Consider the following 70,720-nt stretch of genomic DNA (forward strand, 5'->3'; position numbering starts at 1 on the left):
ACCTTTGGAGGGCAGTACAGCACCCCCTCGATTTGCGTCATTTACTGTATATATGGACAGGTGTTGTTGCCTGACTGCTAATCCACTGACCTTTAACATTACAGGTGACCTTCGTTTGTGTCTTGAGGTGGGCCTAAATTGCTGTTAGTTAACAACAATTGTCACATAATTGTACTTTGTAAGTGATTCAGGTAAGGAACGGGAACTGGTGAGATCTTGGGCATGGGAAAGGGGAAGAGAGAGGAGAGAGGAGACTATTAGTGAATCAAGGATAGGGGGGGGGGGGGGGGGGGGGTCGTTGTGAGAAGAGAAGAGGAAACCAGTGGCGGAAAAATTGCACACAAGGCCTTGGCCAGGGCAAAACACTCCTTCTGCTTGACCTTAGTGTCTTATTTAGACAACCCACCAATAGCCTTTTTTTAAAACAAATTCCCCCTTCATCATAAGCCTCCCAACGCCCCATTGCACTCATCATAAGCCTGCCAATGCCCCCCTTAGTATTAAAAAATAAAATCGACAAATGTAGCTCAATGGCAACTATAAGCACGCCCCCTTTCAACTATATCAGGAGTGGGGAACCTTTTTCATTCGAAGGGCCACTTCAAATTCCTGCGAGGGCCGTAAAAGCCATCCGAGGGCCGTATTATGTACACAAACCAGGATTTCCCCTTCACTTTAGGCCTATATCGAAGGTAGCCATCTTTAAAACAGACCCCACCTTTTCAAGGTCCCCTGAATGTAACTTAATTGTATTGCAAATGTAATTTCCAAGATTCATTTTCAAAATATGTCACCTTTCATGTGAAGCTGCATAACATTACAATTATATCCGGGTCCGGATAAAACGGCTTCAAGGGCCTTAAATGGCCCTCAAGACATGGGTTCCCCACCCCTGAACTATATTCTTCTCAATGCCCCACTATAGCTCCCCAAAGCTCCCTGGGGGGCTGTTAGGGCCCCGTTGAGAACCACAGGGCCTCCACCACCAATAGGCTACGGGGGGAAAGCCCCATGCTTGTCCCCTTTATAGCTCCACTAAAAGAAGGAAGGAGGAAACTGAAGGCTATGGATATTAACCAGTTCTCTGAGATGGTCGAGAGATCAACTCATTAAGCCTACATGGATGTCCCTCTCTTGGATCTTGAACATCATGGAATGTGGAAAGAGAACTTGATCCATGTTAGGCTTTTTTTTTTTTTTTTGGTAGGCCCTTCCATTTTTTAAGTTTTTTTTTCTATTGATTTTTTGTTGGCCAATAAAAAAGTTTAATTATGTCTGTTACTTTTTGATAGGTTTGTTTGTGCCTCTGCACTTTTCATAGGCCTTCAGGATTCCCTGAGTTCTACTTAGCACTAAAATAAAAAAATGTTCTCTATTTGTCAGGGAGGGTAAGGCAGGCATCTTTTGTCTGCCACTGTCTGTGCTCAGTCAATCCTGTTCTCTTTCTCGCTCTTTCTGGCACAGTGCCTATGGGGGCGCACAATCATTCTTGGAGAGAAATGTCCACCAAGAATAGACCTAACTTAGTTACTAGACCTTGGTCAGACTCAGGGCTGGTCTGGATCAAACTCTGGATCTTTTTTTTTTTTTTTTTTTACTGCACAGTGCCATGTCAGAAAGTCACACCCATAGACGTTGGCTCGCATACCATAATGTAAACTTCACATTGTGTAGGATTGCAGAATGGACGAGTCGCCAGCCACCACCTCGACCTCCTGAACCCACAATTCACTGCAGTCTAGCGGTTGCCATGGAGAAAGCTGACAAGTGAAGGAGGAGGGGACGGGGAGGAAAGCACGGCTGGCAACACCCACTTCAACCCATGTCCGCAGCGCCAGCAGAAATAAAAAAAAATGATACAAACCCTATTTTTTGACCGAACTTACGTCTGCTGCGTTTGATTCGCACTAATGTCAATTTTATGCAGAGCCATTCTGTTGGATCTGGCCAAGAATAAGCAATTACCGGATTTGGATTTCCGAACGCTAGCTAGCTAAGTGGTCAGCTTAGGGAGTGTTTTGGAAACATAGGCTAGGCTTGTGTGTGTGGGAGGAGGAGGCGCACACCCGAATCCCCCGTGGTCATTTTAAAACCATTGCCGGCGAAAAATACGTATCGGACATGGATCATTCACGGATATCCTTAACAGATTTTTAAGCAATCGAACCGCATCATCCATAATTCCAGAATGCCTAATCGACGATGCTATGAAAGTCCCGACAGAGCCTGATTAGGGCCTGCTTTTTCGATCTGGAAATTTCTTGAGAAGCTATTCGTTTTTCCCCGGGCCAGCTAGCCAGTCAGCTAGCACAGGTTTTACATAGCGTTTTCGCTGCATCCCTGGCTATCACCGTTAGCAGAATGATGCGGACTTTATGGATGCTTTGAGTTTTGCAAGACCGGTTTGGTGTCTAGATATCCGCTTTGTACCATATCAAACAAAGTCATTTGTACCTGGGAACATTTTTTTATGGACCTGTCTATTGGCTAGTCGAGGCGCACGGTAAAATGTTGAGTTTGAGACGGTTGTTGCGGTTATCAAACCGCTCTTTTTTGGCCTTCATATTTTTCTTTTCTATGTCTACGACCTGCTTGTACTTCATCTATGTGGCCCCTGGTATAGGTGAGTTTCATGTCTTTACTGTCTGTGTACCTAATTAGTGTTATCACATGGGCGTGCATCCATTGCTCCTTTGAACCTACTTAGCTCGCTAGCTAGCTAATACAATCAAACACATACCACTGCTAAGCCCCCGCTAGTTAAATTACTCCTAAGCAAATTGGCCTGACTTCATTCATTCCATGTTAGCGGTAGCATTCCCAGGTAGCTCTCCTAGCATGGAGGCTAGCGTTTCACCTAGTCAACTGCGGGCAAACCATCTTTTGCATTCCTTATTTTTGTATCATCTACCATCAATGTTGTTTTATGGCTTCTCCTGTCGCTAACAGCCAGTGTTTACAAACTCCAAAAGAGCCCCAATTAGTAGGATGCTAGTTATCTGATAAGGCGGTAAATGATTTATTTGCTTGTCGTGGAGCGCACCTTCGCAAGATGGCATTCGGCCTGCTGGTGTTGAGTGTCACCACCAGTATCTATCAAGTGAAAGTGTTTAGTAAGTGTAATCCTGAATGTCCAAGTAACTGTGACTGGAGTTTATTTACACCCTGTTAAGTACCGTAATGATAAACACACACACACGATCGTTACGTTTGCGAGAAGGGATGTTATTGCGCTTCTAGGTTTTGTTTTCCATTTGCACTTCAGCCGGAAGTGGTGTCCCCACCACGTCAAAACATGTTATGGAGCGAGGTGAGACACGATTCGCTTTGCCAAAATCAGGTGCGTTGCACTGCGGGTTCATGACGGTCTGGCGACTTGGGTAGGGGGGCACATGGGTGTTGCATTTGCAGTTGTGCCCATCCACCAGTTCTTGTTCAATGTGTGTGCCCTCATTCATCACATGTAAGATTGGCATCCAGTGCGATGTGTATGTATTGTGGACGTAGGAAAGGCCGAAAAAATGATTTTTCTACCATTGTCACTCACACAGATAAGAGTGTAGGAGTATGGCTTGGACAGTGTGGTGTATGTTACTGGCAATTCCCCCAAAACATTCAGGCTGCAGTTTGTTTATTCTTATTGGCTGTGCATTTTGGCAAAATAGCCAAAGCAGTCTCACTCAGATAACATCTGCAAAATCAGTCACCTCTCCAAGTGTTGACACTGGATCATTAGTGTTTGTACATCCACAGTTTTTAGCGCTTTGTTCTGTGTGATGTACAGTATGGGACCTGGCTCTGCAACAGCTGTGTTCCAGTGGGACAGTACAGTATTCTGGCTCATCGCCTTATTTCAGGCTTTCCAGGGGTTATCTGTCCAAAAAGACATAGCTAGCCATGACCTAGGCCAAGTCAAGTCAATTGGGGAAAGGTTTGCGGAACTTGGCATGATGTCATGTTTGAGTTTTCCAGCATAAAGAAGAAGCCAGCCTTTTTGGCTTCTTGTGTCGCTATTGTAATGCACACTCTGCACTTAAGTGATGTTTTTGGATGGGTTTCAAATTCAACTCAAATCAAATGTTTTCCCAAAGGGGTGTAGTCAAGGTTTGTGGCAGGATTGTTTAAATTATTGTTCATACCATCAGGCCTTGAGTCAGTGGTACTGTTTTCAGATTTGGCTTCCCGCCAAATTGGGCTGTTTACAATGGCCGTCCGCAGGTAAAAAAAAAAAAAAAAAGAGGCTAAAAATGGCATTTGGGTGGGTTTTCTGTCCATTTATGGCCATCAAAATCAATAGAATTTAGTTCAAACTGGTCAGGATTTAGCCCTGATGAAGACCAGTATGGTCGAAACATGTTGGCTCTTTTAATCATGTTTTAGCCATAAGATGATAACGGCTTTTTAATTCACTTCCTCATTTTCACTTGTCAGGAACTGGTCAGGATTTAAGTCAGTTCTTCCAGGTGGGTTTCTGAGCAGTTTATGGCCTGAAAATCACCAGTCTCATCTGGCAACCCAGGTCAGTGGATGGTGGGTCACCGTCAGGTGTGGGCGGCCATTGATTGACTGGTGGCATAGCGGAGTCATGCTGGAGGTCAGGGCACGGCTCAGTGTGTACAGGCCAGAGAGGTCAACTCGACTACCACTGTCAGGTCGTCCCCAACCGAGCACAAGTATGTGCCGTGATGAAGTGCGTGCGTACAGTTGGCAGTGTGAAGGCAGACATTACATGCTTGACTGAGTGTGGCGGAGGGGGTCAGGTGTGTGTGTGTCTGTGTGTGTGTGTGTGTGTGTGTGTGTGTGTGTGTGTGTGTGTGTGTGTGTGTGTGTGTGTGTGTGTCTGTGCATGTTTGCAGTTTCGCTGCTGCTGCCTAGCCATGAGGAAAACCTGTGAGCCCACAGGGGTCCACTTCATGCTTGCAAAAACAATGCTTCACTCAGTGCACACTCAGCTAAACATGTCAGAGTTTGTGTCTGACTCTTGATTTGTGGTTGGCATTCCACAGCCCAAACACAGCGCAAGTGCCAGCTGACTTTGCTAACTGCACCCTTTCCCAGAACTTGAAACGGTACAGTAATGAACCCAGCCTGTGTTTTTGAGTCATTTATTTAGTTTTTGACTCTGGTTGTTGTTGGTTTTTTTTTGTGGTTCTGGGACGTCTAGTGCTCATAGCCTGAACCCTGGTCACAAAAGTGAGCACATGTGCAGAGAAGCTGTGGCTGACGTGAGGCTACGTCTGTCAGCTAACCACATTGCGTGACCTACTGTAGACAAACCACATGCTCCCGTGGTTTTGCTACCCACTCTTTTTTTTTTTTCATGTCGGTAGTCCGAGGTCATGCAGCAGGCTGAAAGTTGGTCCTGTCACAACTTTTTTTTTTGCTTTGAGTTGTAATAAACAGTGGATGATTCCTATCTCTTGAGTAAATAGCAGTCGAAAGTCCCTCCTGAATTCAGCTGTGGTGTTTTTTTTTTAACTTAATATGCTTCTGTCTGGGTCTAACACTGTCTGCAGATGTTGAGAAGTATCCAGACATGGCAGTGGTGTTCCGTCCCGTCCCGAGTATGTTTCTGTTGTGTGAGGTACGCACACTGCATGTGGTGGATGGATGCGAAGCAGACACTGGGGAGTTTCTTTGTGCCCTCTCCGTGTCACTTGATATGCTGCGTTAAGCTACTTGGTGTTGTTTTTTTTAACACCTCAAGAGTCGTCACACCCTAATATTTCTATGTGAACCAATCAAAAGAAGGAAAAAGTAGGTTGAATGTAAGAAGCCTAGCCGTAAACAAGTTTGAGTTGCATTTAGCTTTTACTGTGCCTCAGTTGATACATTAATTACAAACAGGGCAGCAAGGCTCTTATAGCCATTTATAAATGGAGTACATTTTACGGTAGTTTACCATATTGTGTGGTTACATGTAGATACCCTTTAAAAAGGAACTATCAAATTAAGTGCTGTCTAAGTTGGTGTCGCTCAGAACGTGTGATAGAAATGAACATATGGTTCTTCTTTTGGCTCAGCTGGTGACGCCCAATGACGGTGTCTAAAATCTTACGCATGCTCGCTAATAAGTACAACTAAGGACTGTTAGCAATCAAGTTGCTGTATGACAACCATTTGTTCTAATTCACTTTTTTCCAAGCATTGGGGTTGGCTTTAAAAGGCGAGGGACAATTATGGAGGGTAAAGTGACTATATAACTCTTGGGACTTTTGTATGTTGACCAAATTGGCCTGTGTAATGTTTTTCTTTTCTCCCATTTCTTCTCAACTTCTCAACACCACTACAAGTCTAGCCGTGACTGTGCACTGTCGACGCATGAACGTCTGTCACCTACAGCGAGGGAATACAAGAAATGACACATTGTCGTGGTCTTGTGGTGTCAGGCATTGACGTATACTTGGTCATGTGTTACATGGTCAGTTGTTGTTTTTTTTTGTCTGCACTGTGAAGAAACATTTCGATCGTTACACTCTACCGGTGCTGTGCAGTAGCCTATGTGACGCACCAGGGTAGTCTTCATCCTGTAGTGGTTTAAAAAAAGTGGGAGAAGCAGAGAAATGGCTCATTTTATTGCTAAGTTGCACAACTGAAAGCACTGTCTTATAGTGCGTCTTGTACAATTTAGTAATTACAGAGATTAAATCACTAATTGAAACATGGGAGGTTATAGGTTTTAACGATCCATGACTTAAAAACTCATCTCCTGCTGCAGGCCCAGGCCGGGAGAAGTCCACATGGTGAGGGAAGTTGAAAGGGGTTTGAGGTCACTTAGCCAAAGTGCTGTGAATGGGCTTTTGCTTATTGCTGACTAAGACGGGAGGGACTTGGTTAGCAGCATTTCCTATGAGGCCATAAGGGGACCACTTCCTCTGTCCAGCCCCAGCCCAGTCATGTTCAGCCCAGTCCTGTCCAGACTGGCTGATGCCATGCAGTGCAGCACCTGTTTTATTATGTGCCTCTCAAAAGCCACTTTGTTTGACATACGCGTGAAGGGGAGCTGGACAGCCTTTTCGTCTCTGTCGTCTGTGGCAAGCACTTAATGGGAAAAGAAATGGTCTGAGCCTGGTGTTTCTAGTATGCAGTGTTTCTCATTATGGTGAGGTCCATAATATGGAACTCAAAAACCATCCGCAAGCAGTTACGGATAAAGTGTTATTATATCCAGATTTGTTTTTCTTCAATGGCAACTCTTCCTTTCCCAGCTAAACTGGTGTAGTACAGTATTTTGGGCATTACATCAACAACAGACTGGCATGTCAGCTGGTTATGAATGGTCTTTGGGGCAAACAGGGGTAGGCTGGGCTGGCCCTTGGTATTGTTGTATAAACAATAGCCTACTTGGAAATACGGCTGGCCCAGCTCTGCTAATGTGATCACAAGATAACGAGCGCACGCAGCCAGCAGAGCAATGCAGGGTTGAGCACATTAACCAACCTACACACCTGAGGCCATTACTAAGAAGCTGGTTTAGGAGTAAACCATGTTAATTTCATTGGTAAATTGTCTAATAGAAGAGCCTGGAGTCCTCATTTTCTTAATGGCTCCAGGCTCTTCTATTAGATGATTTACCTCTTAACTTAACCAGGTTTACTCTTGACGCAGCTTCTTAGTATACCCCTCTCTCGTGGCTGCCACGTAAGCAGAACAGAATCACAAGGTCTTGGGAAATCTGGATGTTTGAATATTGGCAAGAGATTTAACTCTATGACATCGAGGGGGAAAACTAAATTTCAGGGGAGCTCTGAGCTCTGATGACGGCAGTGCACCCTGCCCGACTTCAAACCCTGGTCTCCAGGATACCAACCATGCTCTCTGACCACAGTGGCAAAGAGCGAGGCTGGTTGGCACGGCAATTGAAGCACAAATACAGAGCACACTGTAAAGATGGCTTCACACCTCTACTCTATGGCTGGATTCCAATATGTGGACTTCCATCCTCCCTTGCTCACTTGCCTCCTTGTGACCTCATGATGACATCACTGGCAACATAAAAGTAATTCCATATCTTGCGAAAGCACAATGTAATTTCCTCATTTGCAATCCGGATGGTGAATGAAGAACAGTCCCCCAAAAATTGTTGTAGCTAGGCTGACGGTTGGGAAACTTAATTGTTTGAGGCGGGGCGTCAGCAAAATATGAAGCCACAAGCACAAGTGGAGGACGAGAGTGTGCATCTTGGAATTCACCCTAGTTGGCAGTAGGCAGCATTTCAATGCCCACTGCAGAGTAATGTGCATAATACTTGCTCACTTGCTAGGTGTATATGACTGTCAGCAATCACAGCTTGGCATGGAGAGCCCATACGACTCTCCCGGGCGGCACCTTAAAAAGATTACCAATCCAGACATGCATGGCTGTTCACACACACACCATTGGTAACTTGGTTAGTTTCCTACTCAGTGGACTGCTTATTATTGATTATATTTATTTATATATATATATATTTATTATATTTATTTATTATATATAGAATTTAAGGAAGCTGATGTCAGTGTGCTAATCAAGATCTTACTGATTTCTGGCCAAGAGAATTATTTTGCTTTCGGTTTTCTTCTTTGTCACGCCTACACAGTGTCACATGACTGTCAGCAATCACAGCTTGATCTGTAGACCCTGTACGCCTCTCTCCCTACACCTCTAACAGTTTTGATGCAGGCTGACACTGAGCCAATGGTCTGGATTGTAGCTCGCCCTGGGGGTGATTCCAAGAACATGGTTAAATGAGAAACCTGGTTAAGTTAACCTACTGGGAGGTGTAAACATGCTAATATCCTGCATGCCATTTCATTAAAGGGGTATGCCACTATTTTGGGGCTTAATACAGTTAAAATCGTTGGCTGGGGTTTATAAAGGTGGTAAAGTGTCTTATTTGTCATGTTAAGCGTTGTCTTGCTTTAAGCCAAGTTAAAAGAGGGAATATGTCGCTAAGCTAGTGAAAGTCAATGGATCCGTGTAGCATTGTAGCATGCTACACGGATCCATTGACTTTCACTAGCTTGGCGACATGCTCCCTCTTTTAACTTGTCTTAAAGCAAGACAACGGCTTACATGAAAAATAAGACACTTAACCACCTTTATAAACCCTGGCCAACAATTTTAACTGTATTAAGCCCCAAAATAGTGGCATACCCCTTTAAGGAAATGAGGACTCCAGACTCTTATATTAGCTGATTTACCACTGATTTACCTTCAGGTTAACTTCACTCGGACCCCGTTTCTTGAAAGCGTTGAAGTTAGCAACAACATTTTTTAGAAAATAGGTCCAGGACTACATTGGGACACCACAGTACACACACATGTAAGGCAATGGATTCGAGAAAAAGCACTGCACTGGGTATTTGACATTGTTATTTTGATTGTATTGTGTTTTCACAATAAGCCAGCACACCAGTCCAGCATTTAACGTTTCCGCTGGCTTTCTGGTGATCTAAATTTCTGGTCTGTTCTGTTTTGCTCTTTTTTTTGCATCAGTGATGAGGTCATGATAGCTGCAGGTCTATTGTTGTTATCGCTGAGCACCAGGTGTGCTGGTCTAAATAAAATTGTTGAACTGGAAGAAACAGGCTGTAATGCAGACAGTGCCATCACCAAGGTTGTGCAAATGTGCATGCTTGCTCTCTGACTGCCATACCAGTGAGCATGGCTCCAGAGGGTGAGGGGGTCACTTTACCTTACACCTCATACCTTACAGTGGTATTAGAAACTTGGGCACCCTTTTGGAAAACGATTACATCTGTTTATCTCTTGTTGAGCTTTTGAAGCAGCAATGTCATTTCAACATAATTAAACCACAGGGGAAAAGAAACATTTCAGTTGTGAAATCATGTGGACAGCAAGAGGAGAATGGGATGGCATGGCAGCAGCATTTTTCTCAACACCCTCATAACATTTTGAGCCAATCCCGTAAGAAATTCCAAAACCCCAGCAACCTCATTGGACCATAAATTCCGTCTGCCCACCAGGAAATGCCCTCTATGCCAGATTACCAATCAAGACATGCATGGCCATTATCACAAACACCCCATCGTTACCTTGGTTAGTTTCCTGCACAGTGAACTGTTTATTGTTTATTATAGCATTGTGTTGAGATCTTCGCTCTTGTAGAATTTCTGGCCTAGAGCATCGTTTTGCTTTTGGTTTTCCTCTTCTTTATGTCACGCACACGCCACTGCCGCTTTGTACTATGAGTATGTCCAGTTTAGTGCGCTTGACCCGTTTCCATTCTTCCATCGGTGAAAGGCTGAAAGTCACATAAGGTAACGGTCTTGGCTCTCCCAAGGCTTCTGCTTTGTGCGTAAGCCACAGGCCACTGGGTTGGATTTCGTCAACGTGGCTAGTACCACAGGAGGCTACATTTGCAGCTGTCTCTAGCTCCCGGCTGCTCTTGTGAAATGAGGTGTGTGTCCGTCTGTGCTTGTGTTGAGTGCACGCACCGGTCCATAGGGTCATGTGTGTACCTGTGTGAAGCTGGCCCCCCCTCCGACCCAAAATGCTGAAATAACACTGCAGATTGTTTATGCTTCGTTTGTGCTGGATTGTGCTGTAAAAAAAATTGTTTGTGCCATTAAGGATTTTGAGTAATTTAAATATGAAAATACTAATAATACTAATGCATTTTCAATGGGCAGCCCCCCCCCCTCCACGTCCACATTTTTCCAAAGTAGTCTCAATTGAAGGGAATTTGTTTGTGGTGGTTATTTGTGCTGTGAAAATTAACGCTTCAATCACTTGTTTTGTTAAGTTACAGCTGTTTTATTTTATTTATTAAAACTTCACACTGGTCATGTGTGTGCGCGTGATGGGGTCATGTGCGTGTAATGAGCTCTGTGCACCTCAGTTGGTGTGTGTGCACAGGTATGCACTAGGGGTGTGTGTGTGTGCGTGTGTGTCCACAGGTATGCACTAGGGTCGTGTGTGTGTGTGTGTGTGTGTGTGTGTGTGTGTGTGTGTGTGTGTGTGTGTGTGTGTGTGTGTGTGTGCGCACACAGGTATGCACTAGGGTCGTGCGTGCGTGCGTGCCAAACCTGTGCAGGCTGTGGATCCGATTTGTTTCCTAAGAAAAATTTAGAGGGATGATGAAGTGGTGATGTGCAGGTCCTAGCATTGTGTGTGTCTGTGTGTACGGACGCATGCAATCTGAGCAGGGGAGAAGTGTGTGTGTGTGTGTGTGTGTGTGTGTGTGTGTGTGTGTGTGTGTGTGTGTGCATGTGTAAAACCCTAGTGGGAGTCCCGGGAGGCTTTGTAAGCCTTGCAGTACAGAGCTAGCAGCACTGAGGCAGTGCAGCAGGAGGCTAGTCAGCTCAGAGACCCATCCAGGGTCCCCAACACAACACAAACCCAACCCAAACACATTACTTATCAGGCCCATCCATTGTCCCAAACATAACATCACTTATCTGATGTTTATCTGATCTGATCCAATGTGTAATTGTCCTGTTTACATTGGTTAAATGTTTCTACAGCTAAATGCTTACGCTGGAGTTATTTATAGGTCTATTTTAATGTCTGGGAGTGAGAATAGGGCTGGGACGATTAATCGACTAATCGTGACTAAAAATCGACCATAGAAATTAGTCGACAAGAATTTTCATAGTCGACTAATCGTTTCATTTAATTCATTGCCTCTTTACTTACTCTACTAATGCTTTATTACTTTATTGAAACCTAAAATTTCCCAGCACATGAATTGGACATTGTATCTCGGAGTAAATAAGCTACTATGATTTAAAGCTCATTGTGAGCTCAGGGACCTAATTTTAACGGTTTCTTTCTTTTTTCCCAATTTCCTTGAAGATTAAAGTGCTAGAGAACTCGAAAAATGAATCGTTTGACTAATCGACTATTCGAAAAAAATAGTTGATAGATTAATCGGGAGAAAAATAATCGTTTAGGACAGCCGTAAGTGAGAATAATGTATATGTAAGTGGATCAGCCCGATTTGTCTTTGTCATGCAATGCAAAGCTGCTTGGACATTGCCCTTCGGGATTAATCAAGTACTGGTTAACTGTACTCTATTTTACATTTCATTGGCTTAAAAAGAAAGATCTCATTGCATTTCACATCAAACTATGCTGTGTTGTTGATTGTGCCCCCCGAAAATAAACACAACAATAAAAAAGAAAACGTTTTTGACTGTCTTTGACTGATACTAGTTAATCTAGTAACATTACATTTACCGTAGCAGACACGCTTCTTCAGAGTGATATGCTGTTCCATACAGTCGGTACCCTCTATAGAAGGGATTCTTAACCATAGGGCCGCGGCCCAAAGCTGGGCCGTGCTCAGAAACTTAAGGGCCGCGGAAAAGTTTCATCCTCGCACCGCAGGGCCGCGATGGGCCGTGCAAACATGCATTATCAATTAAAGATGCTGAAGACAGCGTGCGCCTTTTTACTCTAGCGTACCTCTGGTTTAGTAGGCTAGTGAAAGACGTAAAAGACAATACACGCAGTACACGAATGGAGAATGAAAAATTACCAACCGGTGCGAAGTGTAATTTGCCGACGCCTTCTCTCCTCACGTTTAGTTATGAAATAACATAAGCGATTGAAACGTAACTCAAACGGATTCTGTTTACTGACAAAGCAAAACCTTTATCCTTGTGTCCTCCAAAATACATTTATTTAATGATATTTGCGTGATATTGCGCAACAAAGCTTTCCGTTTTTGACAGACTGCCAACAGTTTCTGTTCTCGCGTCGCATCTGCACATCACTAGGTAAAAGCGTCTTTAATCAACCCTCAGCAGATTCATCACAAATCGTGAACAGAGCTGTTACAAATGTCAAATGTATGAATGGCTCTGGCCTGATGCACTGTGAGAGGATGGTTCATCATTGAATATAGAAGAGTGAGCTCATTTAATACAGGTTTTCCATTAGCCTACAAAACGCATTAATAGTCAGTAATGTTTAATAGTAGTAGTAAAAAAAAAAAATTGTAATTTTTTTTTACTATAAGCAATTTTTTAAAACAGGATTTAATTGTTTTTTTTCAGACATACACACAAAAAAATATATATATATGTGTGTTATTATAGTTATTATATATTTTTTAATTTATGTTATACCATATAATGTGTGTGTGGGCCTCAACGTCAAAAAGGTTAAGAATCCCTGCTCTATAGTCCCTCTAGCAGTGCCGGGCTACGTGTTTACCTCCAGTGCCAATTTGGAGGATGCAGAAATGCACAAGGCTAGCTATTCACTCCCCCTCACCCACATACTCGAAGTCCCTAACCATTATCCCACAACTATTATCCCCAACTTTGTTTATGTGCTCTTCTGCAGTTTTGGAGAAAAACATCTGTTTGTCTAAGTTTCTACTGTGTATGTAGGGTACTAGACTTCGTTTTGATGGACTTGAAACTTCTGCAGATTCTCATACAATATCGCTCTATCTTTCTTTCTCCCCCTTCTTTCTCTTTCTCTTTCTCTTTCTCTCTCTCTTTCTCTCTCTCTCTCTCTCTCTCTCTCTCTCTCTCTCTCTCTCTCTCTCTCTCTCTCTCTCCAGCCAACACATACTTCTTCATGGTGCAGGCCCAGGGGATCATGCTGAAGAACAACGTGCGGACGATTGGCCAAATGATCCGCCTCTACACCAATAAGAACAGCACACTCAACGGCACAGGTGAGTCAGCTGCAGCACAGCAGCCAATCGCTGGCCAAGAAGTCGACAGCGCCGTGGTGCCACCCATGTCTGCCTTGACTGTCAGTTGTTGATATTTGCCAGCTGTTCTCTTCTTGCCAGCTTCTCTCCTCTCGCCAGCCTCTCTTCAATATCCAGTTCCTCTGTGTCCCTTACTTTGATTTCATACATTAGGTTTGTGGGAGAATTTTTTTTTTGTCAAACTCCTGCAACACCTTTCAGATCAAAGATTGTTTTCATAAATTGTTTGCCTCCGGCTGGCAGAGTTTACGCCTCAACCAAGCCGTTGTCAGCAACTTTTCAAAATATTTGCTGAACAATTAAAGCACACCTCAATAATCGAAATGACTGCCTTCTTTTAGTGCAGAGTTGTTGCAGCTGTTGCAGTTGCTAATGTAGTTGGTGTTTTAGACCAGTGTATCCCAACCAGGGGTACGTGTACCACTAGGGGTACGCGAGCACACCTCAGGGGGTACTTGGAAAAATGTATGTACAACAAATGTATGGAGTGTAGTCACATTGGGATAGAGGAACATATATAGAGCATGGGTGAGGGGGGTACTCATCATGTGACAAAATTGCTTAGGGGGTACGCAGGACAAAAAAGGTTGGGAACCACTGTTTTAGATGGTGGTGTAAACCATCAGGGGGGTGTAGTGTACTAAGAACATGGTTAAGAGATGAACCAGACTTGGCTAACCCACAGGAAGTGGTAAACCTGATAATAGATTTATCTACAGGAGTCATTTAGTAAAGAAAATGAGGGCTCATGCTCTTCTATTAGATGATTTACCTCCACCTCAAGGTTACTACTGAACCAGCTTCTTGGTATACCCACCCAGGTGGGCAGCGGTTGGCTCACCTGGTGCAAGCCTGTCTGCCTGCCTGCCTGCCTGCCTGCCTGCCTGCCTGCCTGCCTGCCTGCCTGCCTGCCTGCCTGCCTGCCTGCCTGCCTGCCTGCCTATGTGTCTAAAATCCTTAAAGCCGTAGGACATGGAAGCAAGGATGAGCTGATCACAGCTTAACATTCTATTTAAGCTTCCTAATAATAGTATTATCTGTGTGTGTGTGTGTGTGTGTGTGTGTGTGTGTGTGTGTGTGTGTGTGTGTGTGTGTGTGTGTGTGTGTGTGTGTGTGTGTGTGTGTGTGTGTGTGTGTGTGTAAATGATGCGTCACAGCAATCTGATCACAGTGGAGAGCAGCGTTTGCTTGCAATCCACTCTAAATATCAGCTGTGTTTTACCGGCTTGTATTTAATTGCATGGCTGTGAGTGAGTCCATATGAGATGATGGCCAGCATTTCCAACGTGCTACTATTATGTGTCATAGATTACCCCGATGGGAACAACTCGAGCGAGTATGTAGTCCAGCCAACCACGTACCTCCCTGAGAACTTCACCTACTCGGTCAACGTGGCCTGCCCCGAACGCCTGCCCTCTATGAGTGAGTACTGCCTCCCTTGGGTTCTTTCCAATATTACCCTTTTATTAATATTACCCAATATTCCCTTTTACCTTATGTGTTTCAAATAGTGAGTGTGTGAGTGTGTGTGTGTGTGTGTGTGTGTGTGTGTGTGTGTGTGTGTGTGTGTGTGTGTGTGTGTGTGTGTGTGTGTGTGTGTGTGTGTGTGTGTGTGTGTGTGTGTGTGTGTGTGTGTGTGTGTGTGTGTGTGTGTTTGTGTGTGTGCGTCTACTGCAAAGCAATTGCTCAAGCTGGGACAAATAAAATCTACTTGACTTGACTTTGACTTGAATATGCGGACACCCGTCCCTGGCCTGTGCTTGTAGCCTCTCGTTTCGCTGACGGACAGACTCCATCCATGGATAAAACAATTAAGTTTTCCTGCTGTTAGCCCAGCCACAACAACTTTTGCGGGACTATTCTTCATTCACCATCCCGATTGCAAATGAGAAAAGGACATTAGAATTGTCCTTTTGCGAGATATTGCAATACATTTCCTGTCGTCAGAGACATCATGATGAGGCCACAGGCAGGCAAGTGAGCAAGGGAGGACGGGAGTCCGCATTCTAGAAAGATCCCCATCTCTGGCGTTTTGAAATGTGGAAGTGAAAGGTCATCTGCTTTCATTTTCACACATTTGCACATTACTCCTATTCGTCACACACTGTGGCATGTGTTACATCAGACTTGGCACATTACACGACCTATTAAAGGGACAGTTTTGTCAATTTCAACATGCAGTTGTATTGCTCACGCTACCTTTGACTTGTCAGTACCTGGTGATGCCACATTTTTCGGCTCAGCCCTTTCCGAGATATGAGCAATTCTAATGGGGGCAGCGTTTGTTTACATTTTTAAAAAATGAAACATAGGCCAACTCCAAATATTTTCCCAAAAGGTACTGCTGTTTGCTAGTTGTCTGCTGATGTTTTATAACCTTTTGGATGTTTTTGGGAATAAATAAAAATGTTTTTTTGAAATGTAAACAAAGAGCTGCCCCCATTACAATGACCAGGATCTCGGAAACGGCTGAAGAAGAAGAAAAAAAAATCTCAGGCACTGACAAGTCCAGGGTAGTGTGAGCATTACAACTGCATGTTGAAATTGACCAAACTGTCCCTTTAACCTTTTTAATGTTTATCCTTTATCTCCTTGTATATGTGCATACTTCCTCCTTAACATTTTTTTTCTACAGTGCCTCTTCCCTTTAATCTTCCATTTTTCTAGCCTTGTTTAAATACGCTGTTGAGGAAACTGGTCAATGACAATGCACGGTGTGTGTGTGTGTGTGTGTGTGTGTGTGTGTGTGTGTGTGTGTGTGTGTGTGTGTGTGTGTGTGTGTGTGTGTGTGTGTGTGTGTGTGTGTGTTGCAGAGGGCCCCATGGATGTGAACATGACAGAGTTTCCCCTGGAGGAGCTGGAGCTGAAGTTCAAGCAGCTGGGAATCCAATATGGAGGCCACTGGAGACCCACCGACTGCCAACCGCGCTGGAAGGTCCGACACACAATCACATTACAAACATGTACTATATACATATAGCCTAGTAAACCAGCGCCACCCGCTGGACGACGCCAACATTTTTCGGCTGCGAGTGGTCTAGCCTCGCTTTGTTGGAGGGGTCTGCCAGGCTTGCCAAGAATCTGGCAAACCAAACACAGAGATTTGTTGTGAATCTAAGCGGGCGGGGTTTTGAGGGAGTGACAACGAAGCTCGCAACGTTGGGAAAGCACATCAACGAGAAAGATGGCGCTGATTGGTCAGAGTGCCGGCCTATAGGCACAGGCACGGTTTGAAAGACAACGGGTTGTTCTCAACAACAATCTTCGGATGTACTATTCTTCGGGGCCAGACTTAATTACACATCCATTCTCACATTTAGGCTGGCTTATCAGGCTAATATACATTTACATAGGTTTCATGTTTAAAAACATTTGTGGGCAAGATGCTAAGTAGCCAACCATGTGGGCTCATTTTTTTGAGTGACAGCACAGTGTTTCCCACAGAAATTTTGGAAACTATGGGGGCAGCCGGGGTTTATTTTGTCCGGGGGGGGGGGGGGGGGGGGGGGGGGTCTTCTCACACGGGCCTTTTTTTGGGGGGGGGGTTGTATTCTTGCAGCGTAAATGCAAAACGGCAAAACAATGACTACAGTATGACATTGGCGCATGGAGAAACTGTAGGCCTGGGCCTATATTTCAGCCATTTATATTTTGAGAAATAAGGCTACATAAGATTTTACCCATGACTTGTATAATAGTAGTACATTGTCATTGTCAAAAAATGCAGTACAGTGAATAATTTCTGTTTACAACACAGTTTCATTCGTCCCTCATGCAGGGGTCTGGGAAACAATAATAAAACAAAATAGGAGCAGAGATAAGAATTTAAGAGCACTGTGAAATTGTTAACGCATAGACAAAAAGGGTCTTAGAGGGTAGGCTATGCCTTTCCCCCACACATATCTGTAGGCGTACACATTCTACATGAGGGGTGCTGGTCACAGGGCCAGTTTTTTCCAAATTCCTCCCATTAAAAGGGCTGAACAACACATTCATTACACATTCATTTCTATATGCAGCCCGATGTCTCCTCTGCTGTGTCAATGAAGGTCTGTCACCAAACTCATTACAACTGTAAAACAAAGCCTAGGGAGTGTTAGTAAACTCATCCCAACTGTCCCTTCTCTGAAGGTTTTTTATATTGCTCCCAAACCCAAGTAAACTACAACAACTTGACTAGGCTTTTGATCCCTGTCTTTCAAGCACTTGTGGTTCTCTCTATAGCAGGGGTGCCCAACCTTTTTTTAACCAAGATCTACTTTTGAAGTTGATGGTCTGCCGTGATCTACCAAGTCAAATTCAAGGATGTCAGTATGAAAATTTAAGACCACCATTTATTAATCACCATTATTATGAACAAAATGTTTTCAGTAGGCTACTATGGCCGTATCTTTTCAGTGTGTTTTTAAAGTGTGTTGAATAGCCTATCTTTACAAAGCAATGCAGCACTGATAGTATGCAGAGATAATTTCAGTCATACACAAGTCATAAACAACTGAAACAATTTCAAAATGATAAACATTTGGTATATAAAAGGCACATAGGCCCTATTTCTAAAATATGATGAAGCATTATCATGCCTTCATTGGTATAGGCTACAAATTAAAAAGGGCTCAGAAATTCACCATTTGTTATGGGTAAATAGTAGGCTACTATGAGAGAGAGAGAGAGAGAGAGAGAGACAGAGAGAGAGAGAGAGAGAGAGCAATGAGAGAACTCATTGGATTGGTTAACACCCCTGTTAAGTGTGACTTCTTCTATGAAGGTTTTTTTTTTTTCAGCTCTCTGGGACAGTAGCACAGCAAAGGCTTTCTATTGTGAGTTTGGCCAATCGTTTTGTCCACAACTGAAGCAAGAAACAGCGCAAATTGAAGTGAATTCCATACATGTCAACAACTAACATTTCCCTTACACGCGGCACGCGATGTAAACGCAGTTAGCGATGATGCATGCGACTAGCGATTTGGACGAAGATCCTCGCATATCGGCGTGTCATAACGCATCGTTGCGCACATGTTCTGTTACTCACCCGATGTTACACGTGTGCACACACATGAATCAACTGTAATACCCTTACGGTCACTTCCTAATGCTTCCCCCTCATTCTGTGTTACCGTGGGACTACTTATCTAACCAATACAGAGTCTATAGGATGTATTTACTCCAGGAGGAAAATGCGAAGGAAATTCAAAATCGTAATTCAAATCGTTTTAACAAAAACGGATATCGTTTAAAAAAAAAAAAAAGTTAAAAATTTTTTTATTTTTTTATTTTTTTTATTTTTTTACATTTTCGTAAACTATGGCGGCCAAATTTAAACTATGGCGGGCCGCCATAGTTTCCTCAATGTATGGGAAACACTGCGGCAGTTTCCAACAATCAGAGGTTGAAGAGTCAGCAGCCAAGGGTGCGCAGCCGGTGTTTTTTTACAAATGTGCAACCCATTACTGTATCATATGAAATACCATATTACTGTACCATATGAAATGCCTTTGCCTCTAAATGATTCCAGAAGAGTCTCTTTGCACACCGTTCAAAAGTCAGATGGCTTCGGTAACCCTCAGGCTAAAATCTCTTAATTTTTGTGTCCCTCTCTCTGTATCTCTCTCCACTCTCTTCTCTTCTCTCTCTCTCTCTCTCTCTCTCTCTCTCTCTGTATATCTCTCTCTCTGTATCTCTCTCTGTATCTCTCTCTCTGTATCTCTCTCTCTGTATCTCTCTCTCTGTATCTCTCTCTCTCTCTCTCTCTCTCTCTCTCTCTCTCTCTCTCTTTCTCTTTCTCTCTCAGGTGGCGGTTCTCATTCCCTTCAGAAATCGTCTTGAGCACCTGCCCATCCTGCTTCTGCACCTAACCCCCATGCTCCAGCACCAGAGACTGCAGTTCTCATTCTACGTCATCGAGCAGGTACACACACACACACACACACACACACACACACACACACACACACACACACACACAGTCTGCAGCACCAGAGACTTGCTGTTCTCTTTTTACGTCATCAAACAGGTACGCACACTGCAGCGGCAGAGTCTATGTGTCGTAAAACCACAATGCTGCAGTGCTGAAGATTTCGATCTCTTTTTATGTCACACACACACACACACACACACACACACACACACACACACACACACACACACACACACCCACCGCCATAGTCCCAGAATACTGTAGTGCCGAAGGTCTCACTTCCCCCTGTCGGGTCATTTAGCAGACACGCATATGGTCACATACACTCTAGACTCACTGTTCATACACACACACATATAGTCATATACACAATACACTCTCTGTTCATAGACCCCCTTGAAGAGTTTATGCACCCTCTTGTTATAATGTCACTGGAGTGCCTGAGGTGTCAATTTCCCTTTTCGGTCATGAAACACACGCACACGCACACGCACGCACGCACACGCACGCACACGCACGCACGCACACACACACACACACACACACACACACACACACACACACACACACACACACACACACACACTCCCCCCTGTGCAGACACACAATAGCATCCTCACAGATTTTAATAGCATCACACTGCCACACCCTCAATAAAGTTAGCTTCGCCCTCAACAGCATGTGGTGTGCCGTGCTCATGTGCATCTACCAATGCTGCCCTCTGTTGGTGTCTGCAGGCATTGCAGTGTGGCCATCACAGCAAATCCGTCTTGACAGACGAGGTCCCAGACTAATTGTTTGGCCATTCTAACGAATGAGCCTTGTCACTTCAGTCAGGCCGGAATGCGATTAGCGTATCGCTAACCATCAGTCACTTGATGAGCGGGTCACATTCTTTGGCACCGTGATTTATTGCCTGCGAAGTAGCATCACCGTCACGTGCAGTCTGACTACACGAGGAGGGAACATAATGCTGTTTGAATGAGTCGTTCAGTCGTTTTCTCGTAAGCAGATGCGTCCAAGCTGCTATGAGTGATGGAAATGCTATGACCATGAATATGTCCTCTCACAATGAGTGTCCAGACACTAAAAGCATAGTCATGAGATGAGACAGAACACTCCATCATTTTGATGCCATACATTCAGAAACCAGATGCTGAGTGCTCTTTATTTCCCATGAGTGATGGGACAAGCTGCGTCAAGAGCTACAAACTCGTGAAAACTCTTTTTTTTCTCTCTTTTATTTGTGCTTGTGCAAAAAAGCAGAAAAATAAAACGAAAATGTTAATGTCACTATCTGTGTGAAAGCCTGATGTCCCCTGATTAATTTGATATAACCCACTTGGTTGTTCCCCCTTGTTGAGGGACATGGGAGTGGCATTTGTGAAACTAATCGTAAGTGATCAAGTATAGTCACTAGCCTAAAGGGTTAACATGGAAGTAAATGTGAATGACATTGACTGAAGCATCCTGTTGTTCTCGTCCTGTTTTTCCCCACAGACGGGCACGCAGCCCTTCAACCGCGCCATGCTGTTCAACGTGGGCTTCAAGGAGGCCATGAAGGACCTGGATTGGGACTGCCTCGTCTTCCACGACGTCGACCACATCCCCGAGAACGACCGCAACTACTACGGCTGCACCAACATGCCGCGACACTTTGCTGCTAAGCTGGACAAGTACATGTACCTGTAAGTGTCTGATGATGATTATCATAATAATTAATAATAATAATGGAAAGTTCATGGAATAATCATGGAACGTTCACTTACGATCCCACAGGTTTAACGGTCACTGCAAAAGCGAGACGTTAACTGTCGATAATCCAACTTAACTCTGAAAGTTAAAATCTCTGGATCCGCCCACATTGCATCGCTTGTACTCTCCTCGCCTGTCCAGACCTTGGGTCGCTGGAACACATAAATATTCTATTGGCTTCTCTCGCTCAGGCAGTAACTAGTAGCGATGTGTGTGAATGCAGCTTAAAGGGACACTGTGCAGGAAATGGTCAAAAAGGGTACTGCAACTGTGCAGATCATTGAAACTGGGCTGCCAATTGCCAAATTTGATCTTTATATGAAAATGTTCTAAGTAATAAACAAATATTTTCTAGTATGGTCCAAGTAGATTCATTTTTGCAGCTAAATATGTCTATTTTTGGAAATTCAAAATGGCGGACTATGGAGAAGATCCCCCTTTTCATGTATGAAAAGTGCAATTTTCCAAGTCATAATGAATACTTAGAATTTGATGGTGGTGGTAAGTATTCATGAAAAAGGTAACATTAGTGAATGGGCAGCATGAATTCTGGAAATAAACAACTAAAAATCTCACACAGTGTCCCTTTAACAGTAGGGACACATAGCGAGCGAAACGAAGAAAGGCAAAATTCAGTGTTCCATTATGACATCTCAAGCATCATCAGGTCGTTGCGGGGACTCGACTGGAATGAAACGGTGATGTTGTTGATTTGATTGGCTGCTGCAGGCGAAATTCACTCCTCATTTGCATAATATTAAACTTGGTCGAATATTTTCGCTTCGCTCCTGTTCGTTTGCCTTCGCTTCCCTCTTAGCAATGAATGGCAAAGTTTGCTTCGCTTGGCCAAATTTGTGTGTATGTGTCCCTTTGTGTGTCCGCAGGTTGCCCTATAGTGAGTTCTTTGGGGGCGTCAGTGGGCTGACGGTGGAGCAGTTCCAGAAGATCAACGGCTTTCCCAATGCCTTCTGGGGCTGGGGAGGAGAGGATGATGACCTGTGGAACAGGTATGTGCACATGCGCCTGCTGTGTGTGTGTGTGTTTGTGCTTTTTTGTGTGACAGAGAGCCACAGAATAATAATTGAATAATACTTTTATTCATATAGCACAAAATCATACATAACATGTAGCTCTTACTGCTTTAACAAACAGAAGAAAGTGCAAGTTCATAGGGGTGCTTACTTGTGTATGTGTACGTCTGTGTATGTGAGAGAAAGAGAGAGGGGGAGATAGCTTTTGGAGTTCATTTGGGGGCTTTCCGAATGTGTACTATAGACTGTGTGTACGTGTGATCGTTTTTTGAGTTCATATTGCGCTGCCATGTAGTTATGTATTTGTTCTGTGGACTGTGTGTGTGTGTGTGTGTGTGTGTGCGTGTGTGTGTGTGTCTGTGTGTAGAGTGAGTGCAGTACATGTCGTTTGAGGCGATGTCATGTAGGTACTGTATGCATTTGTTCCGTAGACTGTATGCGTGTGTGTGTGTGTGTGTTGAGTGAGTGCAGTACATGTTGTTTGAGGCAATGTCATGACGCCACGTGTGTGTCCTCTGCTTGCTGTGTCCCAGGGTGCACTTTGCTGGCTACAATGTGACGAGACCCGAGGGGGAGATTGGCAAATACAAGTCCATCCCACACCACCACCGAGGAGAGGTGCAGTTCTTGGGCAGGTGGGCACTTGGACACACACACACACACACACACACACACACACACACACACACACACACACACACACACACACACACACACACACATACACGCACACACTGGGCATTGTCTTGTTCCTTAGTGTTACATTACACTTAGCTGCCATTTTTTTATTGACAGCAACTTTAGTTTTTGCAGAATATGGTCCCTGTGGTGGGGTTTAGGTGCATTGTTGAAGATCACTTCTATGGATGAAGGTATACACAGACCATGCCTTCTTCCTACTGTAAGAGTGGGCCTTAAAACCAATTCCCTTAGTAATAAGCGTCCATTATGCTACTCCTCCCTAAGTATATCCTAAACGTTCAGTCCAATTATTGTATACAGTCAGTAGCCCGGCGACGCCATCCCATGTACTCCACTGAAAGATTTTGGCTCCGCACACTTTTGTTTTGTTATTTGTATGCTTTTGTGACACTATCGTAACAGTAATCCTAATAAAGCACAATATGGGTTTTCATTTGAATTCGGAACTCCAATGAATTTATATGGCAGCGTAAGATCAGTCCATCTCCCCCTCTACACGGAGACGGATTCCTCTTTGCTTTCACCAGACTGATTGACGGAGTCAACAGTCTGCTTTCGCCCAGACTATATAGTCAGTTGTTCAGTGGCCATGTAGGGCTTTTTTTGTTTGGTCAGTTGACCAACTCCACCTAGTTCTCCCCCCACCTTTAAAGGTTTTGAACTTTTTAAAATGTATTGATGTGACCAAACTTATTTAATGTATTTATTCAATTATTTATATCATTGTTGATTTTTAATTTGAGGCTGAATTCTATTACCTGTACTGGCCATGAAATAGCCACAGTTGCATATTTGACCATAAATGTAAACAAACAAACAAACCTAGTTCTCCCTCCCTCTGGGATAAAAGAAGAGGTGATCAGGCCAGGCTTTTGCAGTGATTGGTCCCAACCTCCAGAACTAACTGCCACTGCACATGGGTCTTGCTGCTCGCTCCCTGGTGGTTTTCAAATCTTGTCATGGCTTTCCATGCGGGATGATCATTTGATCATGAGTTTTTTATTGAATTTATATGTTTTATCGCCCTGCTGGTACAGCATGTTGGTCAGCTTTTGTTGTTGGCTTTGTTTAGGGCCCTATAAATAAATGTGACATGACGTTGACAATTTAATTATTCCTCTTTGCCTACACAGTATAAAATAATCTGTATGGTAAAAACAGTCAGGCACTTGGACACACACACACACACACACCATGCACCACCCTTTTTCCCACGCCACATATTCACGCCATACAAAAGGCTTCCATGTCCCTGTCGTTCGCCAGTGTTCGGTTCATCTCAGGCGAGCACACGTATGTGTGCATGTTTGAGGCTGGCAAATATGGTTTTTCAGATAAGGAGTTCTGTTCAGTGTACCCCCTGAGGACACTAATCATCCCACCTGTTTGCTGATTGCTGTACATGCCATCTCTGATCGGTACATGTGGCCTCAGAATTGTGTGACTGTGTAACCTTTGCCTGCTATTCAGTACATGATTGCTTCACGTAGGCCCCTAAGATTTCTGCAGAACAACATGTCTTGTTTTTGTGTCTGTGATGGAGAGAGATTGAGGTTATATGCTATGCGCTTTATGTGCTTGTGATGTGCTGTGCTGTCTGGTCGAAGGAGTTATCACAAGGCAAAACAATCTATACAACCTTAGCAAAACTCTTTGAGTATTTAGTTTGGCTAACTCGTGTTGTCAAACCTTCTCTCTGAGACAGAGATGGTTTGGGAGGAGGATATCCGTCAGTGGTGTAAACGTCCATAGAAATGAATGGTGAAGACTTGTAACGCAAATATGGCGTCTACCCGCACATCTCCCGCCTTTCTGGTAACAAGAGCCAATTGCCTGCTGAGCTGCGTTGTCATTGATCCAATCATCTGCCTGCATCGACACACACAAATTGTTGCGAAAAGCTGTGGCTCCTGTGCCGTTATGGAACTACTGGGCCTGCACTCTGTCAAATTGAGAAAAGTGAGAAAAGGTTTATTTTGACTCACATGACACAACTAAGCATTCTAGATTGATTCACTTTTCACAGCGGTTTCAACCATATAGTTTTCACTATCAGGTTCCCTCCCGCCCTATACTCAGTTTCTCCATTCATTTTTCCCATTGGCTCTCAGATCTGATCTTACTAATCGCAAAATAGCCCCCCGAAGGCGTCAACAAGATGGCGGCCGTGTGTCCTAACTTGATACAGGAAGGAACTTGCGATGCAAAGGGCTTGTCCAATTGGTGTTCATGAAGTGCCTCCGTGGCCAATGCCAGAACTGCAAAGATCTGACCTGTGTTCAAAGGATTGCGAGTTAGAATATAGAACTAACTACCACTCTCTCTCTACCCCAATCTTCTCTGTCTCTCTGTCTCTGTCTCTGTCTCTCTCTCTCTCTCTCTCTCGCTCTCTCGCTCTCTCTCTCTCTCTCTCTCTCCGTCCGTCCCTCAGGTATAAGTTGCTGCGCTACTCAAAGGAGCGGCAGCACCTGGATGGCCTGAACAACCTGAACTACACGCCCGAGGTCTCCCTCTCCAGCTTCTACAAGAACATCAGCGTCAACCTGCACCCTGAGCTGGCTCCCATTGCAGACTACTGAACACACACACACACACTGGCTTACTCATGTTTCGTGTACGTGCGTCCGTGTTTGTGTGTGTGTGTGTGCGTCTGGGAGGGTGTGTGTAAATGTTTGTATGTGTGCGTGGGGGGTGGGGGCTACAGTGTGTGTGTTAGGAGGACAGGAGATGGGTGGGTGGGTGGGTGAAATTAACTGATCAGAGTATTAGTGGTTTGGATGCACATTTTCAGTTTTTTTGTCCGTTTCGAATGCTCCGTTTTGTGTCTTTTTTTTATTTTTTTTATTTTTTTTGTCCAAGATGTGTCTTATTAGTTCATATCCGGAGTAAGAGGTCAGTGGGCAGGTGAAGAAGGTCTATGTGTGTTTGTGTTTGTCATTTTAGTGTTACGAAGCGTTTGTGTGATGTGTTGCTGGCAACAGGGGCCTATGCTAAGAAGCTGGTTTAGGAGTAAACCAGGTTAAGTTAAGAGGTAAATCATCTAATAGAAAAGTCTGGATTCCAGGCTCTTCTCTTAGATGATTAACCTCTTAACTTAACCTGGTTTACTCCTGAACCAGCTTCTTAGTATACCGCCGCCGAGGTCTCGCTAATATGTGTTCGTATGTATGTATGTGTGTGGTGATGGATGGATGGATGGATGGATGGATGGATGTTTGTATGCCAGGAGAAAGTGAGGAAGTGAACATATCTTTGCCTGAGCGATGTGTCTGTAGATTTCGGTGGCATGTGGTATTACCTCATGTATGAGTCTTTTTCAGTGTGAGCATGTGTGTAGGGGCTAGTTGTGTGTGCGTGTGTGAGAATGGGTGAGGGTGTGAGTGTACATGCGCTTCTCTGATTCTCACTGCATGACATTGCTGGCTTTAAGCGACTTTTATCCACATTACACTACAAGCCAAGAGGCGCGGCGTGCCAGAATCCACCCATCGGATGTTTACTGCAAAGCCTTAAACCTAAAGAGGTACTCCCTAAAAACATGGCGTTTCGCCCAGCAGGGACCGGGACTGGAATTTAACTTCTCCGCTACGTCTTGCCTGACTAATAATGTGGCTGGAACAAAATGGTTGACTTTGTCTGGTTGTTTGAGAAGGTAAACCTTTGTAACCCTCAGAATCGTAATCCTAACCTAAACCCTTAGCCTAGCCTAGCCTTAACTTTGCCTTTAACATTGGCCGATTTTGAAAGTGACCAGGTTAAGGATTGGGCGTTATGGAAAAGGTCAGGATTAGGTTTTTGAACACGTTTACGTTTACAAAAAAAGGTGTGTGATATGAGCGTTGCAGGATGCCACAGACCAAAAGACCTGGGGTGCATTTCTCGACAATGTCGTTGCTAACTTGGTTGCAATGCAATTTCTCACTGGAAACCTCTAAGTTGCTAACTTGTTAGCAACAATGCTTTCGAGAAACGGGGCCCAGTTGTTCTTAGGTCCCATCCGTTGGAGTTGAATGCCATGTTTTTAGGGAGTCCCTAACACTCATGGGCTCTTTCTCTCCTTCTGCGCTTTTCAGTCACTCGCTTGCTTTCTCTCACCCCTCCGCAGAAAGTGCCGCTTCGCCACTGCCTCTCAGAAGCCAACAGACTCTTGATTTTTTTTTTTTTTTTTGCTTTCTTTCCTCTCTTTCTTTGCTTTTGGGTGGTCGAGCGCATATCTTAAATGGGAATACCTTTTTACCTGAGTTGCCAGAAAAGTGAATCTGTTTTTTTGATTTACGTATGTAAAATGGAAATATTTTTACGAGACCTTTTTTGTATTTATTTGTCATGTTTTATTTAAGTGTTGGAAAGCACTCCTGTGTTTGTGTTCAATTTTTCGTGACCAAGGCATTGGTGTGTGTGTGTGCTTTTTTTGTGTGTGTGCGTACTCGAGCATGCATCTGTGTGCGAATGTGTGGCTGTGAATGTGCAGTTTACCTGTTCAAACACAAAGACATACAGACACACACAGACTTACTTTCATGCGTCCACACTAACAACAAATATACAATCACACACCCAATGTCATACACACCAATGTGCATCTCTTTTACACACACACACACACACACACACACACACACACACACACACACACACACACACACACACACACCTGTATGACTCGTCACTCTTCTTTTGGCAGCTATGTTGGTCCACCCCCAAGCCCCTTTTTACGTTGTAACCACACACCCTTCATGAAGAGGAGGGGCTTGACTCTCAAAGCAGGCAGGTGTAGGTATGGTGTGGGAGGAGTTACAAATTAGAAGGGCCATATTGTTGTTTTTTTTTAACTGCTAAAACAGAAACAGACAAAACGCCACCGTGCTTTGCATGCCTTACTTTCACTCTCACCCTTCTTCCTTTTTTTAACTTAATTCTCAGTGTCATACAGGGAGGCGGGAAGGGAAGGGAAAGGGGGGTTTGTTTTGGTGCCAATATCTTCTTTCTCCTCTTGGAGGATGAGAGAGAGAGGTAGAGAGAGAGGTGAGGTGAAGTTAAGGTTTGTGTTGGTGCCAATCTCCTCTTTTTCCCTTTGAAAGAATGCTGCAAGGTACTCTATCCTACAGGGAGAAACGTAGAGAGAGAGCAAACATGGGTCATCCCTGCTGACTCTGTGGCAAAGGGGCGTGTTGGTGGGGGGGCCATCGCTGCTAAATCCCCCATATTTGGGTGTGTTGTGTGTGTGTGTGTGAGAGGGGGGGAGTTTCTCCGGAGTGTGGTTTGTACTCTCTTGTTTTTGTGTTGTCTATCAGTTTGCAAGAGCGTGTGCGTTTGTCCGTGGAGTGCTGTATGTGCTCGTTGCCGTCTGGGAGAGTGTGTAGCGTTGCATTGCTGTGTGTGTGAGAGTGTGTGTGGAAACAGCTGGGCCAGGATGAGAGAGCGCCTGTGCTTGCGTTCTTGAGGGGCCCAATGTGCCATTAGGACGTTTCGCTTGTGAAGCTCAGAGCTCTGGGCGCCCGTTTCACGTGTGGATGTCGGAGCTCTTATGCGTCTGCTTGTGGCCAGCGTACATCAATGCCTGGCTACATCAGAGCTCTCTCCCTTCGTCTGTCTCTTTACATATCTTTTCCCATTCTCTGTATTTTAAGCTTTTTTATCGTTATGCTCGTGGGTATGCAGGTGTGCGTGTATGTGTCCGCGTGTGTGGTGAGAGAGTGAGAGTGAGAGAGTAAGTGGGTGAATCATTGATTGTTATTTGTGTTTATTACTGTTCGGTTGATTTTGGTGTTATTTATCATACCAGTGTTAAGTATCGAGTGGTTATTGCTGTGCATTCAAATTCCAGGATGCTTTGCAGCCTCAGATGAGATGTGTATTTCACTTTCAGGTGCATTAGCACTTGGAAGTTCTTAAAGGCTTTTTCTTTTGTACTTTTTTCTTTACTTTTCTTTCTTTTTTGTAAATAGGCTAAGGGTAGTAGTATTGGGTAGCCAGTTTCCTGCTGTTTACATAGTAACCGTTGCCAAGGCAGCAGAGGTAAAGTCTGTATTTGATTTGGCCCTGTTGTTTAGGGGTTTCACAATTGTCAGTGTACACATCTTTACCAATGACGACAGAGGAGAAATTATTCCAAAAAAAATTGAGAGGACTCAAAAAACAAAAACAGGGAAAAAAACAGAAAGAAAAAAAACCTGATAATGAAGTGACGTGCACATATCTGTTGTTTGTGTTTGGTGTGTCCGGTGCCAAAGTCGGTTTCCTCTTTCCTCTCTTTCCCTTATATCTTGGCATCCCTCCTCTCTTCCTCCTCTACTCTGTCTGCACTGAAAGCTTACCTGACAATGGGAAACGTTGTTCTTTTTATTAAGTGACTATGTGTAAACGAGGGTTTGTGTTTGAGTGAGTGTGTCTGTGTGAGAGAGTTGAGCGTATGTATGTGGGTGTATACACATAAAGCCCAAAACGGACAGAATTTAGCAAATTTTTGGTTGTTTTTTTCTTTTCTCGTCTGTCTGACCAAACATTATCCTCCTTTGGCCTTCAGTCTTCTTTTCGGGTCTCAAAAGCTGCAGTGCAAAGCGACATTATTATCTTCGTGATCATCACCACAGCCAGGAACCAGTATGTAGACACACACAGGGCTCTAAATGAACACACCGCCAACCCTCCAAATGCTGGTGGAAAATCAGTTTGGCTGGTAGAAAAATGCTGACTTACTAGCCACTTTGACCCATCAGTGAATGTGTATTTAACTACTAGTAAGATAAACCTCTACTAGCCATTTTGGGTGGTGGTGAAAAAAAGTTCATTTGGAGCCCTGGGTGGACCATTAGACCACCAAGGGGGCTTATCATTATGCCTTTTCATCCCTCTGTCCCTTCACACATCCCAGCCAAGACACGGGGACCACAGCCAGGGGCTCCGAGGGAGGGGCTATTATGGGATGTTGGTGGTGATGATGGAGAGAACGTTACCAGAGGTTGGACTGGACTGGGATTATTAAGGCCAGTAGGGCCTGTGTTTGTAAGTGTGCGTACTCCCCAAGCCTTTCACTGTAGTAGAGGGACCGACACACAGGCATCAAATTCCAGCGAAGGAGGAGTGTGTGTGTGTGTGTGTGTCGCATGTCGGACCCACTGCCAAATGTGTTGTCTGAAACAGTGAAGCAAACTCTTTACCACGCACATGCACATTCTGTGTTCAGTGATGACATAAAACAGCCAAAAACAAAACGACAAAAAAGTAATAATAAAACAAAACAAAGCTAGACGATTATAAAGACATATTCACTATTACAAAGCTGTAATGTAGTGTTACATTTTTTGCAGTATTCATATTTGTGCCTTGATTTCTTTTCTCTATTTTTTTTTCATTTGTTTATTATTTTAATTTCCAAAAATAGGTGTTTTTTTATTTTAATTTCCACTTTTGCATGGTTGCTGAGATGCGGTGCTGGTGTGGTTGGGGCTTTCACATGCCAATAGAGTGCACATTTATTTTTTAAAATGAGACAAGAAAAACAAAACAAAAAATAAAAAAAATAAAAATAAAGACTGATCCAATAGCCTGAAAAAAAACCCAGTCATTCATTTAAACTTTTTGAGGTTGCCCATCAGTGGTGACCTCTGCGACGACTTGTAGTGTTAAGGGGTTTTGAAGTTCGGGGTTCAGGGTCAGGTGGGGCGGGGTTCGGGTTGGTCGGATTGGACCTCAAGGGTTCGGGTTTTATTGTTGAGTATAACTCTGTTGCTGTTCAACAGAGGTGCCAATCCCAGGTCCAGAAGGTAGAACGAAAGGAAAAAAAAAGAAACACCTGCCATGTTTTTCTTCAAACATTATTGTAAATGACTTCGCTGAGTCGCTGATGTACCTGTTCTGACTGCTTACAACAGTCACCGTTCTAATAGCAAATTGGATGAATTGTTGTGGCTTTGTGAGGTTTTCTTCCTCTTACTTGAACCAGGAATTGGCACCCCTGTGTGTGTGTGTGGGTGGGTTGGGTGTGTGGGTGCTGGGTGGAGGTCCGGATGAGCTGGGAGTCCTTCACTGTAGATGCCAGCCATATTGAAATGGCAAGTTTTGCTGTAACATCAATTTCAAACTCACAGCTCTCTTCTGTGACTGGCTGACTTTTTGATTGACCGGTACAACTCTTGTTCTTTTATTTCCCCCTCAAAAAAACTTTTCTGTTATGCCAGTCTGTCACTGCGATATGCTCTATTGAAACATTAAAAAAGAGTTTCTAGGTGAAAACCTTGCGTTTTGTCTTCCTTTTGTAATGCTTTGATCTTGATTTCCATTTTTCACTTTACTCCATTGACTGGATTTCTGGTGCGCAAAACTGGTTAACTTCTACAAGAATTAAGTCACAACAATCCAATGAAGCAATACCTCAATTTTATCACACAATATTAACACGTCTACAGTTCAAGTAAATATATATTTGTAGGTAATGTAAATGAAATAATTAAATTCAAAATGACATTGAATTCAGCACACCTACAATTAAAATGAGAAAAGAGACAACTTATTTGGCATGTCATTTATTCATTTATTGCGTGTCAGTGAAGATGGAGATAATGGTGAACCGTGTGTGTACCAGTGTGCATCAGTCGTGGGCCTTGACCACCACAGCTGTGGTTGTGTAGGAGAAAGGGCTTAGCAGCAGTGCCAGAGTGTAGTGACGATGGCCTTCCGCATGTGCTTCAAATACCACCTGCACACACACAAACAGGCCAGAGGGCACACAAATAGACAACCTTGGTTAGGACGTCAAACAACACCCACACACTTGTTTTTCAGCGATCAGTTTTATTAAGTATTAGTGTAAGGTCTGCTATAATTGTTATGTTAGGTATGTATTGCTTTTAGGGTCTGTATCTGAGTTCCTTATCTGCGTCCTCTCTGTGGAAAACTTAAGCAAGTCTAAATTTCACTGTAAATCAACTTCTCACTTAAAAATGTTTGTGGAGCTGAGCAAATAGAGCCAGAGTTAACACAGTGCAAGTAAAGCCAGTTCCAGGTAAATGCACAGGCCAGATATGGCTGCCGCCTTGGGGCCCCCACCTGCCAGGGGCTCCTGGTTGGTCAGAGGGGGGGTGAATCATCTCTTGTTACTTCTCCTCTCTATAGTCGGCACAGTTTCTGCAATTTCACCATTTTTTTTCTGCAGGGGGCTGTTCGCAACCTGTAGCCTAGGGGCCTTTGGACATCTTGATGCGGTACATTGGAGGTCTCTAGATGTTAGAAAATCATGGACAACTGTGGTCTAATGCACTTATGAAGGTAATTTCTCTATTGAAAGTTTGCGGGTTCATATACAGTGGAGGAGTCAGTAAACAGCGCTCGCACCCTCTGCCCTGACAAGTTGCTTTTGATGAAATAATATACTCTGTAGGTCAGGGCCGAATTAAGATGGCCTGGGGCTCCTATAGGCTACAGGCTGCTGTGGGGCCACCTGCAGGGCAAATTTTGTAACAAATCAAAGATTGCATATTGCCATATTGCATCTTGTGACAATTCTGTCGCAAGTTTTCACTTTTGGTCAGTCAGGGGCCCCAAGGCTGCAGCCATATCCCGCCTGCAGCCATATCCCGCATACTTATAATCACTCAAACTCCTTGGCTTTCTACTGTACCTCTGCCACCTCGTGGAACGGCGTCCTCCCCTCTGCTTTCCAGTATGATTTAGTGTCGAACTCCACACGGTAAACTCCAGCAGGGAAGTTCTGCTCCGAGATCAGATCATGAACCTCACCTGTGGGGTCTGTTACTCTGGAGGAGGAGAGGAGAGAGGAAGACAAGGATGATTATTGGGATGTTTATCACCACCCACTATCCTTATTTCACCCCGCCCATTTCATAACATCTGCCATGGTGCCAGTTATTGCACAGTCAGCTTTAGTAAGTTGGCCATTTCAACCTTAAGCCGGTCTGGTCTTTCTTTCCAGGAATTCTCTGCTGAGGTAAGCAGTGGTCACTTCAGTTGAGCACATGCAGGAACACACACATACAGTACATTTGCACGCAGTGTTGAGGTAAGCCCATTGGCTAAGGTCTAAGCCTACCCGGATGCCACTTGTGCCCACTCTCCGTTGGCACCGCGCCGCGACACCTTGAGGGCCACACTGCCGGCCGGTGCCCCCTTCACTGCATCCAGGATCTTAACCATCAGCGGACACTTGGAGTCCGAACCACCATGCTGGTGGTCCTGAACACAAACAGGAGAGAAACATAGACAAGACGTATTGTTATTATTATTATTACAATTATTACAATTATTACAATTATTATTATTATTTAACTCTCTTTATATGAATCCCAGAAAGTTCAAATTCCCGTGCACAGCTCAGTTCAGGTGGACACTTTATAAATGAACATGATGATGTTAAACACGTTGCTCACTCAATTCTGTCAATTCAAGCAGTGTGGGGTGGTCCATCTTAAACTTTGAAAGTGCCTCTTTAAATGAATTTTGTATTATGCTACGTGTATGAAATAGTATACTATACGGGTATTACAAATTTCCCTCATCTCTTCACTTCTCTCCAAGAGTTTTAAGAGCAGTGTTCTATAGGGGTCTCACAGTAGTGTCTAGACACCAAATCCAATACTTTTATGGTTAGAAGCACAAAGTAATCTATCTATTGTATGTATGGCAACTGCAGATCAATCAATTCATCATCATCTGTTAAACAATCAATTGTCCTATCTAAATCACAATCAATTGTCCTATATTAAATAATCTCTTTACAGAAAGTAAATATAAAGTAAGTAGATATGACTTTTTCCATTTCATTTCAATTTAAATTCTGTACAATCCATGACTGTTTTCGGGGTTCCTTTGACCTCAGCCTGGTACAATGGAAATACACATTATATTAATAAAGAAGACTCTAAATTAACACCAGCCAAATGGCTAGGAGACGTTAATCTTACAAGCCAAACACACATTCACTAATGGGTCAAAGTGGCTAGTAAATTGGTAATTTCTACCAGGCAAACTGAAACTTCACGACTATTTGGCTGGTTGGCAGGTGTTAATTCAGAGTCCTGTTAATGACCATGAAAGAAGAACAGAATGTCAGCAGTGTTTCTTGGAATGCCAACGCTCAACGCTCTAGTGATCAGTGTGCCTGTGCCAAAAGGTTGTGTGATGGCTGGCTTAATATTAAATCAACTACGTCATTATTTCCATTGAAGTGAAAAGGGGAAACCTGTGTTTGCTGAGAAGGTCACCAGGAGGACACTGGCCTTTAGTTCAAGTGGGTGGTCCCTATTTATTTACAAGAAACCAGGATGTGTTCTTTTAATCACGCCCACCGATTAACAATCTATGGTAAGACAACCATTTTCTTGGAAATTATTTGGTAAGACAGAGTTTTCTTTTTTTTCCTTTTTTTATTTATTTAAATATATATATATATATATATATATATATATATATATATATATATATATATATATATATATATATATATATATATATATATATTTACAAATTATTATTACCATAGCTTCATAACATCCTCATGTAGTTTTACCCAGCATGCTATGCTGCATTCTTTACATAGGCTAGTAAACAAATACATGTTAAGTCTATGTATCTCTGACTTAAAATAAATGTAGTAGAAATACTTAATATACTCCATGTACAGTAAGGTACTATTGCATAATGACAGTGGGCCCTCAGCAAGTGCAGCAGTCAGTTCAGCTGGGTCATGATATAAGGGTTAACGTTCGGCGAGAAGGTCGCTACCGTGGAATAGCAGCTCGACAGAGAGAATCTTTAGACCCCGACGCGGAGCGGAGGGGTCTTGTTCTCTCTGAAGTGCTGCTATTCCACAAAGCGACCGACTCGCCGAAAGTTAATCCGCTTATTATATGGATATACTTAAATGATTCACACACGGCGGGGACATTTCTTTAGGCCTATTTAATGTGAAGTCTACTATAGTTTCTAATGTCAAAGATTGTTACTGCGCAAAACAAAACAGTGCCGTTGTGGAACACCGCTAGGCAACAGCTAGGTAGCCAGGACAACAGGTGTTGTCTATCACAGCAGCTGATTAGAGTCTTGTTGAAAAGTCGCTTTAGCAGTGAAAAGTCTTGTTGCCATTGACAGCGGTCTGTTATAGACCAACCCGTCCGTTATCGAAAAATAACAGACGTGCGAACGTTGGGGAGCCCCGTTGAAATGAATGGAGCATTCGACCGATGACGTCACAACCATATAATAAATAATAGATAACAGTAGCGTGGAGTGACTATTGATCCCTAGTGGGAAATTAAGGTGTCAAGTAGCTTACATAAATAGTCAGGGAGGGTAAATAAAAACTACAGAAAAAAATAAAAAGGCAGTTGTTCAAAAACATTCAGTGAGTTGAGGTAGACAAGAGACTAACATGACCAAGAATGAGTGTCGACAGATACGTCTATGATATAGTATTGTGATGTAGAGATTAGAGAACTAAGCCATGAATAGTATTCAACAAAGAAGATAAATGCTGGTAAGGTGCATGAAGAGAAGGTAAAATGATCCTAAAGCAGTGCACTGATTATGATAGGGGAGAAGATTTCTCAATCGTCACAACGTCACAGTCCAGCAAAAAAAAAGTGTTTTGGACAGTCATGGTGTATTGGACACATGCCAAGAGGTTTCCCGGTAGCGGGACAGCTCAGGCATCTCACAGTCTGTTTATGATAAGCAAAAAAAGTATGTCCAGTGGTCATGAGAGTTTCATCGTACATTGATTATCTTAGACAGTGCATTGCAACTGTCCCTGGTAATAGTGGAGTTAAAACTGTATTGAAAAATATTGCATCCTTGAATAGGATACAGGGCCCCAATCCCATCTTTCAAACAGCACCATGCAACAGGTAAAAGACGTTGACTCAAACAAACTTTACCAAACACTTATTCACTTCAGAATAAGTACGAGTGCATACTGGCTCTCCACACAGACATTATTGACCTCAACTAGATAAATCTAGTCTGCATAAGAAAAACCTCAACATGAGAATTATCCAAGTACTCCAATGTTGTCCTGTGTTCAGTCATTTAAAGAGTGCCAATATATCTGCATCATTGTACACATTCAACTCTACTTCGCATTCCACCACATTCCACACTATCCATTTTCTGAATGCATTGCTTGATTTCTATGTTGCAAGAAATCTTGCATTATTCAAAGTTTGACATTTTTGAAAAGCAGTACAATCAATCTCTGAAAACATCTCAACATTTTCATTTCTGGAATTCATTAAAATGGTAGTGCTGACATCACTAGCATAGTCTTATCAATATATATATGAATATATATAAAGAATTATGAATGCATATAGATTTTTACAAAAAGTTTCTTAGGCTATAAAGCTAAGTTGCAATTCAGGTACTCACCAGTGGGGCGGCGCCGCATAGCAGCACCACAGAGGCAAGAAACACACAGACCGCACTCTTGTGCATGGTAAGGGCTAAAAGAGCTTCAGTGCTGTTCAAGCATTTTTGTGTGCCCTCTTATATGCAGGCAACATCAGCTGACGCACACACACACACACACACACACACACACACACACACACACACACACACACACACACACACACACACACACACACACACACACACACACACACACACACACACACACACACACACACACGCACACACTGCTCCGCTCTGTTGACTGGGCAAATACCAGGCTGATCAGTAACTTTACACAGAGCGGGCTTTGTAGCGGTCTTGCTATATGAAATAGGCTTTAATTCACACTCACCGGCATCCGTCTGGGGGCCTAATTCCATTCCATTCTCATGCCATCTCCGTCTCACTCCAGACGGCTGGCATGGATCTCATAATCTGTGTTTATACTCCGTAATCCACCATACTACTCCACACACAGACACGTGAAGTGGAAGGCTAATGTTTGAACTCTTGTGAGTTTGGGACGCGTGGTGTACTCTCTGACACTTGGTGGGAGCTGCAGGACTAGAGCATCCTCTTCTGTGTCAGGTGAGGCCTGCCTGACAACAAGGAGCTTCTGTGGCAGAATATGCTTTTGATGTTTAACTCTTCCTGTTTAACTCTGCTCTCTCTCTCTCTCTCTCTCTCTCTCTCTCTCTCTCTCTCTCTCTCTCTCTCTCTCTCTCTCTCTCTCTCTCTCTCTCTCTCTCTCTCTCTCTCTCTCTCTCTCTCTCTCTCATGTTGTAATGCAATCTTGCAATGAACCCTTTGCCCTATGGCTTTTTTATGAAAAAAAAACCCCAAAATCCAAAGTGGTATGTATGCACATTATGGAGCAATAAATCTGGTGTAATAAATGTGTCAGGGCTGGATCTGTGCCAGTCAATTAGTTTTGTCTCAGTCTGATGACCGAATGACCCTTGCGACCTCATATCTGGTGCTTGACGTGGCTGACCTCTTGGTGGCGCTGTTCTGTGCAGCAGATTGCGGTCTCTCACTCTCCTTCAGGCCAGGGGTGCGTTCCAATATGCAACCTTGTGTCCTCCACTTGTGCTTGTGTCCTCGTACCAGGAAGTCATGATGACATCACTGACAACAGAATTATATTTCAATATCTCGTAAAATCTCAATTGTTAAGTCATTTTCTCAATTGCAAACTGGATGGTGAATGAAGAATAGTCCCCCAAAAATAGTTTTGGCTAGGCTGACAGCAGGGAAATTTATTTGTTTTCTCCACAGAGGAGGGGCCAGGAGGTGGGGCGAGGCCACAAGCACAAGTGGAGGACGCAAGGTCACATATTGGAACTCACACCAGGTGACTGGCTCCTCTTAGCTGTGCTGTGCTCTGAGGACCTCTGGTGGTATCACCATGAGATTGCAAGTTTTGACCATAAAATGAACAACTCAGTAAGAAGCTTCATTATGACTCATCCTGGTGACTCAAGGTGCTGGGCCGGAGGCATAGGGTGACACTCTGGACATAGAGTTAGTTTTCCTGCTGTCAAGTCAAATCAAGTCAAGTCAAGTCAGCTGAGGAAAAAAAAACAGTTGGGGAGCTTTTCCTCATTCAACATCCTGATTGCAAATGAGATAATGACCTTTGAATTGTGCTTTTGCAACATTTTAAATAAAACTCTGTCCATCAATCTCAAATGTTGAGAGGAACTTCACTCGGATTCACTTGGCTGTATGTGAGCCTGTGAATCTGTCTGTCACAGTGTACTTTTAAACAAGTGAATTGATTTCCCCCAAATGGGCAGTCATGGGTAAGCGGCATCAGACTTGCAGTTCAAAGGTTGGGGGTGTAATTAACCCCCATCCTCCTCCATGACTTAGGTACTGCCCTGCCCTGCCATGCCCTGTCGTTTGGGGCTGCCCCTTGCACGGGTGAGGCATAAATGCAATGGCGATGTATGCTGTGGAGTGCTGCTGGGTCACAGTGGCAATGTGAGTTTCGCAGGTGGGCTTTCACTTCAAATCGTTTGTGCTAGAACTCTATAATAAATACTACGATATAGTACATACATAAACTGATACATATTGAAGGCCAATGTTTTCAAGATGACCAGCTTTGACGGGGGAGTAATTAACCAGTGCTCTCCCCCATCTTCCCCCATGACTGAGGTACCCTGAGCATGGTAGCGTCCTGCGACACTGCTCCCTTTTGGGTGCCATTGGGGGCTGCCCCATTGCACGGGAGAGGCATAAGTGCAACTTAGTTGTGTGCAGTGTGCACTTGTGTGCTGTGGAGTGCTGTGTCACAATGACAATGGGAGTTGGAGTTTCACAGTTGGGCTTTCACTTTTCACTTCAGATTGCTTTGTTGTTTGTGCTATAACTTCTGAACAGGTGGACAGATTTGCACCAAATCTTTATAACAAAAATAATGATTTGATTCGAAGATGATGATTTCAAGATGGCCAATTTTTACAATGGCCACACTGAGCCTGAGCCTGCACTGAGAATGAACTAAAGACCCTGGTTTGTTAAACACAACACTGCATTGCCTCAAGCAGTGTTGCATAGCTATTAGCTGACACTGAACATGCTTCACATTGCTGTGGTCTGTTGAGACTTCTTCCCCTCTAAGCTTGAAAACAAATCACCACAGCTGGATTGGCCGTGATACCATGTTTTTGATGGAAAAATCGGGAACTCCACCCAGTTTATCGGAAACCAGTCAACCAGTAGCAAACGTAGGGAGGCGGGTCAACCATGCCGTTTGGGAAACGTTAATAGTTATGCTCTTGGTCAGACCAAGTCTGAAAGAGATTTGAAAGTCGAAGATAATCAGGCTAGTCCAACCCTGCAAAGGATTAAGTCTAAGAGGTGAGAATGTCACAAGGTCACATTTTATGTTAACCCAGGTTAAGAAAGTGGCATTCTTACCACATTCTTGTTACAGCCAAGTCACCAAACTAGCTTACCTTGGTTAGGTCAGGCAATAGGCCTAAGTGAGATCAGATCACCATTTTAAAAGCACTGACAGAGGGCGTCTTCTTCTTTCAGGTGTACAGGTGGTGGGCTTTACATCCCATTGAGAAATGAAATGAAATGTTGTGTTTTTCCCTTGATGTCACCAATTGAAGCTGAAATGGTGATCTATGTCAACCAACATTCTGCTCTCCAACTGTGTATACATGAAGAAGAAGAAGAAGAAGAAGAAGAAGAAGAAGAAGAAGAAGAAGAAGAAGAAGAAGAAGAAGAAGAAGAAGAAGAAGATGATGGTGATGATGGTGATGATGATAATGATGACAGGGGCGGAGCAGGGGGGGGTGGGGGCAGAAACCCCGGGCCTTACCACTAAGGGGGCCCCCTACCAATGGCTTTGGATTTCTAAACACCTCAGAGGCCCCATTTGCGATATTTCAGTATTGTTTAAGTAGTTTAGTATTATGCTAAACAGCAAAGTTGGTGTTAAATGCCTTTATTGCAGGTATTTTTTAATCATTAGGTGTGAGGGGGGCCTCTGACACATCTCTCGCCCCCCCTGTCACAACACCAGTGCTCCGCCCCTGGATGATGATGATGATGATGATGACAATATGTACTGTATATACAAATAAGCCACTTCAAGTGGTTTTACTGTAGGCCCTACTGTATACAGTAGTCCTCTGATGAGTCCTAAATGGATCACAGAAGCTTTGAGTTTGCCTAAAAATGTATTGATTTTTGATCTCAGAGGACAAAGTTGTGCGAGAGGACTGTCCTGAATGAACAGTAATTCCCTAAAAAAAGTACTGTCATCTCAAGTAATGGCTGTTTTGAGTAGGCCAGTGGACCTTTAACCCATTGATGCCTAAGGCACCTGCAAAAAAGGGTGCTGAATGCCTGAGCCCTTTTTAAGAAAAGCTGCCCTCAGCCTTTAACAACCTAAATATCTCTTCTTCTGAAGCACATAAGAATATGCTCTAAGCTGCATTTAAACGCTAAGACCCTCGTCTTTCATTAGAATATGTTCATTCATCTAAAAAACCCAGAGATTTTTCATAAAGTTGTCTCAAATCTCATGAGCCTGAATGTTGCGTAATTCAGCTCCAGACGCCAGGGCCAATGTTGCGCTACGCAACATCAGGCATCAATGGGTTAACTTAATTAACTAACCACACTAATTACTCATATCAATTTGATTGCTTCCTCTTTGGATGGTGACTTTCTGCTATGCACTGACTGCACAGGTGAACATCTGCTTTTTCCTTTCATTTATCTCAAACAGCCACTGCCATCTTGCCTGGTTACCACCAGAACTAATCACACACGTGAGATAAGAGCTGCAGACCTGCCTACTGTAAATCCCATATGGGTGTGTGGTTAACGTTTGTTGGACGGCTGTTTGTTGGGCATTATATGTGTATCATTTGGCATAGGCTACGTAGCCAATCGTGTTAGTTGGATCTATTCAAACAAACTGCAGTCTTTGCCTTTCCACGCCTCCCTACTCTCTGATTGGAGACCATGATCAGGAACCCTTGCTGGGGATAGATTCCATGCTGTCTTTCAGATCGGAACGATTGTGCAAAGCAGCATGGGATTTCCCTTCCTAAATGTAATCTCTGTCCTAGTCCACGTTCTTCAGGTCAAATACGCTGATTTGGAAATTAATTGGGTGCCGCTAAATCCTTCTCTTCACCAACACCTTAACTCTAACTTATGATAGAAAATATTAACAGAGAAACCTTGTTTTTTTTTTTCATTTCCATCTCCGTCACAATTTTATTAATGAACATTCAGTATTTATGAGTAGCAAAAAAATACCTACGGCAGTATACAAAAGCAGTGACAGGAAGAACAAGGGCATAACAAAATTGCCCCTTAATATGAATAGTCAGACACTTTCTAGACTTTCTGCTTCTGACAGTGTGAAATCGAAATCTGTGCCTGACAGTGTGTACTCGAAATCTGCGCTCTGCGTTCTACACCTGATGCAAGTGCCAATGTTCCTCTTGTCTTTCTTGTCTTGTGACGTGTCGATGGCGGCGGTGGGTGATGATTTGCACAGCAGGAACCCCACGCCCAATAGCATGAGAGCGATAGCGGGCATTCCCACTCTGACGGAGGAGCTGGTTTGCTCCTCCTGGGATTTCTTGGAGTTGCATCTTCCACCTTTGTCACAGGTGCACACCTGTATCTCCAGTGTCTGAGCGTCTGGACAGGTGAGACCCTGCACGTCCGATACCTCCAGCGTGATGCGGTACACACCTGGAGACAAGGGCTCCTTGGCCATGAGGGTAGCTGTGGTGTCTGGGACAAGAGCAGTCAACTTCGTTAGAAGAACACAATGATTTTTTGTTGTAATTAATAGTATGATTTTTAAAAGTATTTTTGGGCGCTTTTCAAGCCTTTATTGGTTATTTATCAGATAGGACAGTGGAGGAGAGAAAGGAAGTGAGTTGGGAGAGAGAGACGGGGAAGGGCCAGCAATCGAACCCGGGTCGGGCCCTACTGTTTGCGCCACAGTATGGGCCATTAATAATATGATTAAAGTTAACCTCGGAAAAGAAGGTAACTGTGAGCCCTAAAATGACTCCTCTTACTATCGAAAAAATGCATGTTTGAAACAGAAAAATATCATAATGTTAACAAGACTTTTAGTGTAACTGTATAGTGTATGAGTCTAAGTAAAAGTATTATGTTCCAGACCCTTGACCAGCTGTTATTGTGTGTGTGTTTTTTAAGTTCTTCATAATAAAGTAACCTGACCTGACCTGACCTTGACTTACCATCAATTGCCATCATTTCCCACAATCCTTGGCTGACCTCCTCTTCAGTTAGCCTGAGGGTCAGTTTGTCTGCGCCAACACCATCATCCAGTGCAGTGATGTTCATGACCCTGGTGGCGTCACACATTTTCTGTTGTGTGTTCACGAGCCTGCGGCAGAGATCATTGGAGTCCTCCACATTTATGGCTATAGTTCCAGTGACGGTTTTACTTGGAACATCTGGGGGAAAAAACAGACATGGTGCAATATTAAATATCTGTATACTGTGTTGATGCGCTTTGAGAGGATACATCAGAGCAATCATGGCCCGGAACTTCCCAAAGTTTTGAGCTGAGGCCCTAAAGGAAGAGCTGAGGCCTTAAATAACTTTTTTTCTTAAGAGGGCCGACTATTTCTGGCAGCATTATTCTTTTTGTCTCAACAAGATTAGCATTCAACAGATTGACATCCTGCAATTTGTAACCAAGGTAATAATTAGACTTTCAACCACAAAACGAAATATAATTGTAAAAACATATACAAAATCACACATTTGCCTCTTTTCCACTGCCGGTTTTCTGGTAGGCCTACAGCTCGACACAGCGCAGCTCGGCCGCCACTTATTGCTTGACGATTGAGCTGTGTCGCGCCTATTCGAAAAGCAAAAAGTGGTGGCCGAGTCACGCTTTGTCGAGCTGTAGGCCTACCAGAAAACCGGCAGTGGAAAAGAGGCAATTGAGTCACATGTAACTTGCCTTCTGTTATGCAAAGGATTTTTGCCTTATAAGTCCCGTTCACCACAAATGGAGACTCTGGATCTGGCAGCTTGTTGAGTTTAATCTCCGCTGTGGTCTCGTCAATGATGAGCCAGTCATCAAGATCATCTTCTACTGCATATCTAGTGACCAAATAGTTAAAAAATTATAATCCTTGAAAAATCATGAAGCATTGCCCTCTGTATCCTCACCATCGCCATATGTCTCACCATCAGAGATGTCAAAAGTCAAAAGTAAAAGTAAAAAGATCAAACACCGTCTCCTTCCAACCCGGGTAACTTCACTGAGTAACTACTAGACCAATGTATATACCTGTCTTACGAACAGCTGACTTTGTCCTGGTTGGAACAGATTTATGGTGGATTTTTTTTTAGGTTTTTAGAGTTGTTTTTCAACAACAAACTCTATCTAGTATCTCATTATGTGTGGTGTATCTCAATAACTGGTGTAACAGCTATGCAATATCATGGTTGTACTTACCCCATGAATTTATTTCTACTTACGTTTGGCACCTCTTCTCACCATTTAATTATTCCCTTATTTCCACTCCTTACACAATGTGATGCACATAAGGTTGTGCAGTCAGTCACCCAAAGAAGATGACATAAATGATCAATTTCGTAATTATGACCAGATTCCTTAGTGTCTGCTCTGGGCGCATGCGCACGCTGCGACCGGCAGGAAAAGTTTGGCTGAAAGCTTTGTGATGTTTTTATCGTGTTTTATTGTTTTATGTTCGTCTGTGTCGGGATAGTAACAGCCCAAGTGATAGTAACTGTGTAGCGCTCCTCACTCAAGCGATATGGATCTTTTACGCGTCACGTCGCTTATTTTGTTATCCCTCCTGTTATACCTGGAGTTCAACTCTGCCTCCCCGGCCAGGAGGCAATACAGCAGGTGTCAGCTGCTGCAACTGAACTTTGTGAGACCAGCTGGCGTGTCGGACATCACGCTCCAGATTCCTGATCTTATACGAAGAACTCCAGAAAACATCTATGAAAAATCTAGGGGGAACGGGAGAAGAAAAAGGGGGAAGCGCGGTGGAGTTCGGCTGCGCCTGAGGAAGGCGCAGTCCAATCGGCTCCCCCTACCCTCAATCATCATGGGAAACGTCCAATCCATAAGGAACAAATTGGATGAACTACAGGGAAATGCTCGCTTCCTAAAGGATTATAAAGACTGCTGCGTCTTGGCGTTCACTGAGACGTGGTTAACCGACCGTGATCAGGATGCGGACTTGATGATCACCGGCTTTGGAACACCGCATCGCTTGGATAGGAACAGTGCGGTGACAAACAAAACTCAAGGTGGAGGGGTGTGTCTCTACATCAACCAAAGGTACTGTTCAGCTGTAACAGTGAGAGAGCGGATTTGTTTACCCGACGTGGAACTTTTATCAGTGTCATTGCGCCCGTTTTATCTGCCCCGTGAATTTCCCCAGATTTTTATTACTGTCTTGTATATTCACCCTGCAGCACACGCCCCCTCCGCTTGCAAAACAGTGTATGACGTTGTTCAAAGGCTGCAATCAATATCCCCCGAATCCCCGTCTTTCATACTGGGCGATTTTAATCATGTCTCTCTTAAGAAGACTATTCCGAACTTTCATAAATATGTAACCTGTCCGACCAGACGGGAAAAGACTCTTGACCAATGTTATGGATCAGTGAAGGAGGCATACAAGTCAGTCCCACTAGCCTCTCTGGGCCGCGGAGACCACAAGCTCGTGTATCTCATGCCCACGTACAGAACTGTCCTTAAGAGGGAAAAGGTCCACACAAAGGAAATAAAAGACTGGAATGAAGAGTCGGTGCAGTGCCTAAAAGCGTGCTATGACTGTACTGATTGGGATATGTTCACTGAAGCTTGTGAAGACTTGGATGAATTAGTGGATGTAACGTGCTCTTATGTATCTTTTTGCAGAGACATGATTATTCCTTGCAAAAAAGTGAAAATATATTCAAATAATAAGCCATGGGTGACAAAAACAGTGAAAGCCTGTATACAGGCTAAAAAACATGCTTTCAAATATGGGACTGCTTTGGAACTGCACACAGCCACCAAGGACTTGAAAGTCGAAATCCTCAGAGCTAAAAGCAATTACAAAACAATGTTGGAAAATAAAATGGTTGCTAACAATTTGGGTTCAGCTTGGTCAAGTATGAAATCCATTGCAGGTATTAGTAACTCAAAGAATGTAAACACAGTTATTTTAGAAGATTTTGATTCTGACGCTGATCTTGCTAATGGCCTTAATAATTTTTTCTGTCGTTTTGACACTTATGATTTTAGTAAAGAACAACAGGAACTTTTTCATAATTTATCAGATCAGGATCATCACTATGTAATAAATAAGGGCTCAGTTGAAAAAGCTCTACGTTTTACTAACCCAAACAAAAGCTGTGGTCCTGATAATATCTGTGGTAGGGTGCTTAAGCTATGTTCTAACGAATTGTGTACAGTTTTTAATTACATTTTTAACAAGTCTTTAAAAAATTGCCATGTCCCTAAATGTTGGAAAGATGCAATAATTGTCCCTGTTCCCAAGACGAGGTGTCCCAAAGTCGAGAACGATTTTAGGCCTATTGCTCTGACCTCACTGGTAATGAAAGCGTTTGAAAAATTGGTAAGAAATGTTATTTTAATGAATACCCAGTCTGATCTCGACCCATTCCAGTTTGCATATAGGCCCTACAGAGGCGTTGAGGATGCAACTGTATCCCTGATGAATTTGCTTTTAAAACATTTAGAAGGCAAGGGAGCACACGCCCAACTATTATTTATTGATTTCTCCTCTGCCTTCAATACGATTCAGCCCCATGTTTTAATTGAAAGACTTCTGGAGCAATTTAAACTGAGCAGGAATATCTTGGGCTGGGTGCTGCATTTTTTAACTGACAGGACACAAAGAGTGCGGGTCAATGGAGTGCTATCTGACCAGATCTCTACCTCCACGGGCTCGCCTCAAGGTTGTGTTCTGTCCCCGCTTTTGTTTATCCTCTACACCAATATGTGTCGCAGTAGCCAGGAGGACCGATATATTCTGAAATATGCAGATGACTCAGTTATTGTCAGTCTGTTAAAGGACAAGGACACGGGTCATGGTCCAATTGTTCAGGAGTTTGTAGATTGGTGTGAGCAGTCCTTTCTACAACTGAATATTTCTAAAACAAAAAACATGTATGTGGACTTTAGAAAACACGCCACTAATAAGGAACCAACTACCATAAAAGGTCAGGTAGTGGAATGTGTTGACAATTATAAATATCTTGGGACCACAATCGACAGTAAGCTCACCTTTGTGGCACACTGTGAAACTGGGTATAAAAAGGCGAACCAGCGCCTACATTGCCTAAGGAAGCTGTCATCCTTCCATATAGATAAAAAGCTGCTAACCATGTTTTACAGATGTTTTATTGAGTCAATTCTGTCCTTTAGCCTTGTGTCATGGTTCAGCAACTTACCCCTCAAAAACAGAAATTCCCTTAATCAGATTGTGAAGTGGGCTGGTAAATTAATTGGAGAATCACAGCTCAACATGGAGTCTCTCTACAGTAGGCAGTTGCAGAGACTGGCGGGGGCTATCTTAAATGATACATCCCACCCACTATATGGTGAATTTCAGCCTCTCCCCTCAGGTCGTAGGTTCCTAATGCCGGCCTGCAAAACTAAGAGGTATAGATGCAGTTTTATCCCTTCTGCTATTAAAACACTGAATAGCACATGAGTCCAACATTTTAAGGTTTTCCCCAGTTTTTATATACATATTTATATATTTATTGTTTATTATTCTTCTTCATATCCTGGTTTGGAGCACTTGTCTGCTGTCTGTCATGTTTTTGTTTTTGTTGTCCTTGTTTTGTTTTGTTATTGTCCGTTGTCACTGTCATTAGTATTGGGCTGTTGGTGGAAGTTATTTGTGTGTCAGTACTTTGTTATCTGTGTAAGCTTTTGCTACTTTTGCCTGCAACCAAATCTACCTTCGGGTACAAATAAAGTTACCTTACCTTACCTTACTTATTCATCACTGGGACAGACTCGCAATCGAAGCAATCAATGTCCATCTTCATGATTAATTACATTGCGCTTTTTAATTACTGTGAATTTCAATAAACAATTAACAAAACACTATGGTAAGGAAGATACATACACAGTGAAAAAACACAGTGTTAATTCAACACTTACAGAGTTGATTCGACATCTTCTGGAGTGCATTTGGTCCCAGAGTACTTTCTAAGTGTTGAATTAACACTACATTTTGTTTGGGGGGGTTGGGGGGGACTCCAACTGTGAACTGTTTCACTGACCTTACGTTTTCTGCCAGGTCTTCCGTGTCTCCATCAGTGGCCGGGTAGCTGGTGATGAACATGTGCACTTTTGTCTTGTCTGGGTTCCCTGACACGGCTACCTCCTTCACCTTGGGATGGAACACTGGTTCACCAGGATTCATCTGGTTACCTCCTGGCTTCTTAGATGGACCTCCTTGAGAAGGTTTGTCTCCTGGTTTTGTTCCCGATTCTGGTTTATCTCCAGCTCCACCAGGTTTTGGAGGGTTACCTGAATCAGGAGGCTTGTCTGGGGTGTCGGGTCCCTGTGGTTTATCCCCACCTCCTCCTCCTCCTCCACCCCCACCATCTCCTTGTCCTCCCCCACTGCCTTCTCCACCTCCTCCACCTCCCCCTCCTCCACCTCCTCCCCCTCCACCTCCTCCTCCTCCACCACCTCCACCTCCCCCTCCTCCTCCTCCTCCACCTCCTCCTCCTCCACCACCACCACCACCACCACCTCCTCCATCTGTTTTCCCTTCGCTCGATCCGACACCAAATCCTGTTCCCCATGCCCCATCTCCTCCCCAGCCTCCACCGCCTCCCAACCCTCCACCTCCTCCCTGTCCACCATCACCTGCCGTTCCCCACCCGGCCCCAAATCCCCACCCTCCTGTGTCTGGATCTGCAACTCCTTCTCCTCCTCCTGGAGTGGGGTCTTTGGCTGAGCTGGCTATACCATACCCCAAGCCCAAGCCTGCACCACATACATTTACGAATGGAGCAGCATTCTCAATTAGGAAATCCAGGTTGATTTTCTTGACTGTCCTGAAATCCACTCCCTGCGTTTGGCATTTTGGAATTGGCCATGACAGGAAAGAGGAGAAAAGAGTTAGAATTAGAGTTGCTGCTTCAACTACAGTGGAATTCTGGACAATTTTGAACACATTCTGTACCTCAGCTTTTTGTGACCAAGGAATGTAGTCCGTAGCAAAATCCCAGAATAAAATACAGACTACTATACACTCAGTCTTGCTCATGTGCGGATTTCCATGTAAGTGGCTGAATTGGGGCAAGCTTTAAACATGCGTTTAGCCTCTTAACTTGTTAAACTCGCCGCCTCAAGTGAATGGCCATGGCAACTGACTCTTTACAGTTGAAAATAGTGGATATGGCTGCCGAAGGTAGGTGAATGACCATTCAGTTGAAATGACATTTTTGAACAAGCACAGGTTTAAAGCTTGACCAGTTTCAGCAGCTTTGGTGGAAATCCTGCTTTAACTTTGTTTGGTTTTCTAACCAGGCTCTCCCTATACTATGGCCAAGGATTACATGTCCAAAGCAACATATCAGAAGGTCAAACAAACAACACAGTGAATGCACAAACATGCACAGAAAGAAAGAATGTTTTCAATGTTACAATCATATTCAACATACAACATACTGTAACAGTTTATTTTGAATGCAAACAATTGACCATGACTGGAATTATTTCTCAAATATTATTCTCATGTTTTTCTGACTAACACAAGTCAGAATTGTTAGGTTTACCTTCATCATCCTCAAAATGTCCTCATTGGTCAGGGGATCAGTTTCGACAGTGAAGATATCGCCCTGCTTTCCAGCCATGATGTGGAATACAGCCAGCCAGTTATCGCTTTTCAGGAGATCCACATCGAGTGCTTTGAGTCTCATCAACACCTTTTCCCCCGTCTCTCGATGCTCACCTCCAGAGTACTGCATGGGAATCAGGCCAGGGAAGACATGGCAGTTTAAAAAGGGTTAAACTTTACTGGATGCCAGCATCATATGTATGATATAACAGTGTCAAAACAGTGTCATTACACAGGAATGAACAAGTCATAAACATTATGTCAATGCCATAAGTGTTTTATGGGTATGAAGAGTTGATATTGTTATAACCAAATGTCACTTAATGACAAAGTCATAAAAAGTGTATGACATTCACATGTGTTGTGTATGACACATGAATGACTGTGTTATGACACTGTTATGACACTGTTTTGTGATACGGATGACGCCAGCGTCAAGTAAATTGCTAAAAAAGCAGAAGTGAAGACAAAGCCTTCTTTCAAGGTCATTTTTGTCAGAGGTGGCAAAACTCAGCCAGAAATATGACTTAATTCGAAATCAGCTGATTGTATTGGGCAGGCATTCCCTTTCATTAACCCTTTCGTACCTCAATTATAACTTGTTGTTGCCATAGTAATTACACCATCTTGTTCTGTTACGTAGCCCCATAATGCACGTTGTTCCACCAGTGGAACGCTGCAATAATCACTGGAAAGTTAACTACTATAGTACTACTATGAATAAACACAGGGCCTTTAATAATGCACTATGACTTGGCCAATGCCGTTCTGGTAACAGCAAATGTATAACACCATGTATTAACAGGTTAAGACCCTCTGCAATTTCATAGCAATGTTCTTATAATGTAATGATCTTATGATGTAATGTCTTTATTACTGCCAAATCCCATCGATACACAAATCAGATCACACTGATCATATGGAGGAATTCCAAAAGAATGGCCATATTTAAGTCAGAGGATCCATGTACTGTATATTGCCAATTCAGAACAGAAATGTACGTTCACCAGGGTGTGTGATTGCTTTTGAAAAGCACTGAGCTGTACTGTTCAGGCATGCTATTGGTTGTGATCAAAGCATTGGTGTTTTGCCCATGATATCAGCCTTAGGGCCTTACTGAAATCACAAGCAATTGATAAGACCCTTTGCCAAATTTCTTTCCGGTTTTGCAGTGCAAGTATAAGCTAGTTTTCCTCCCTAGTCAGCATATACTATAGGTTAGAAACATCCTTTAAAATAGAGAGAGGACTTTGCTTGTGGCAAAGCAAATATAGCAATGACTTTCGCCCTTTCACAACAGTTGACAAACCACTGAAATGGAATTGATGCAGCACAATATTTAATTTAATTTTTATATTTAGTGTTACTGTAGAAGGTTTTGTCCAGTATCTCACCGTGTCCTTGTCCTGAGTGTGAACGTCGTTGTTGAGGTCTCGCACCTCAATCTTCACCGTTCCTGTTCCTGTGTTTCCACCTGGAGTGCCGAACCAGCCTTCGCCATGCACGATGAGTGTGTAAGAGTCAAGCACCTGAAGAAAGCATTGTCACAACTGAAATTACAACATTGCACAAATCTGTTATCTGCATAATACTCACACACTATTAGTCATGCACAGTAAATTCTTCAGTGCGAATTCAGCACATAGAGTGTCCTGCCCCTAACCTCTAGAAGATGTTGAATCAACTCTCTAAGTGTTGAATTAACACAGCAAAATTTACTGTCTTCGCTTTGATTAAGGCACTAAAACCATTTTCATTGCAGTTTTCACTCATAATCATTAAAATACACACCACATATGGAATGCAATGCCATGGATCAAAATTTTGTCGTATTTACAATATTTTCCAGTGGATGTTTAGTAGCCTCAGTCATTTTCCCATTTGTGTTGTTTAACTCCAGCTCGCCTCACCTCTCGGCCAATGATGTGCTTCTTGACAGTGATTATGTCCATGCCTTTATCAGTGGTGAGGCCATGGTCCCCTGTAGCTTCTTTGCTCTGGCCGCTGGAACTACCCTTTCTTTTGGAAACGCTCACCCCCTCGTCAGTATCTGTGGCAGCAGTTGTCTTCTCAACAATGGTCCCTGGAATATACAAACAAGTTTCCTAGAATCATTGCCTTTGGGTTAAGACTGAATAACGAGTAGTCCTCTCTTGTGCTTCAGTACATAGATCAATGCTGCCAAGTGGAGTAAGTACATATTTTGTCAAAATTGAGTTTAGACTTGTTTTCATAACACCTCCTTTATCTTGTGACAAAGCCGTATAGTCCAAATGTGTCCTGCTTTAGAGATATTGTTGTGTCAAATTTGCAAGAACTACAATATCCAACCTAATACCAGTACTTTGAGGACGTTTTTCTCTGTTTCAGTGTTGGTGTAGTTACTGCACTTTGCCTTTGTAGGGCAGAATACCAGCATAGAAATCCTTTATTTTCAGTCGTAACACTTAGTCCAATGTAACTGGGAGCAGCGTGCTTGAGGGCGCTGTCCCAAATAGTAGTCTAAAATGAAATTAAAGTTTTTGGTATTTATGCATACAACATAAAACAGCATATGAAAGGTTTTGGGTGAAGGTGGCCATCTTCTACCTTGTCCTCAAAATGTCCATCTTGGCCGAAACATGTTTTAAACATCGGGAAAGGAGGTCACTTGCGCTCTAGCCTTCTTGGTGCTCACAGTTCAGGACTGTAGTCAGTCGGAAACAAGTTGGTCCATTTCGGAGAGACTGAAGAAAGGATGACTGGAGTATACAAGATACTGTGTGCTCCAGTCATCCTTGGCCCAGTTTCTCTGAAGTGGACCAACTTGTTTGCTAGCCTGGTTCTGACCATCCCATAACACTACCATTTAATTTCGTATTTATGGTCTGGAAGTTGTGTGATCTGACGCGATTGCAGGAAGCGGAAATCATCGCCACGAGCGTCCTCCCCCTTTCTCCCCCACGTGGGGCGCTTATTCGCTTATTGGCTGTTTTCTGATTAGAATAGATGGGGGCGTTGCAATCAAAATCCCACCGATCTGGCACTCCACAGAGGAGCAAGGCCAGACTACCGTAGTGGAGCCAATCCTTTGGCGTGAGGCTACTTGTTTGCTACTGTTTTAAATATCTTTCAAACTCTTCTTTTAAACACAAATCCATTTTCTTCATCGTCTGACGCCATGGCAGGTGCCGCACAGTAAGTCAGTGGTTCCCAAACTTTTTCTGATGGGACACCCTTTTTTTGACCCATGAATATTTCCACATGTGCCCCCCTTTAAGGTCCCCCTATTGGACCTATGAATATTTCAATGACTCCCCAACTCCCGTATCCGACATGAGCCCCCCCCCCCCCCCCCCAGGCTTCACTCAGAGTGTCTTGGTTCATTTTGAGGGTGCTGCCGGCCCTAATAAAACGCTTCCAATCAAACAGAAAGGGCCGCACCTTGCATCAAACTGTTTTGTTTTTTTTCCACTGACGCGTTTCGACATGTGTCTTCCTCAATGTGCAAACTAACCGGACATCAAAACAGTTTGATGCAAGGTGCGCCCCTTTCTGTTTGATTTGAAGAGTTTTATTTGGGCCAGCACCCTCAAAATGAATCAAGAAACCCTGAGTGTAGCCTGCTACCTGCCATAATGGTCCACTGCAGTAAGCTATGCATGCTACATGAAAACCATGAATTGGGTGCTATTGTGTCAATCTAAATCTTACCGACTTGGGTGCATTCTTTAACGGTCGACAGAAGAAGTTGGAATAGAGGTGTCTTGTCATGCTGGTTAAGAACGGTGATTTTCAATTCAGTCTTCCCGGTACCTTCTGCCTTGCTCCCATTATGAAAGCTGGCCTGTGCTGTCAGCTGTAAGAATCATGGTAAATAGTAAATGGACTGCATTTATATAGTGGCTTTCCACTCCTTCGAGCACTCAAAGCGCTTTTACATTGCATGCCTCAAAAACCACCCATAAACACTCACATTCACACAGCGGTGGCAGTGGTTGCCATGTAGGGTGCCACCACGAGCAACTTGGGGTTAAGTGTCTTGCTCAAGGACACATGGATGGGGTCAGGCAGAGTGGGGGCTTGAACCTGCAACCTTCTGCTTGCTTGGCTCCTCTACCACCTGAGCCACCACCGCCCCACATACAGAATAATCAAGTGGAAAAGGAAAACTGTCACCTTGTAGATTCTTTTCATTGGCATGCATTTGTAAAATGCGCTTAAACACATTCAGTAAGCAACTCCTTTGCCATTCTCACTCCAACCTTTTTTTTTCATATTTACCCGATATGCTTCACATAAAAGAGCCACTGTATTGCAAAATCACATTTGCTAATAAGTAGCAATACCCAATCTACTTTCATAAAGCAGATTAATTCAGTACGACAAAATCATCATCTCATGCGAGGAGATTGTTAATACAGCGCCGTCGCACTTTGCCACCTTTGCCTAATCAAGCAGGCTGTGAAATTTGGCCTACATTTACTACAGGACGTGTACATTATCCTCACGTGAGGGAATAGTGGGCACCTTGTAAAGGGCCGCATGTTGCGTTGCAACATCACAATAGTAAGCTTCATGCTTGTGTTTAAGCTCTCCCAAGGGTGCCACTCCAATGCAGGATTGCAGAGGGGCTGGATTCATGAATTACAGCTGCAGTATAGAGGCACACCATAGTATCACAGAATTATATGCATTGATATCATGTGCTGTGCTCACCTCGACTGTTTATTTGCTTATCCGTATGTTAGTAGTAAGGCTAACTGTTCTGCAGAGGCAACTCTAGGTGCTGGGGTCCCAAGCGAAATGGCAAAGGAGTGAACGTTTGAAAGAAATTTGCCACTTCTGTAGTATCCAGGGTCTTGGGGGACCCAAGTGGCTGACTGCCTAGCCTGGTGACAAGATGCGCCTCTGCTGTTCTGCACCCTTTAACACACCTACGACCTAGTAGTGGGGTCGTAGGCATGTGCATTTTTTCTCAGTCATTTCAAATTTGTGTTAAAGTTTGGTTTTCACTCCCAAGTTGAAGTTTAGGGTCTATAGAGCAATTTGAGTTCGAGTGTCAAACACACAGATAACAAAATGGCCTGCGGGGGGCGCTCTAAAATATATAAACTGCTATAACTTTTGATTAGTTAAACCAAATTTAACATATGAGGTATGCATGGATTCAGCATTAAGAGGAGGAGCTGGTGAGGTAAGTATTTGGTTACCGGATGAAAGACACACTATGTCATAAACACACTTTTAGCCCATGGACAGCAAAATTCAGGGTTTTTTTAAGATAAAGGGTGGAAATGACCTCCAAGTTGCAATGAAACATCATTTATTGTTACAAGTTATTGTAAATAAAGCCTGGTATATCATTCAACTTGATTTGTTCAGAATATCCCCTAAGTACAAAGATACCTAGGATACCTATACACAAATATGGCTGCATAAAGCCTATATTTAGGACCCAACTTGCAACTTTGAGTTTATGAATTTAGGATCACGAGTATAACATTTTTTTGATGAAGCCATATTCTTTTCACACATAAAATCACAAAAAAACGTTATATCTGGAAGAAAATAAATCAATAATAATAATAATAATAATAATAATAATAATAATTATAATTATAATTATAATTATAGCTATAATTAATATAGTAATAATATAGTAATAAGACTGCATTTCCGGAGAGATAATGCTATTGGTATGCTTGCGTCTTATGAGCACACACACACACACAGAGCTGTTGTATACACACACAGAAACACGAGGGAAAGAGATAGAGATGTGTGTATGTGTGTGTGTGTGTGTGTGTGTGTGTGTGTGTGTGTGTGTGTGTGTGTGTGTGTGTGTGTGCGTGTGCGTGTGCGTGTGTGTACATGTATGGAGATGCTTCAGGTGCCTTTCAGCAATGGGTGGGTAGGGAGAGGTAAGGGTGGGATTCGAACCTGCAACCCTCTGACAGACCAACACCCTACCCAGTAGGCCAAAGCCACTTACTGTATAGAATGGCCACAGCAGCATATTATTAGGCCACGGTTGCCCAGGTGACAGCAGAGGTCTAAAGTTCTACAAGGCTGCGTGTGTGTGTGTATGACTGAAGATTCTAAAGGTGACAGTTTGGCAATCAATAGCTGAGTAGGTATATGTGCAGCCTTATTTTTAAGCTGTCATATCTCCAAAAGTTTTGCAAGTTGTCAGACACACAAATGGCACAAACCTGCTCTTCATGTCAAAGCTGAGATCACTTTTCTTGGCCAAATGGTTCAGTCAAAAAATGGACATATTCAGGCCTATGCGCTGAGCTGTTCACACATTTTTTTGTAAGTGAATGGGGTCACATCATAGGGATTTTAAAACTGCTCTCTTTGAAGCATTTCTAAGAGTTGGCTTATGATCTTCACACAGTTTGTATTCAGAGCCAATACCTCTCTGACAATGCATTTACCTAGTTGATACCTAGTTTAAAACCCCAGGACAGGTCACCTCTCACTCTAACTGCCACAATTTGTGACATTATCATCTTGACCATTCTACCATTCATTTCAATGAGGGGGAAAACGGAGAGAAAACTGAGGAAAAACAAGTCTGGTGAACAAATGAAAGGGGATAGGCCAGCGAAAAATACTCCACCCTGAGCCCTATTCGAGCCGTTCGTTTTGGCACTCGAACCATGTCTCTATCTCGAACACTGCAGCGATTCAAAGCCGCTGTACTAATGAATGGCGATTCCCATATGCCGAGGTGAATGGAAAAATTTAGAATAATAATAAACTGTTGATGAACAATTAATATGCTTTCCCGCAAGCATACTAAATAAACTGTTGGAGAACAATTAGTATGCTTGCTGGGGGCAAGCAGAGGCCTTTGGCAAGCATACTAATTAATACTATAGGACTATTTCATACATGGTAGACACAATTATCTGCTCTGGGAACTGTCCATTTGTTACCAGCGTAGTTGACAGGAATGGAAACCGTTCTTATTAACTGCATTTGCCAGAAATGCCTGCCAATCTGGTAACAAATTAACAGTTTCCAGATTTGGACTACACAACCAAACATGCAGTTATCAAAGATGTTTTCCAACTAGAGGTGAAGTGCAGCTGTACTAGTAGGCCTACTTGTACAAATAGACCTGCCAGATCTCGGTGCAAGTGCATGAAGGCAGAGTTAAAGTGCACACGTCTGTGCAAGTGCACATACAATTTCTAAGACTGACCACTGACTGTTTTTGCATCTGTTCTCTGTCATAGTTATTGTAGAGTGGAGTATTGGAATAAGTGTTAGCCCTATGGTCTTCTGTTTACTTTTTGAATGCAGGAAAAAATTATGTTCCCCATAGTATTCATCATCATCATCATTATTACTATTATTATTATTATTATTATTATTATTATTATTATTATTATTATTGATTTACTTTCTTCCAGATATAAAGTGTTTAAGTTGTGAATAAAATGATGGCTTGATTGAAAAAAGCTGGTACTCATAATCCTAAATTCATAAACTCAAAGTTGCAAGTTGGGTGCTAAATATCACATAGGCTTTACGCAGCTATATTTGTGTATATGTATCCTAAGTATCTGTGTGCTTCAGGAATATTCTGAACAAATCAAGTTAAGTGATAACCCATGCTTTATTGACAATAACTTGTAACAATAAATTATGTTTCATTGCAACTTGGAGGGCATTTCCACCCTTTATCTTAAAAAAGCCCGGATTTAGCTGTCCATTGGCTAAAAGTGTGTTTATTACATAGTGTGTCTTTAATCTGGTAACCAACTATTTAGCCCACCGGTTTCTCCTCTTCATACTGAATCCATACATACCTCATATGTTAAATTTGGTTTAACTAATCAAAAGTTATAGCAGTTTATATATTTTAGAGCGCCCCCCGCAGGCCATTTTGTTATCTGTGTGTTTGACACTCGAACTCAAATTGTTTTATAGACCCTAAACTTCAACTTGGAAGTGAAAACCAAACTTTAACATCAATTTGAAATGACTGAGCCTATTACGACCCCACTATAGTACCCTCTTTCCTTTCCAATACTAAAGTATAAACACAACATAACTGATGCCTAATCCACATCATTCTACGCCCAATCCAACCTAGTATCAAAATGACAAAACCATTACAGATTTGAATTGATGGTACTTCAACATTCAAATGTGACTGATAGGCTGCTGCCATTATCTTGTAAATATAAATATTCCCAGGAAATATTGAATCTCAAGTGAAAACCATCTTTACCAACTTTACAAACACACTACTGTACTGAATCCAAATTTTACAAGTAATGTTCTATGCAAAATCATCAGTAGGCCTACTCAGTACTTTTCTCTGCCTATATCCACTGCCTCTCCTCCTCCCCAAATAATGTAGGCTACAGTAAGTGTGTGTTCAGCTACTCACCACTCTTGGAGTGTTGCACAGCAGTAGCACAGAGGCCAGGAACACACAGTCCGCGCTCTTGTGCATGGAAAGGACCGGTAGCTACGCGCCGCCAGTTCCTATGCCCTCTTATAAGGGGGGCAGAGTCGCATTAGCTGATGAGGGACACCCACTCCTAGCCGCCGGCTCTACCGAGTAAGTAGCGGGCTGGTCAGAAACTGTACACAGAGCCCGCTTTGTGGCAGCCCTTATTAGAGAGAGAGGGAAAAAAAGGGGAAAGAGGCTTAATTAATCGCAGCAAAGGTTAATCTCAATCTGTCCCGAATTATTGCCCATATTTCATTTAATAGGGTGGGTGGTGGATGTGGGGGGTGTGGGTGGCATAGACTGGTGTGACGCAGTCTAATTGGAATTATAGCTCTCACACACAGGCCATTGTAGAGGTTAAACTATTTTGGTTTCAGGCAGAAAATTGTATGCATGCCAAAAACTAGCAACAAACAAACAAACAAACAAAAACAAGCAAACAAACAAACACCAAACAAACAAAGTCTTTTCAGTCTTCCATCCGTCCCCCTACAGAAATCTTCATACTAGTTGTTCGCTCTTGTTCTCTCTTGCCTTGTCCAAGTCTGACGATGGATGGTTGCAATGATGTTGCCTGGCTCTTGCCTGACCTGTAGTTCCGTGCAGCTTCGCGACCTCCACTACTAGGAGCATGTAGCAGGATTCATTTTATCCAGACAGAAAAGAATCTGAGCATGTATTGCTTCAATATCAACAAATTCCTTCAAAAACATTTTTCTGTTGATCTCTAAAACGTCAATATAGTCTATAATATGTCCTGTGACTCCTCAATGCGAGCTGCCATTGATACTGAAGCAATACATGCTCAGATTATTTTTTGACTGGCGAAATCGAATTCTGCTACATGCTCCCAGACCTCTGTGTGTGTTGAGCAGCACCAGAGCTACACACACACAGCGAGGTCTGGTAGGAACCAGGGGTCCGTTTCTCGATTCTTGTCGTTGCTAACCGTCTTAAGACCGTTTTACCGTTCCCTTGGATTTAGTGGTGAGCATCGCTGTCAAGAGAGAGTTGAGTCGCTCTTATGAAGGACTTTGCTAACAACGTTAGCAAAGACGCTTTCGAGAAACGGACCCCAGGCTAGCAATGAAGGGCTTCTTGACAAAACATGGTGATGGTATCTTTTCTTCGTTGGATTTTAAGTTTGGGACCACTCATGTGCTTGGTTTGTGTTTCATAGCAAATGGTCACTATTTGACTTCAAATTGACTTCAACTTCAGTTTCCCCAAGATGTGTGATGTGTGAGCACATCTCGTGTTATTAGAGACACCATTCGATTTGTACTGTGTGTGTGTGTGTGTGTGTGTGTGTGTGTGTGTGTGTGTGTGTGTGTGTGTGTGTGTGTGTGTGTGTGTGTGTGTGTGTGTGTGTGTGTGTGTGTGTGTGTGTGTGTGTGTGTCTGTGTGTCTGTGTGTCTGTGTGTGTGCATGGAGAAACCATTGTAGGACAGGACACAAAAAAATGTGTCAATGTGATTTGGAAAAGTCTTACTCATTTTCTCAAACCAGGCCAGGCTCCGGGTTCTGTATGATTGCTAGCCAAAGACCAGGGGTGCATATCTCAAAACGACAGTTGCTAACAGCATTAGCTACTTTGTTGTTTGCAAAGCAATTTCCAATTGGCTACTACCCAAGTTTCTTACTGGCTAACAATTACGCTTTCAAGAAATGCACCCCAGCAGTTTTCCATTGCCTCTAGTCTCCACAGAGCTCAGAAATTTCCTTCACAAAAACACAGATACAATGCATGTACTTACCACTAGGGGGGTGTTGCATAGAGTGTCCACTGTGTACACAGAGGCCAGGAGCACATGAACAGGCAGCAGCCAGTCAGGGCAATACCAAAGAGATTTGTAGAGATCATGATTGTCTGCATGTCTGCTCTTATAGTCAGTCAGGCAACAGCATCCACTTGTTGCCAAGTGCAGATCAGTACTGTAGCTCTGTTTCGAGGCCTAAAACAACCCTTTATTAGAAAGAGGCTTAACTTGCTGGCTGATATTACTAGGGTAAGCTAGCTTCATCCCATAAGGTTTCCCATTCCAGCGAGACGGCCAGTGAGGGAACACGAAGTAGCTTCATAATCTGAAATCCACCCTCTGATCTTCCTTTATGAGAACACGGAGAAATGTTTTTCTTTCATTAACCCATTTAATTTTTAACCCTCTTTTCTGAAAGATTCAGTATATTTTACTCCTTAGACCTCCTTAATGACCAAACAGTAAGTTTTTATTTTATTTTATGTTAGTTACATTGGCCCAATAATATGTTTCAATGTATCCACAAAAATCGCCCACCAGCAACCAGCAACCTCAACCTACATTATAACTCTATACTTTGTGGGCATTTTCATGGACACTGCCATTGACTTTCATGGATACTTCCATATATTGAGTGTATTAATCTATTCTTTTCTTTTCATGTAATGGTGGGAATTGTATTCATTTCAGGAATTCATGCCATTACCAGGCCCAAATGCACCTCTTCTCAGCAAAATACACATGAGACAAAAAACAATGTGTATACCAAAAGTGAACCCTTCCAGAGGATACCAACTAAATTTGAATGTTTTTCATGCTGAATTACGGTAGGGCTGTATTTGAATTTACTTGTTATATAGAGGTTTGAGGAAAATATTTCTCCTGCTGTGGTGTACACATAAAGTTACGTGACGAGGTCAGTTGACCTTTCACACTGGCAGGGGTTGTCAAACTGAAATTCATAGTGAGCCAAAATCTAAATCTGGGTCGAAGTCGCTGGCTGAACTCAATATTTACAAAATGAAAAATGGGCTAAAATTGTACAAGCATGTACTTAGTAGAGGCAAAATTCACAAGAACTCATTCCCATCATATGATAGATGAAACTTTCCTGTGCATATTCTGTTGTATTTGAGTGTGAGATTTTACAGTCCTGGGCCCACTCTAACTCATATGCCTGTGAGACAACAAATTATGTTTTCAAGTCATGTGATATGAATGGAGTATGTGGGCCAACTGTAATAGACATCTGAAATGATATTGTGGGCCAAATGAAATGACCCTGTGGGCCAGCCTGAGTTTGACATCCCTGATGTAGGGAATAGTTCATACTCAGATTCATCTCTTTTATTCAATCATTGCAGGGGTCAGACAGTTGTTTTGGCTACAAGAGCCTTTAGCAGCTATCAACACTGATAAACACTGATGGAGGCTCTTGTAGCTGAAACATCTGTCGGACCCCTGCAAATGATTGAATAAAAGAAAAGAACCTGAGTGCAATCTATTCCCCACATCATTTAATAGAAAGACCTTGGAGCTTTCGGAGGACAGAAAAAAAAAGCTTTTTCACTATTGTGACAGCTGGGATTAAACGGTGAAGGGTTTGCCCCATTGTTTGTCAATCCTGATATTGAGTCTAATAAGCCTGGGGACAGAGAGCTTATGAGGTGAAAGTGGTTCTCATTGCATAACATCCCCCTTTCTGTACCACAATATGCAAGCTTGGTCACGTCTGACACCGTTGCATTGTTATTTTTTGGGGGTGAAAATATTATTGATGCTCACATTTAAAAAAAGATAGGCTCCCGTGAAAGACGTGGCCCCTTTTTATGTGTGTGTGAATGCACATATGTGTTCTAACAGCAGTGTTTAAAACCCATCCCTCAAAGCAGCTGCTTCAAATAGTAATAAAATGATCGGTATCTTCAGTGGTATGGACATGAATCGCACGTTATCAGCCTTTTCTGTTTAAACATCAAAGAGAATCCTTATAGCTGTTAACTTGTATAATAGCAACAACACTATGCTGTTTAATCTGCATAATCTCTTCATTTCATGTTTGGATATTAACTAGAGATGGCCGTGTACTGCAATGGCGCCCAGGTGTTTCATTCTAGCTGTTACATACTGATCTTTTAATCCATGTTAGCCTGATGCTGCGTATGTGCTGCATTGGCCTACGCACCTGGAGTGACATACAGTATATGCTGCATTCAGGCTCTTGAGATTTGAGTTTTTTCATTGGAAATGTGGGTATGTCAAAGCTGAATGAACATATTTTTCATGCAAGGTGAGGGTACTAGCTTTTAAATGCAACTTAATTCATTACATTCTGTATTAATGCTTTATGAAGCCTCCAAATGCCACGGAAATTTGTGAACATTACATGGCTGCACATTTTTTTCGTCATACTATTTATTAACAAAACACAAGCAGATTACAGTGTTCCATAAGATTTAATTTTATTATGTTTTTTGTGTTTAGGGGTGGGCATAGATTAATTTTTTTAATCTAGATTAATCTCACTGTAATTATGAAATTAATCTAGATTAATCTAGATTAATCTATATCAAAATGGCTCATTCAGAATAGGCACGCTAGCGAAATAATGCCGAAAAAAAAAACCTTGGGGTTTCTTAAGAAAGATGGCACATTAGATCAGAGCTCATCTCTTTTTTCCAAAATGCATCTCATCTTGAAAAAATGGTCATGTTGATACTTGGTGATGAAAAAAATCACTGCAATATGTGTAAAGTGTGTCAAATATGTTAGGAAGCATTTACAGTTATAAGATACTGTAATTTCAAAATGAACAGCACTATAAGTTGTATAGGCGAATAGGCCCTACAGATAAATCTATCAAACAATTAGGCTATTTAAACAAAATGACAATTCAGCATTTCTAATGGGCAGAGAGAGAGAGAGAGAGAGAGAGAGAGAGAGAGAGAGAGAGAGAGAGAGAGAGAGAGAATGTGCCACTGACTGTTAAAAAGAGCAGCCGCTCCTTTAAGAGAGGGAGGAGCTCTGCGCACAGCAGCCCACAGCTCCAGGCTGGATTTCTAGAACCTACAGCACTGGCCTTTGGGGACCTGACAGTTGTTCTCGGAGTAAAAATTCTCGAGGAGTAAATAAATTCAGTTTGCAAAAAAAAAAAACTCAAGCGCGGCAACCGCGAGGTTTATTATTACCGTCTGTTGTATCTCAATAGTCGCAAATGCGTGATCGCAACACAATTACACAAACATTCAGCGAGAGTAGATATTGACAGTTTCAGTTTGACAATCTTCAAAATGCATATCACACGGAATGTTTTGCAATTATGGCACAGGCAAGATTTCTGGAAGTTGTTTATGTGGTCCATGCCATGTTTATGTGTTCCATGCAATGCGTAAGGAAATGTAGGCTATGTCGGGCTGGTAGGCTACTCACACAATGTCTCCCTATGCTTCACCTCAAACAATAACGTCTCTTTAGTCTACCATTTATGAAAAAACACTCAAACAACACCTACCACGGCAGAGAGATTAATGTTTTCAGCATGCAAACCCTGTTCATATTTAGGTCTGCTGATAGCAACAGGTGGAGAGGAGAAGCGACTGGAGCAAAGTCTGAAAGCGTCTGTCAATCAAGCGCTATGGTGACGTGCATACCCAAACTCCAAACCCATATTTTGAGTATAGATTAACGTGCGATATTTTCTTTGTCGCGCGATAAGAGTCTCACATTGTCGCAGCACGTTAACGCCGATAACGGCCCACCACTAGTTACACACAATATCGTATCTTGATTTTCAAGCAGGTCAGACGAAATGCATTTTGCGAGGAAAAAAACCCACAATACATACTATAAAACAGTCGAAACATTTGTGTTAATAGAAAGACAGTCATACAGTACACTCTGGCATTCACTCTAATCCAATATAAAAAATACAGTAAGTGCCTGTTTAGCTTTCAGTATTAGGAAGTATGTCCAACACCATATCCTGTTTGAGGAATTATGAAAGCTTATAGCGACAATAAAAACACATTAAGTATTAAATATTCAAATGTTAACAGTAGAAACAATTGCACCAAGGATATTAAAAGCAGACAGAGCCAACAGTTAAACCTTTCGAGTTGACACAATTTAAAAGTTGCAAATAAAGAACACTGAACGCATTCATACCCCAAATCAAATACCAAACTAGTATGACTCCTAGGTTGTTTAGGGAATTGTTTGTGTACCATCAAACTGTTCCGTTCAAGGATTTACATAAAGGTCACACAACAGGATTGATTACTGTTGTTTGCATTTCCCTATAGGACTCTTTGGACTTTTGGGACTCTTTGGCTCCTTCTTGCTGGCTTTTTTCTCCTTTTTACTCTTTTTCTTGGAACTTTCCGCAGTTGCTGTTGCGGCTGCAGCTGCAGCTGCACCTTCCTCTTCCTCGACTTCTGCCGTGGCAGTCTCTGTCTCCTCCGGCTTCTCGGCTCCCTCCTCTGTGGGAAGAACTACTTCCACCTCTAGCGAGGAGGTAGGCCCGACTTGCAGACCTTCTCCTGCCTCAGCGGATACATGGCTAGTGCTAGCTTCTACTGTATCTGCCTCCAAGTCCACATCTCCGGCTAGTTCTAGTGACGGCACCGTGTCCAGAGTCAGAGGTTCCTCTGTCTCCACCTCCACTCTCCTTGGCTGTGGTTCCGCCTGCTGTTGTTCCACTTCCATCAATGCTGAAGCATCTGGTTGTGCCTCTACCTCAGGATGCGACTCTTCTGCTGTCTCTACTGTACTTTCCGAGCCCCCCTGCTCTACCACCTCTCCAATTTGTGCCGGAGATGTGGCTGCTGCAGGCTCCTCAAGTTCTCCTCCTTCTACATCGGCAGCAGCAACATCCTCTGATGCCCCACTAGCAACCTCTAGTTTCTCAGCCGCATCCTCAGACTGAACTTCTGCTTCTACCACCTCTGTGTCTAGCTGACTTTCTGGCTGCTCAACTGTTGCCGGCTCCTCAAGTTCTGCTTCCACATCAGCAGCAACAGCAACATGCTCTGATGCTACAATAGCAACCTCTACCTCTGGTGCAGCATCTGGTTTCTCAGCTGCATCATCAGACTGAAGTTCTACTTCTACTACCTCTGTGTCTAGCTGACTTTCTGACTGCTCAGATGTTACCAGCCCTACAGCAGCCTTGCCTGTGTTATCTTCAGGAATGGCATCTACTGATAGTCCTTCAGCTGATGTTGGAGTGCCTTCCTCCACTGCATCTTCTACCACATCTGGTTCATGATGCTCATCTGTGACCTCAGCAGTGGCCTCTGTTCCCTCCTCCTCTGTCACAGTAGGTTGTATTGACTCAACTATCTCGGACTCAACTGGTGTTGTGGGCTGTGCATCCATCTCCTCTGCTTCAGTCGGTGAGACCTCTGGAGCCAACACTGCCACATGTCCATCATTCAGCTTTTCCTCCTCAACAGATCCTGGTTCACTCAAATCATCCATTTGTTCTGAGTACACAGTGGAACAGTGCACTTCCATGCTCTCTGCATCAGACATGTCTCCTACATCTATGGGTTCAGATGTTTCCTCAGCCCTTTCTGCTTGACCATCAGAGTCACCAGTGGCCTGCTGTTCTTGATGTTCTCCCTCACCTTGTCCAACTATTTGATCTGATGAAATTTCCTCAATGTGCTCCTCCTCTGTCTTACCCTTTTCAGTGGTTACATCTACTGACTCCACTGCAACACTGGACTCTAGAGATCCTTCTACATTAACCTCACTAATTTCAGACACAGATGGTACTGCCTCACACAGGAGGACACTGTCATCCTCTATGCTAACGTCTTGGCCCTCCAGCGTGGCTTCTTGGTCAGGTGTGCTAACATGTGTCTCTGAGACTTCGATGGTAGCTGGGTCTGTGATTTCAGATGTGGGAGATTCAGGTTCGGCAATTATTTCCTGAGGTGAAGCTGACATGTCTTGGCCCTCCTCCATGGTCTCTGATTCAGCAGTGCTAACTTCTGTCTCTGAGACCTCAATGGCATCTTTGTCTGCTACTTCAGAGGTTTCCAGAGAAGTTTCCTGGCAGAGGCTTGTGTCTGTTAACTCCTCAGTGGGTGACTCTGTTACATCGCCCTGGTTTGCATCTTCTTCTCCAGCATCTACCTCTTGTGATTTATCACCCTCTCCCGCTCTCGCTCCCTCTCCCTCTCCCTCTGGCTGTGCGACTGTACCCGTATCCATTCCTGACTCCAACTGCAAGCCAGCACTGATCTGGTCTGCTACCAAATCTATGATGTCTGAGTCACTTATTGATAGTTCAGGTATGGAGACAGGAGTTGTGTCAGGTCCACACTCCTCCACTGTTAACCCACTCTCTGTCAGTGTAGTATCTGTAATATTATCCTCTGAAACCTCTCGGCTCTCAGTCTCTGTGATCTCTGATACCACTGGCATATCCAAAGAGACAGAAACGCTTTCTCCTTTGTCTATGGTGGCTTCAACATCAGGGCTACTGAGGTCCCTGTCTAATTCTACCTCCCCCTGAAGGGAAATTGAAACATCTGGTGAAGGAGATAATATTGGGGTTTCATTACTGATGCTTGATCCCAGTTCCACAGCAGCTGTTTCCTCTACCACGGTGTCTTCCAGTGATACAACAGAAACATCTTTTTCCAAGTTATCTGAGTGGGGAACCTCCTGGCTTGTATCTATGTCTAGTTCTGGTGAAGAGGACTGAAGTTCTGTCACTGAAATGTCAATTGTATCTTCAACTGGACCTGGAATGTCTTCTGAAGGTGCTAATTCAGAGCCATCAGCCAGAACTTCAGGCTCAGCTGTGGCTTCATCTGTGCTTCCTATCTCCAGTTGAGGTTCAGATTTATCAGAGCCAGTTTCCTCGGCTACATATTCCGCCACCAAAATGTCTTCCTGAACCTCGCCTGAGACCTCTTCATGTTGAATTATAGGTTCAGCAAGATCCACAGCGCTTACACTTGGTCCCTCAAACAGGACCTTGGTCTGAAGCTCAGCCTCTAGCTCTGGAGTTTCAGGTAATGTGGGGGTAGAATGTGAAATGGAGGCTACAGAAACAACATCCTCTTCTTTACTCGGGAGAGATGTCAGTGAGTCGGTGAAAAGGGGTGGCATGGCTTGTGGTACTGGAACATGTGTGATGTTGCTCCCCACAATGTTAACGGTCTCACTGACTCGAACACTTTCATATGTCGGTGGTGCTGGCCTTTCACTTGCAAAGCGGTCTGCTGGCCATGGCACCTGTGGTTGAGGGGCAGAGGTGAGCCTTTGGCCTTGCATCAGTGGTGCAGCTCCAGGCTGGTTTTGTACCAAGACCACTCGTTGTGATCCTGCAATTGTAGCCCGAGGGAGTGTGCTGTGTTGAACGAACGTCTGACCTCCTTGAAGGAGCATAGTGGGGCTGGTTGGAGGGATTGTTGGAGTGGCAATGACTCCTTGCAGTGCAGGTGCTTGGTTTACCAGGAGTATACCTTGACTCAGTTGCATAGGGGGTCTTTGGGCCAGCAGAACTCTGTTTTGCACCGGTGGCCCCATTATGTAGTACAGTGGCTGCTGCTGCTGATGCTGCTGCAATAGCACAGTTTGGGTGGGCATTCTGGGAAGAGTGGCAGAGGCGCCAATGACTCTGGTGGTTTCAGTTGTGGTTGTCTGGACTGGAGGGGGAGCGGGTGGGGGTGAGGCCTGAGAAACCTGTGTGGTGCTCGCTGAGATGGTGCTTTCTCTCTGCACATGGCTTTGAAGAGTCTCTGCCTTTCTGATTACTTCTGGTGGTTTTCTGATTACTTCGGGTGGTGGTTGTGGGGGTCTGCAAACCTGAGCGAGAGTGTTGAACTTTGGGCTCAGATCGTCAAGGAATTTCAGATCGTCATCAGTCCCAACCAGGCTGCAGCAGCCAACAGAGCCAGCCGACGATCCATCCCCTTCATAGTCGTACACCAGTAGGCTGTCGTTCATCTTGCAATGCTGGGCCTCATACATTGCTTTCTGTGGTAGGTGGAAAAAATTAGACATTCGATCAATGTTACATCACAATATTACGCAGAAACACATTTGATTTATCCCTGCATGTACAAAATACTCTGTCTCATTTGTTTTCACCTGAGAGTAGTAGTCATGCAGCAGATGATTGGGCAAGGCAATGCCTTCAAAGAGGTCTTGGTCCAGACGGTGGTAGGAGGTGTAGAGTTCTCGCCTTGTTCCTCCTGACCCAAATGAATTCTGCCGGAATCCGTACTGGTGATAGTCCATTTCCTCCATCGCGGCACCACCTCTAACTCCGCCACCACCACCTCCACCTCCACCACCCATCATCTCCTGATGCAACAACGTTCCAGTCTCGGCGTAGAAGCTTCCGTTTCCTCTGCCGACCAGACCCATGGAGGACTTGTTCAGGTTAACATTTGCAGCGCTTACTGTGTTGCCAGCCTCAGCAACTGCAACTGGAACAGGAGCACTGAAGAGGGGAACCTCCTGCATGAACAGAAAATATGTAAAATTAGATCAATAACATTTTCACTTCTGACAAAAAGACAACTAATATGTGGTTTGTAAATAGAGTGACCACCTTCCATGCTTCACTGTTAATTTCAATTTTTCCCAATACTGTTCCCCCGGCTGCAAATCAGCTAAGGTGGCATTTTCCCACATGTCTGTTGGGAGGTAGATGGTCAGCCTACTTGTGAAACATAAATCCCGAACTTTTGATGGATTGTACTGTCAATGGATCCTGAATGCACAATTCTGCTCTACCAGTGCATTGTTACAGGTATATAGCCATTGATTTTATGACTTAATATTTGGTATCTTAAAAAAAAAAAAAACATGATTTGACTATTGTTTTTTATGGTATTGATCACTGACTTTGTAATGCTCCTGTTTCCCAGCTTGGGAGTTTGTTCAAAAAAACAAAAACAAACTGTGAATAACATGTTACCTTGTCTTCTCCTTTGGACTCGATGTGATATGGGATGAGGTATTCTTTAGCATCAAAGGGGAGGTCAGTGAAATGAGCGGCGGCTGCGCCACACTGGCAGAACATCAGCAGAAGAGGGATCACTGTACACAAACGTACACAACAAAGGAGGTCATGCCAACAACAGTCATAATACCATAATCATTGACCTTCAGAAAACAAATCATACTTTAACTTAAAACATGTTAAATACAGTCAACTTTAATGTAATGCATCAGGGTTTTCAATGTTGTCTTCAAAGTGCCTGAAGTACGACTAGTGGTGTTATCATGCAAGATATCTCATCTCTAGCTGCCTTCAAGAAGCAAGTAAAGACTCCTCTTTCGTGACCATCTACACACTAATGCTTGAGCTTCCCTGGCCCCAGGCCAGACTCCTGATATGATGTGTATGTGTTTGTGTGTATTTTACTTTACTCAACAACAAAAACCCACAACTAACTAACCCTTCTTTGCATCTGCACTTGTTGTCCTGTATATTCCCTGTGCACTTTGTATCTGCTAGTGATGTTGGCTATGATTACGTCCTCGTTTTTAAGTCGCTTCGATGATAAATCTTCTGCCAAATGCAATGTAATGTAATAGAATGTAATATAATAAAGGTATGGTAAGGTAAAGTGAGGTAATGTAAGGTATAGGGCGACTATTTATACCCGAAGGTAGATTCGGGAGATATTGTATTTAGTTACATATTGTTTTTCTTTTCCTTTTCTCACGCAATTAACCTTCATCATTTTTCCCTAGAAAAAGGATTTAAATAGAATTTCCCGGAAAACATAGCTCTGAAGTCCTGCCAAGGACAATGGACTGCCACAGGGTGGTTAGATGTGTTGAGTTTCGTTTGGCATTTGAGGATGTCTTGATGGATTGAGGAGTCCATTGATTAGTCAGCCAAATGAAGCATAAGATTGGCTCTTTCTAGCTTATGCCAACTACAGGTTATGTGCCAAATCTTCGGTACTAGTAAGTCATGTGCATGGGCACGTGTACATAGCTAACTAACTTGCTAGCCTAATGGATTTGGCTCCCATTGTTTCTGTTCCAGAAGGAAGAGTGAGGGTGGGAAAATAAATGTCTAGTGCCCTCCAGCACCCTCATCTGTTGCTAAACTGCCTCTGAACAAGGTATGTAACCTCACATTGTCCCAAAGATTGTAATTGTTTTAACCTAAGCAACAATAAGTTTAGCTAAATATATTGTGTATATGTTTTGTTTAAAAGAGAATCTGCTTACGCTATTTCTGATTCATTAACACTGATAACATCTTGGTCACGTGTAGCCTCTGTATTTGTGTGCCTTGACTTACACAAGATCAGCGCCAGTGCCAGAAACATCAGTGCGATGGCGGGCAGTCCCACGTTCCACGAGGAGCCGGTTTGCTGAGCCGCCCTCAGGCTGCAGTCTCCGCCCTCGTCACACGTGCACACTTGCACCTCCACCGTCTGTTTGTCTGGGCACGACAGACCCTCGGCATCGAATACCTCCACGGTGATACGGTACACCCCCGGCCACAAGGTCTCCTGCGCCCAGAATGCAGCGGTGGTGTCTGAGAAAATACACAAGACGGAGTTTGGTGACTGATGATTAACATTTTCAATTTTATTATAGAAAGACTCATTTAACACAATAGCCTACGAGCTGAAAGGGGATGGCATTGTACAGCGATTCTAAATGGAATGGCATGCTGGAATGGCATGCCTTTTATAGCTATTTGTGGTATCATGAACATATTGTCTTGGGAGAAATCGTACGACATACAGTATTTTGACAATAAAAGATGACTGTGATTTTGGACTTTGGAAATTTCCTGACTGGAAATTTGATGTCTTCTCCCATGGGTACTGTGAGTTGCCGTGCCTGTGCACCATTGTATTGTTGTGTTACTTGAGGAGGATGCTGCTACTGTATTACACAATAAAAAGTATTAAGTTCACACTTAGAGAGTCCATTTAACATTGCCTAGAGTGTATTTGGTCCTAGAGTACTGAGTACTCTTTTCAGTCTGCAACAACAATTACTGTGGAATACTGTAAAGGAGAGCCTACCACTGACTGATGTCATCTCCCATGTTCCTGTACTCTCTTCTGGAAACAGCTTGAATGCAAGTGGGTTTGCACTTCCATCTTCATCCAAAGCAGTAATATTCACTACTTTGGCGTCCGTGCAAGCAGTCTGGTGTGTGCTCGTCAGTATGGGGCAGTGGTCGTTTGAATCTTCTATGTTCACAGCTATCGTTCCAGTCACAGTTTTACTTGGCACATCTAGAAGGAAAAGCAGACACGACACATATGTCTTTATGTTAGTGTTACACCACAGAACTATGATTTTTAAACTAGTACACAGAAATAATAGAAATGCTGTTGTTGTAGTCAAAAACAATAACAGAGCTGCTATAATAAGATTAAGAGTTATGATGAAAGACCTGGCAGATTAAAAAACATCTGAAATTTAGCTGTAAGGTTTGGATTTGTTTTTTCATTGAATGGTGAATAGTTCCAGAGAGCAAACAGTGTCCACCAAAAGACTGCTTTAGATAAGTAAATTGTGGTAGCTACGGAAAAACCCTCACAGACTGACTGCTATTTGGCAATTTCTTAACACTTGCCTTCTGTCATGCAAAGGATCAAGGCCTTGTATGTCCCGTTCA

The 70,720-nt window shown here is 43.3% G+C and overlaps 5 protein-coding genes across 5 annotated transcripts in view; 1 reads left to right on the plus strand and 4 right to left on the minus strand.

The window, feature by feature from the left end:
* Positions 1-1,447: 1,447 nt before the first annotated feature.
* On the plus strand, positions 1,448-25,791 carry b4galt6 (UDP-Gal:betaGlcNAc beta 1,4- galactosyltransferase, polypeptide 6). The gene is made up of 9 exons (XM_063200979.1): positions 1,448-2,623; positions 13,520-13,636; positions 14,984-15,097; positions 16,489-16,610; positions 19,464-19,580; positions 21,090-21,277; positions 22,229-22,351; positions 22,909-23,010; positions 25,509-25,791. Exons 1-9 carry the CDS (start codon positions 2,509-2,511, stop codon positions 25,654-25,656), a joined length of 1,146 nt encoding a protein of 381 aa, XP_063057049.1. The 5' UTR covers positions 1,448-2,508; the 3' UTR covers positions 25,657-25,791.
* A 5,795-nt stretch (positions 25,792-31,586) lies between these two features.
* Positions 31,587-36,541, minus strand: ttr (transthyretin (prealbumin, amyloidosis type I)). Its single transcript, XM_063200126.1, has 4 exons — positions 36,458-36,541; positions 33,126-33,268; positions 32,697-32,832; positions 31,587-31,775 (listed from the first exon to the last, which is right to left on the minus strand). Exons 1-4 carry the CDS (start codon positions 36,521-36,523, stop codon positions 31,668-31,670), a joined length of 453 nt encoding a protein of 150 aa, XP_063056196.1. The 5' UTR covers positions 36,524-36,541; the 3' UTR covers positions 31,587-31,667.
* Positions 36,542-41,238: 4,697 nt separating this feature from the next.
* Positions 41,239-42,369, minus strand: LOC134450280 (desmoglein-2.1-like). Its single transcript, XM_063200127.1, has 2 exons — positions 42,241-42,369; positions 41,239-41,761 (listed from the first exon to the last, which is right to left on the minus strand). The coding sequence occupies exons 1-2, from the start codon at positions 42,365-42,367 to the stop codon at positions 41,346-41,348; spliced, it is 543 nt and encodes a 180-aa protein (XP_063056197.1). The 5' UTR covers positions 42,368-42,369; the 3' UTR covers positions 41,239-41,345.
* Positions 42,370-42,426: 57 nt separating this feature from the next.
* Positions 42,427-50,862, minus strand: LOC134450569 (desmoglein-2-like protein). Its single transcript, XM_063200406.1, has 7 exons — positions 50,784-50,862; positions 50,268-50,402; positions 48,812-48,997; positions 47,870-47,993; positions 47,303-47,570; positions 43,018-43,117; positions 42,427-42,459 (listed from the first exon to the last, which is right to left on the minus strand). The coding sequence occupies exons 1-7, from the start codon at positions 50,823-50,825 to the stop codon at positions 42,427-42,429; spliced, it is 888 nt and encodes a 295-aa protein (XP_063056476.1). The 5' UTR covers positions 50,826-50,862.
* A 12,010-nt stretch (positions 50,863-62,872) lies between these two features.
* LOC134450570 (uncharacterized) overlaps positions 62,873-70,720 on the minus strand; it is a 25,462-nt gene continuing 17,614 nt past the window's right edge. Inside the window, exons 10-15 of the mRNA XM_063200407.1 lie at positions 70,679-70,720; positions 70,119-70,334; positions 69,380-69,619; positions 68,036-68,157; positions 67,201-67,572; positions 62,873-67,086 (exon numbers count right to left, since the gene is read on the minus strand). The exon at positions 70,679-70,720 is cut by the window's right edge and continues 101 nt beyond it. Of these exons, the coding sequence (XP_063056477.1) occupies positions 63,367-67,086; positions 67,201-67,572; positions 68,036-68,157; positions 69,380-69,619; positions 70,119-70,334; positions 70,679-70,720 (4,712 nt within the window). The 3' untranslated portion in view covers positions 62,873-63,366. The remainder of the gene's footprint in view (positions 67,087-67,200; positions 67,573-68,035; positions 68,158-69,379; positions 69,620-70,118; positions 70,335-70,678) is intronic.

Source organism: Engraulis encrasicolus, chromosome 6 (assembly GCF_034702125.1).
Source record: "Engraulis encrasicolus isolate BLACKSEA-1 chromosome 6, IST_EnEncr_1.0, whole genome shotgun sequence".
Lineage (NCBI taxonomy): Eukaryota > Metazoa > Chordata > Actinopteri > Clupeiformes > Engraulidae > Engraulis > Engraulis encrasicolus.

Excerpts from the sequence above, each read along its gene's own strand:
- b4galt6 (XM_063200979.1), top strand. The coding sequence starts at position 2,509 with ATGTTGAGTTTGAGACGGTTGTTGCGGTTATCAAACCGCTCTTTTTTG. Across the intron at positions 13,637-14,983 it reads CAGCACACTCAACGGCACAG|ATTACCCCGATGGGAACAAC; the intron begins GTGAGTCAGCTG and ends TATGTGTCATAG. Across the intron at positions 22,352-22,908 it reads GATGATGACCTGTGGAACAG|GGTGCACTTTGCTGGCTACA; the intron begins GTATGTGCACAT and ends GCTGTGTCCCAG.
- LOC134450280 (XM_063200127.1), bottom strand. The coding sequence starts at position 42,367 with ATGTGTGACGCCACCAGGGTCATGAACATCACTGCACTGGATGATGGT. Across the intron at positions 41,762-42,240 it reads GGAAATGATGGCAATTGATG|ACACCACAGCTACCCTCATG; the intron begins GTAAGTCAAGGT and ends CTCTTGTCCCAG.
- LOC134450569 (XM_063200406.1), bottom strand. The coding sequence starts at position 50,825 with ATGGACATAATCACTGTCAAGAAGCACATCATTGGCCGAGAG. Across the intron at positions 47,994-48,811 it reads ACATTTTGAGGATGATGAAG|CCAGCTCAGCCAAAGACCCC; the intron begins GTAAACCTAACA and ends GGTATGGTATAG. Across the intron at positions 42,460-43,017 it reads ATCCAGAGTCTCCATTTGTG|ATGTTCCAAGTAAAACCGTC; the intron begins GTGAACGGGACT and ends TTTTTCCCCCAG.
- ttr (XM_063200126.1), bottom strand. The coding sequence starts at position 36,523 with ATGCACAAGAGTGCGGTCTGTGTGTTTCTTGCCTCTGTGGTGCTGCTA. Across the intron at positions 32,833-33,125 it reads TGGGCACAAGTGGCATCCGG|AGTAACAGACCCCACAGGTG; the intron begins GTAGGCTTAGAC and ends CTCCTCCTCCAG. Across the intron at positions 31,776-32,696 it reads CGTTCCACGAGGTGGCAGAG|GTGGTATTTGAAGCACATGC; the intron begins GTACAGTAGAAA and ends GTGTGTGTGCAG.